Source organism: Coregonus lavaretus (genome assembly GCF_964263955.1).
Source record: "Coregonus lavaretus genome assembly, chromosome: 35".
In the NCBI taxonomy this organism is placed as follows: domain Eukaryota; kingdom Metazoa; phylum Chordata; class Actinopteri; order Salmoniformes; family Salmonidae; genus Coregonus; species Coregonus lavaretus.
Genome location: NC_140022.1, coordinates 9,035,537 through 9,107,625, shown reverse-complemented (window position 1 = coordinate 9,107,625; position 72,089 = coordinate 9,035,537). Strand labels below are relative to the sequence as shown.

General features: G+C 40.4%; 2 protein-coding genes and 1 long non-coding RNA gene across 3 annotated transcripts; 2 read left to right on the top strand and 1 right to left on the bottom strand.

Annotated features, from left to right (window-relative positions):
- The first annotated feature begins 608 nt into the window (after positions 1-608).
- Positions 609-6,229, top strand: LOC311109703 (uncharacterized protein). The gene is made up of 2 exons (XM_084152667.1): positions 609-882; positions 4,984-6,229. Exons 1-2 carry the CDS (start codon positions 690-692, stop codon positions 5,814-5,816), a joined length of 1,026 nt encoding a protein of 341 aa, XP_084008793.1. The 5' UTR covers positions 609-689; the 3' UTR covers positions 5,817-6,229.
- A 20,234-nt stretch (positions 6,230-26,463) lies between these two features.
- LOC311109792 lies at positions 26,464-27,121 on the top strand. The gene is made up of 3 exons (XR_014610633.1): positions 26,464-26,485; positions 26,573-26,681; positions 26,921-27,121. It is a non-coding gene; the product is annotated as an uncharacterized lncRNA (long non-coding RNA).
- Positions 27,122-28,145: 1,024 nt separating this feature from the next.
- Positions 28,146-29,904, bottom strand: LOC311109727 (uncharacterized protein). The gene is made up of 2 exons (XM_084152698.1): positions 29,708-29,904; positions 28,146-29,465 (listed from the first exon to the last, which is right to left on the bottom strand). Exons 1-2 carry the CDS (start codon positions 29,886-29,888, stop codon positions 28,438-28,440), a joined length of 1,209 nt encoding a protein of 402 aa, XP_084008824.1. The 5' UTR covers positions 29,889-29,904; the 3' UTR covers positions 28,146-28,437.
- Between the last annotated feature and the right edge of the window lie 42,185 nt (positions 29,905-72,089).

Below are 72,089 nucleotides of genomic sequence, written 5' to 3'. Positions count from 1 at the left end.
TAATAAATAGCTGTAGCTTATGCTTTCAGTACTAGATTCATTCTCTGATCCTTTGATTGGGTGGACAACATGTCAGTTTATGCTGCAAGAGCTCTGATAGGTTAGAGGACATCCCACGGGAAGGTGTCATAATTACTGTGTAAGTCTATGGAAGGGGGTGAGAACCATGAGCCTCTTAGGTTTTGTATTGAAGTCAATGTACCTAGAGGAGGACTGGAGTTAGCTGTCCTCCGGCTACACAATGGCGATACCCTACACAGTGCTGTTGAGGCTACCTTCAATGCAAAACAGTGTATTTTAATAAATTATTTGGTGACTTGAATCTATTTAGTATCGTTTTATCTAAAAATGATAACTTTTTAAATGTTTAAAAATATATATTTTATAAAATTCACTGAGGAGGATGGTCCTCCCCTTCCTCTTCAGAGGAGCCTCCACTGGTCCATTCTTGTCCAAAGGTTGCTACCGGCTGCTAAGCTAGGTGTCCCATCCTTCCAGGTTTTCATGCAAGTATAAAGGATTTATACTCCAGTCTAGTTGGTGGCGGTAATGCAACATTTATTGGATGCCAACCGCCGTTAAACCTCATCGAAGAAGAAGAAGAAAAACGCTAGGCAGAATCAGAGAGAGGTTTCAACCAACATTTATTTGATAAAGCGAACAGCTAGACTTTCATAACCATTGCTAATATGTCAAAACTACAGTTGTTGAATGTGTTTGTTACCGAGCGTTTGTCGGCGGCTGCTGTGGAGATATTCGGGGCCGTAGAGAAGACCATAGCAGAGTATCAGGAAGAAATCAGCCGTTCAGCAGAGGAGAACGAGCGTCTACGCAGGCTGTTGGATTTGGTTAGCAAACCAGAGATAAAGCTACACAGAGCAGGTTTGTACCAAATACAGTTGTTGTAACGAGATTTGACTAATAGACTAGATTCATGTTTTTTTGTATTTTTGTTTTTTTATTTAACTGTTATTTTATCAGGGAGTCGGTTCATGTGCAGGGTTGCCAGGTCTTGCAAAAATGTATAGGACAATGACTACTCAACATGCCCACAAGGCCTGAAAACTAGCCCCAATTTTTTGGGGGCTCAGTAAGAGAGGAGTTGCCATGTTTATCCAATAAACCCTTTTTCCATAACGTTATCGAGCGAATTAAGAAGGAATATCGGCGTAACTACGTAAGAATGAAAATTAGGTTTTCCATCAAAATAATAATTATTGCGAGCTAACGTGATGTATTCGAGAAATTTGAACATGTCGCAAGAGAAAAGATAAATTGCCATTATTAAACTCGCCAGATCATTTTCCATCAATGGATGCCGATTTAACTCGTTTGACTGCTATGATTGTAAATAAATCGCATTTGCGCATGTGTATAGCTATAGATAAATCCTACAGGAGAGTTTGAGTGATGAAAGTTGGACAGAGGATCGAAATCTGCGCAAGAAACACTTGGACGAACTTCAAAAAACGAATGTTAGGCTATTTTCTGGCAATTGTGTCCTTATGTACCATACTACAAACCGTTATAAAAGGCCTAGTTGCGAGATTGGCTTGTCATTGTATAGGCATAGGCTACTGACTAACATCTGGGTTTATGATTGTAATTAAACATTGCCATGGTTTGGTTAGCTAGATGCAGGTAGCCTATAGCCCCTGATAGGCCTAAATCTAATTTCAGGTAGCCAAGGCAAGATGTATGGTGAACTATTTAGCAGCTTGCTTAGTTCAAATGGACAGAATAATTTATTCAACAAATAGTGAGGCGATTTCGAGGTAAGAAGTGCTTGTGTTGCCCAATAGCCTGCTGGAATAGGCTACTAAGGATGGGGTCGTAATTTCAATCACTGAATCAAATATGAATAATATGGATATGAACTAATATGCTTGTCAACAACAGCCACTGTTTTTATTTTTTTCCTGTAGCCTATTCTGACTGACTTAAATCAATCTAATGCATTCTAACAACAGCTGATCCGCAATTGCGATAGAGCTGTGAGATCACAATTTAGAACTTCCAATTTAATTAACTAAACATGGGCATTAATAATTGCATAATAACAAGGCTACATCATCAATAAACTGAAGTTATAGGCTATTTATTAAATCTGTTTGCCAGCTCCAGATAGGTTACACAAGTGGCACAAATTGATTTGCAGTGACTCCAGGTAGGCTACACAAGAGGCACAAATTGATTTGAAATGACTCCAGTGATATCTTAATTTCAACATATTTTTTGTATCAAATGGTAGGAGGCTATAGTAGCCTACAATGGCATAGAAATTAGTAGTCTACTTGGTGGCCAACAGATGCCAATGTGTTATTCTCCACATTTAATGTCAGTTTTTTTATTGTGGACTTTTCCCTGCGAGGGAGTTCCCTAACTGCCATTTCAAATGTCCACTCGCGCAGCGCTTGAGACTCAAGAACTGCTGCTCACCCCCTTCCGGCCCTCCCCCTCCCCCTCCCCCTCCCCCTCCCCACCACTCACAAAGCAACAGCCTCCCTCACTGCCTGATAGTCAGCAGCAGCAGGGCACAGTAAAATATATATATTTTTTTTTTTAAAGAGAGAAATGCGATGGCGGCCGCAGTGCAATTTAAAAGTAGGCCAAAAACCTGCAGGCCAAAAACCTGCAGCCCGCGACCAATTTACCCGCAACATCGTTTTCAAAGTAGCACAATTTTCCGGGAAAACCACGGGCATGGCAACCCTGTTCATGTGACACGTTGTGATATGTTAAAGGCAGAGGCAATACGGACACGCCTGGTTCCTAAATTGATGACGTATGTCGCGCAGTTGAGAGTCGAGTGGAGAGGAATGGATTCGGTTGAGTTAGTTCAGTCAGTCGTCCTGGTGAGACTAGTTTATTCTGTCTAGCTGTCAACAACAGCATCATTCGGCTAGTTAAAACGTGTAAAAGTGAGATTGATTTCGATTGGCGAGGGAGAAATAACTTATAGTATTGGTCACCAATTGGATATCACCATGATATGCCAATTAGCTAACGACGAACTCGATCCGTTGGAATACTGCGTTACTTGCGCTTATTTCAAAGAGCACACCGTAAGCCACGCCCCCTGTGGACATCGCTAGGCATGTTGCAGTGGGACACGTTTTAATACAAAGAAAAGCCTCTCAATTTAAAATGGGTCCACCGTGGTTCTGTGTAGCCTAAGTTATGCTAATATATTTTAGACCAGTGTATTGCAGGTAATTTCATCTGACTTCAGTCAAATATATTTGAGTAGTAACCAGGGTAACAACAATGAGTCCCAGACAGTTTCTGAGGCTTTTTTTTGTATTAAAATGTGTCCCCGTGTAGCATGCCTATCTTTGCCCACTGGAGCATGGTTTACGGAGCGCTCTTTGAAATAAGCGCTCCTAAGCCATATTCCAACGGATCAAGTTCTCACCATACCTTCGTGGATGAACAGTGCAGCCGTATTGTAATTCCCACTGGGCAGCAGTTGCTTCACCGGGCATCTGTATCACATGTCCCTGGCGGTAGCTACTTGGTCAATTTGTTCCATCCCAGTTGATTATATTTCAAGTAGGTTGGCAGCCTACACAATAAATAATGTGTAATATTGGTAGTAACCATCTGGATGTCACCGTGATGCAGTCTACTGCTCAAATGGGGAGAGTTTGCGCTGCAACACAACAACACAGGGCACAGTGTGTCCTTCAGTCCTGCTTGCTGAGCACTGCTGTCCTGCAGTAGGGAGAAGGAAGTAGCTAGACAGTGTAGCCAATTGCCAATATCAGGCCAAGGTGACAGCTAAAGCACATTTATTGTAGTGATTTTCACCGAAAATGTACAACGGCAGCAACGTCAAAAAAAAATAATAATAATATGAACAATGGACAATTACTCAGATTAAAAATGGAATGAATCTGAACAATTTTCCAAGTCCCAACTTCAGCAAACAAGTTTCAAATTCTCAACAGGTCACGTGGGTACAGTAAGGGTGTGGCATGACTGTATACATCTTTGATATTAAGCATCTCAATCACATCGCGTGAGTTCGCATAGGTTGTTTGGTGACCCGTTACTAAACCAAATCCATTCATCCCCACTCAACTCTCGCTGCACGACATACGTCATCAATTTTGGGTACCAGGCGTGTCCGGATAGCCTCCTCCCATGCTAAAGAGATTTGTCTCTTCCTCGATTGTCACTAGATACCCCAGCCACAAAGTCATAAATATCTCCTATTTCTAAAATGTCTCTTCTTAAAACGTGATTTTAAACTTAACCCTAACCACACTGCTAACCTTATGCCTAATCTTACATTTTGACTTTGTGGCTGTGGAAACCCTTCCTCTCTGGCTATACGCACCCTTGGATGAAACTCTGGTTTGCCAACATTGCTTTGTTAAATCATGTGCTGGGGGAGCGGCTCTAAGGACACTCCTGACCTGTAAATGACTAACCAAAATCTAAAACTGACCCTTACCTTAACCCTAACCCTGAACTTAAACTAATTTTAACTAATTCTGAAATAAAATATAGTTTTGCAGATCAGGAGTGTCCGTATAGCCTTTTCCGTGCTGTATAGTGTAGACTAGTCAAGAAAATATATTTATTTTTGAGCACAGAGAGGCCTTCCAAACAACATTTCAGATATTTTATTAAAGCTGGAATATGTAACTTTTTGGGCGACCTGACCAAATTCACATAGAAATGTGAGTTATAGACCTGTCATTCTCATTGAAAGCAAGTCTAAGAGGCGGTAGAGCTGTTCTATGCGCACTTTCTATGCTTTCCGTTTTTGCGTCTTTTACTTTCGGTTTTGTACACCAGCTTCAAACAGCTGAAAATAACATAATTTTGGTGATGGAAAATATATTTCACAGCGGTTTAGATGGTACAATGATTCACTACTACTTGCTTGTTTTGTCACAAAGAATGTTAGCAACCAGGAAATTACGGAGCGATTTCTGCATAGTGCACCATTTAAGATATTTTTTCCCCCTCCAGACTTCCAGCTACTCACTCCTGCAGTTCCCCCTGAGCAGCAGAACTGTAAGCAGGAGTGGAGCCCCAGTCTGGGGCAGGAGGACCCAGAACCCACACAGATTAAAGAGGAACAACAGGAGCTCAGACTCAGCCAGGAGGACCCACCTCAGCCCTCACATCTTTACCAAATCCAAATTGTGGATGACGGAGAGAGGGGTATTCTACCTATCATCATAACTGAAGAGATCAAAACAGAACCTGATGGAGAGGGCTACAAAGTACCAGAACCAACCAGTGATCAGCCCCTCTCAGTTCATCCAGACTGCTCTGCTGCAGTGGAGAAACCATATAGGTGTCAACAATGTGACAAAAGCTTTACACGTAAGGGACACTTGACCATCCATTCAAAGATACACACAGGAGATAAATCTTATCTGTGCAAACAATGTGGCAAAAGCTTCATCCAGAAGGGCGACTTGGACAGACATACAAGGGTACACACAGGAGATAATCCATATCAGTGCAAACAATGTGGCAAAATGTTTAACCAGAAAGGAAGCTTGACCATCCATTCAAGGATACACACAGGGGCAAAACCTTATCAGTGCAAAGACTGTGACAAATCCTTCAACCAGAAGATGGAATTGATATTGCATATGAGAGTTCACACAGGGGAGAGACCATATAATTGTCCTGTATGCAAGAAAGGTTACATGGCATTAAGCTATTTAAGACTTCATCAGCGTGTTCACACCGGGGAGAAACCTTACCAGTGCAAAGAATGTGGCAAATGCTTTGGTTATAAAGGAAGCTTGAAGTCTCATATGAGCACTCACACAAAAGCTTCAGCCTGAAGTGAGAACAACAAATGATTACTCACGTGAATTTCTTGTTACATCCAACTTGTAAATAATTTGATGTTCTATTTTCTGGCACTTGACAACAAAACAAATGTAGTTATGTATGTGGAGTGAAAAACATCAGTATCAGATTTGTAAGCTCATTTTAGCGCTCACTTTTTTCGGATACCTACCGGCTAGGACAATGAGGGAATTTGACTGCTGGCCCGGGTGAAAAGTGATTGCATCCGTTTTGAAACCAGGCTGCCTCACAGGCGTGAGCCACTCCTCCCTCACTGTGTTTGCCCGGTCACATGACAGGCCATAGCCCGGTGCACCACGGTTCAACCTAATCGAACTCCCTCACTGCTGGCTTCAGGAAGCCCTCATTGTTGTGTCTACCACAGAGCACACATTTGGTTATCTAAACAACAGGAGTCCTTGTCCAATCTTTTGACTGGTACTCTATGTATATATATATACAGTACCAGTCAAAAGTTTGGACACCTACTCATTCCAGGGTTTTTCTTTATGTTGTAGAATAATAGTGAAGACATCAAAACTATGAAATAACACATATGGAATCATGTAGTAACCAAACAAGTGTTAAACAAATCAAAATATATTTTATATTTGAGATTCTTCAAAGTAGCCACCCTTTGCCTTGATGACAGATTTGCACACTTTTGACATTCTCTCAACCAGCTTCATGAGGTAGTCACCTGGAATGCATTTCAATTAACAGGTGTGCTTTTTTGAAAGTTAATTTGTAGAATTTCCTTCCTTAATGCATTTGAAACAATCAGTTGTTTTGTGACAAGGTAGGGGTGGTATACAGAGACACCATCACATCAGTGGGACTATCATTTGTTTTCAACAGGACAATGACCCAACACATCTCCAGGCTGTGTAAGGGCTATTTTACCAAGAAGGAGAGTGATGGGGTGACCTGACCTCCAGAATCCCCCGACCTCAACCCAATTGAGATGGTTTGGGATGAGTCGGACCCCAGAGTGAAGGAAAAGCAGCCAACAAGTGCTCAGCATACACTACCGTTCAAAAGTTTGGGGTCACTTAGAAATGTCCTTGTTTTCCATGAAAACATACATGAAATGAGTTTGAATAGGAAATATAGCAAAATGAATAGGAAATGTAGTCATTGACAAGGTTTAAAATAATAATTGTGTCCTTCAAACTTAAACAAATAATTCTCAATTTGCAGCAATTTCAGCCTTGCAGACCTTTGGCATTTTAGTTGTCAATTTGTTGAGGTAATCTGAAGAGATGTCACCCCATGCTTTCTGAAGCACCTCCCACAAGTTGGATTGGCACTTCTTACGTACCATACGGTCAAGCTGCTCCCACGACAGCTCAATAGGGTTGAGATCCGGTGACTGTGCTGGCCACTCCATTATAGACATAATACCAGCTGACTGCTTCTTCCTTAAATAGTTATTGCATAGTTTGGAGCTGTGCTTTGGGTCATTGTCCTGTTGTAGGAGGAAATTGGCTCCGATCAAGCGCCATCCACAGGGTATGACATGGCGTTGCAAAATGGAGTGATAGCCTTCCTTCTTCAAGATCCCTTTTACCCTGTACAAATCTCCCACTTTACCACCACCAAAGCACCCCCAGACCATCACATTGCCTCCACCATGCTTGACAGATGGCATCAAGCACTCCTCCAGCATCTTTTCATTTGGTCTGTGTCTCACAAATGTTCTTCTTTGTGATCCGAACACCTCAAACTTCGATTCGTCTGTCCATAACACTTTTTTCCAATCTTCCTCTGTCCAGTGTCTATGTTCTTTTGCCCATCTTAATATTTTTATTGGCCAGTCTGAGATATGGCTTTTTCTTTGCAACTCTGCCTAGAAGGTCAGCATCCCGGAGTCGCCACTTCACTGTTGACGTTAAGACTGGTGTTTTGAGGGTACTATTTAATGAAGCTGCCAGTTGAGGACCTGTGAGGCGTCTGTTTCTCAAACTAGACACTCTAATGTATTTGTCCTCTTGCTCAGTTGTGCATCGGGGCCTCCCACTCCTCTTTCTATTCTGGTTAGAGCCAGTTTGCGCTGTTCTGTGAAGGGAGTAGTACACAGCGTTGTACGAGATCTACAGTTTCTTGGCAATTTCTCGCATGGAATAGCCTTCATTTCTCAGAACAAGAATAGACTGACGAGTTTCAGAAGAAAGTTATTTGTTTCTGGCCATTTTGAGCCTGTAATCGAACCCACAATTGCTGATGTTCCAGATACTCAACTAGTCTCAAGAAGGCCCGTTTTATTGCTTCTTTAATCAGCACAACAGTTTTCAGCTGTGCTAACATAATTGCAAAAGGGTTTTCTAATGATCAATTAGCCTTTTAAAATGATAAACTAGGATTAGCAAACACAACGTGTCATTGGAACACAGGACTGATGGTTGCTGATAATGGGCCTCTGTACACCCATGTAGATATTCCGTTAAAAATCAGCCGTTTCCAGCTACAATAGCCATTAACAATGTCTACACTGTATTTCTAATCAATTTGATGTTATTTTAATGGACAAAACATTTGCATTTCTTTCAAAAACAAGGACATTTCTAAGTGACCCCAAACTTTTGAACGGGAGTGTATGTGGGAACTCCTTCAAGACAATTGGGAAAGCATTCCAGGTGAAGCTGGTTGAGAGAATGCCAAGAGTGTGCAAAGCTGTCATCAAGGCAATGGGTGGCTGTTTAAAGAATCTCAAATATAAAATATATTTTGATTTGTTGAACATTTTTTTTGGTGTTTTTCATGTGTTATTTCATAGTTTTGATGTCTTCACTATTATTCTACAATGTAGAAAATAGTAAAAAATTAAGAAAAATCCTGGAATGAGTAGGTGTGTCCAAACTTTTGACTGGTGCTGTGTGAATGTATATATATACAGTGGGGAGAACAAGTATTTGATACACTGCCGATTTTGCAGGTTTTCCTACTTACAAAGCATGTATAGGTCTGTAATTTTTATCATAGGTACACTTCAACTGTGAGAGACGGAATCTAAAACAAAAATCCAGAAAATCACATTGTATGATTTTTAAGTAATTCATTTGCATTTATTGCATGACATAAGTATTTGATACATCAGAAAAGCAGAACTTAATATTTGGTACAGAAACCTTTGTTTGCAATTACAGAGATCATAAGTTTCCTGTAGGTCTTGACCAGGTTTACACACACTGCAGCAGGGATTTTGGCCCACTCCTCCATACAGACCTTCTCCAGATCCTTCAGGTTTCGGGGCTGTCGCTGGGCAATACGGACTTTCAGCTCCCTCCAAAGATTTTCTATTGGGTTCAGGTCTGGAGACTGGCTAGGCCACTCCAGGACCTTGAGATGCTTCTTACGGAGCCACTCCATAGTTGCCCTGGCTGTGTGTTTCGGGTTGTTGTCATGCTGGAAGACCCAGCCACGACCCATCTTCAATGCTCTTACTGAGGGAAGGAGGTTGTTGGTCAAGATCTTGTGATACATGGCCCCATCCATCCTCCCCTCAATACGGTGCAGTCGTCCTGTCCCCTTTGCACAAAAGCATCCCCAAAGAATGATGTTTCCACCTCCATGCTTCACGGTAGGGATGGTGTTCTTGGGGTTGTACTCATCCTTCTTCTTCCTCCAAACACGGCGAGGGGATTTTAGACCAAAAAGCTCTATTTTTGTCTCATCAGACCACATGACCTTCTCCCATTCCTCCTCTGGATCATCCAGATGGTCATTGGCAAACTTCAGACGGGCCTGGACATGTGCTGGCTTGAGCAGGGGGACATTGCGTGCGCTGCAGGATTTTAGTCCATGACGGCGTAGTGTGTTACTAATGGTTTTCTTTGAGACTGTGGTCCCAGCTCTCTTCAGGTCATTGACCAGGTCCTGCCGTGTAGTTCTGGGCTGATCCCTCACCTTCCTCATGATCATTGATGCCCCACGAGGTGAGATCTTGCATGGAGCCCCAGACCGAGGGTGATTGACCGTCATCTTGAACTTCTTCCATTTTCTAATAATTGCGCCAACAGTTGTTGCCTTCTCACCAAGCTGCTTGCCTATTGTCCTGTAGCCCATCCCAGCCTTGTGCAGGTCTACAATTTTATCCCTGATGTCCTTACACAGCTCTCTGGTCTTGGCCATTGTGGAGAGGTTGGAGTCTGTTTGATTGAGTGTGTGGACAGGTGTCTTTTATACAGGTAACGAGTTCAAACAGGTGCAGTTAATACAGGTAATGAGTGGAGAACAGGAGGGCTTCTTAAAGAAAAACTAACAGGTCTGTGAGAGCCGGAATTCTTACTGGTTGGTAGGTGATCAAATACTTATGTCATGCAATAAAATGCAAATTAATTACTTAAAAATCATACAATGTGATTTTCTGGATTTTTGTTTTAGATTCTGTCTCTCACAGTTGAAGTGTACCTATGATAAAAATTACAGACCTCTACATGCTTTGTAAGTAGGAAAACCTGCAAAATCGGCAGTGTATCAAATACTTGTTCTCCCCACTGTGTGTATATATATATATATATATATATATATATATATATATATATATATATATATATATATATATATACACACACACAATTATTATATATATATATATATATATATATATATATATATATATATATATATATATATATATATATATATATATATATATATATCTTTTTTTAAATATATTTTCCCCAAACCCTACCACCCCTCCCCTAATTGGAGTAAACTAATGGACAACAACACTTATGATCCTACTTCCAGCTTATACATACTATATACATTTTACGGACACAGTATATTTTACAATAGTTATCTTTAGTTTGTTTTTAGTCCCATCCTTCAGCTATCCTCAACCCCTCCCATCTATCTCTGAAGACCATCCAGTTTTGATTTCTATTTGCCATATATTTTCCAACTGTGCTGTTTCACAAAAGTTCTGAACCAATATACTTTTTACGGACACAGTATATTTTACATTAGTTAGCTTGATATTTTAAGTCCCACCCTTCAGCTCCACTCAACCCCTCTCCTCTCATCTATCTCTGAACACCATCCAGTTTTGATTTCTATTTGCCATATTTTTTAACTGTGCTGTGATGTTTCAGAAAAGTTCTGAAACTTTCTATTCTCATAGTTTCTAAAGATTTTAAATAAAAGTAAAATTTTTGCTAAGAGTATTATTATTTTATTGATCATTTTAAACATTTTAGACATTTAGCAGACAGACGATTGATCGATTGACTATGACTTTTAAAATCACCCGGCAGTGCTATTTCCAGAGTTAACTCCAGGTAAATGTTGCAACTCTTCAGCCATTCCTGAACCTGTGACCTTAAAAACAAGCTACATATGGACAGTACCAAAACAAATGATCTAATGATTCTGTCTCTTCACAGCAAGATCTACAGAGCTGGGATGGTTGTATCCCCCATATATATAACATTCTATTGGTTGCAAGAATTTTGTATAATAATTTAAATTGAAAAACACAAAGTTTTGAATCCAGTGTCGTTTTGTGTATCAGTTCATAAACCATGTGCCATGGAATCGGTACATCGAATATCTCTTGCCAATTATTTTGCAATCTATATGGCACAGCTGTCAATTTTTTGGTCCTGAAATTAAACTGGTATACATTTTTATTTATCACAATTTTCTTTAACCAATTTTGGTCTTTAATGTAGGGCCGACAGACAAGTTCCTTATTGTTGTAATGTTTGTTCTGTCTTTTCTGTCTAAACTGAAATTGCAACCAACTTTCTATGGCTTGTTTTAAAAATAGCGATATTTTGGAGATTATTTCATTTTCAAATAACCGAAAGTGAGAGGTTGTAATCTGAATAAAGGGAAAAAGGCCATTCTTGAATATGAGGTGAGACATTCTTAGTATTCTGCAAGAGAACCAGTTCGGATTTAAGTATAACTTTTGTATGACTGAAGCCTTTAGTGAGAGGTCTAATGCTTTAATATTTAATCATTTCTGCCCTCAGAGTTCATATTCATTATATAAATAGGCCTGTTTAATTTTGTCTGGTTTACCGTTCCAAATAAAATGGAATATTTTTTGCTCATATAACAAGTCGCTAGTTGTAGGCCATAAGCAAACTGGGATATGATTTAAGAGTTAATCTGTGATTTTTCCACAAATAGACAGGTATTTTCCTTTCCATGGTTGCAAGATCTTTTCTAACTTTCTATTCAAATGTATTGTAGTGAGATCATTTATTTATTTCGGGATATGAATACTGAGTATGTCCACTTCACCGTCAGACCATTGTTTTGGGTAAACTACACAGTAATGTAAAAGTTGTATTTACTGGTGATCCAATACATAATATAGTACATTTATCATAATTTGGTTGTAATCCAGAGAGGTTAGACAAATTATCTAGATCCTCTATGAGGCTGTGGAGGGATCCAAATTGTAGATTTAAAAGAAAACATTAATCATCAGCGTACAATGACACCTTTTGTCTTTAAGCCCTGGATTTCTAGCCCCTTGATATTATTGTTAGATCTGATTTTAATAGCTAACATTTCGATGGCCATAATAAATCAAATCAAATGTTATTTGTCACATGCGCTGAATACAACAGATGTAGACCTTACAGTGAAATGCTTACTTACAAGCCCTTAACCTACAATGCAGTTTTAAGAAAGAATGCCAAAAGAAATCACACAAAAATACAATATAAAATAATACGCATAAGAGACGGGTAACAGCAACATGTACAAAATAAGTTACAAACAAGGTGAAAAAACACACAAAATAGCACGGATGGTTAAGAGTCCACAAAACGGCAGCCATCCCCTCCGGCTCCATCATAACAGCAATAGATATGCCGATAGTGGACAACCTTGTTTTACTCCTCTTGACAGTTTAATACTTTCTGAGAAGCAGCCATTATTTACTATTTTACACATACAGTGAGGGAAAAAAGTATTTGATCCCCTGCTGATTTTGTACGTTTGACCACTGACAAAGACATGATCAGTCTATAATTTTAATGGTACGTTTATTTGAACAGTGAGAGACAGAATAACAACAACAAAATCTAGAAAAACGCATGTCAAAAATGTTATAAGTTGATTTGCATTTTAATGAGGGAAATAAGTATTTGACCCCTCTGTAAAACATGACTTGGTGGCAAAACCCTTGTTGGCAATCACAGAGGTCAGACGTTTCTTGTAGTTGGCCACCAGGTTTGCACACATCTCAGGAGGGATTTTGTCCCACTCCTCTTTGCAGATCTTCTCCAAGTCATTAAGGTTTCGAGGCTGACGTTTGGCAACTCGAACCTTCAGCTCCCTCCACAGATTTTCAATGGGATTAAGGTCTGGAGACTGGCTAGGCCACTCCAGGACCTTAATGTGCTTCTTCTTTGTTGCCTTGGCCGTGTGTTTTGGGTCATTGTCATGCTGGAATACCCATCCACGACCCATTTTCAATGCCCTGGCTGAGGGAAGGAGGTTCTCACCCAAGATTTGACGGTACATGGCCCCGTCCATCGTCCCTTTGATGCGGTGAAGTTGTCCTGTCCCCTTAGCAGAAAAACACCCCCAAAGCATAATGTTTCCACCTCCATGTTTGACGGTGGGGATGGTGTTCTTGGGGTCATAGGCAACATTCCTCCTCCTCCAAACACGGCGAGTTGAGTTGATGCCAAAGAGCTCGATTTTGGTCTCATCTGACCACAACACTTTCACCCAGTTCTCCTCTGAATCATTCAGATGTTCATTGGCAAACTTCAGACGGGCCTGTATATGTGCTTTCTTGAGCAGGGGGACCTTGCGGGCGCTGCAGGATTTCAGTCCTTCACGGCATAGTGTGTTACCAATTGTTTTCTTGGTGACTATGGTCCCAGCTGCCTTGAGATCATTGACAAGATCCTCCCGTGTAGTTCTGGACTGATTCCTCACCGTTCTCATGATCATTGCAACTCCACGAGGTGAGATCTTGCATGGATCCCCAGGCAGTGGGAGATTGACAGTTATTTTGTGTTTCTTCCATTTGCGAATAATCTCACCAACTGTTGTCACCTTCTCACCAAGCTGCTTGGCGATGGTCTTGTAGCCCATTCCAGCCTTGTGTAGGTCTACAATCTTGTCCCTGACATCTTTGGAGAGCTCTTTGGTCTTGGCTATGGTGGAGAGTTTGGAATCTGATTGATTGATTGCTTCTGTGGACAGGTGTCTTTTATACAGGTAACAAGCTGAGATTAGGAGCACTCCCTTTAAGAGTGTGCTCCTATTCTCAGCTCATTACCTATGTAAAAAACACCTGGGAGCCAGAAATCTTTCTGATTGAGAGGGGGTCAAATACTTATTTCCCTCATTAAAATGCAAATCAATTGATAACATTTTTGACATGCGTTTTTCTGGATTTTTGTTTTGTTATTCTGTCTCTCACTGTTCAAATAAACCTACCATTAAAATTATAGACTGATCATGTCTTTGTCAGTGGGCAAACGTACAAAATCAGCAGGGGATCAAATACTTTTTTTCCCTCACTGTAGGGTTACTATACATAACTTTAACCAATTGTATAAGAGATTCTCCAAAATTGAAATATTCCAGGCATTTATATATACATTCCAATCGAACATAGAGTTCTATTGTTTCCAGTACTTGTCTTATATTATATTAAAAGAAACGTCCTCTCACTGTCAACTGCATTTATTTTCAGCAAACTTAACATGTGTAAATATTTGTATGAACATAACAAGATTCAACAACTGAGACCATACGCTGAACAATTTCCACAGACATGTGACTAACATAAATTGAATAATGTGTCCCTGAACAAAGGGGGGCGGTCAAAATCAAAAGTAACAGTCAGTATCTGGTGTGGCCACCAGCTGCATTAAGTACTGCAGTGCATCTCCTCATGGACTGCACCAGATTTGCCAGTTCTTGCTGTGAGATGTTACCCCACTCTTCCACCAAGGCACCTGCAAGTTCCCGAACATTTCTGGAGGAATGGCCCTAGCCCTCACCCTCCGATCCAACAGGTCCCAGAAGTGCTCAATGGGATTGAGATCCGGGCTCTTCGCTGGCCGTGGCAGAACACTGACATTCCTGTCTTGCAGGAAATCACGCACAGAACGAGCAGTATGGCTGGTGGCATTGTCATGCTGGAGGGTCATGTCAGGATGAGCCTGCAGGAAGGGTACCACATGAGAGAGGAGGATGTCTTCCCTGTAACGCACAGCGTTGAGATTGCCTGCAATGATACCAAGCTCAGTCCGATGATGCTGTGACACACCGCCCCAAACCATGACGGACCCTTTACCTCCAAATCGATCCCGCTCCAGAGTACAGGCCTCGGTGTAACGCTCATTCCTTCGATGATAAACGCGAATCCGACCATCACCCCTGGTGAGACAAAACTGCGACTCGTCAGTGAAGAGCACTTTTTGCCAGTCCTGTCTGGTCCAGCGACGGTGGGTTTGTGCCCATAGGTGACGTTGTTGCCAGTGATGTCTGGTGAGGACCTGCCTTACAACAGGCCTACAAGCCCTCAGTCCAGCCTCTCTCAGCCTATTGCGGACAGTCTGAGCACTGATGGAGGGATTGTGCGTTCCTGATGTAACTCGGGCAGTTGTTGTTGCCATCCTGTACCTGTCCCGCAGGTGTGATGTTCGGATGTACCCATCCTGTGCAGGTGTTGTTACATGTGGTCTGCCACTCCAAGGACGATCAGCTGTCCGTCCTGTCTCCCTGTAGCGCTGTCTTAGGTGTCTCACAGTACAGACATTGCAATTTATTGCCCTGGCCACATCTGCAGTCCTCATGCCTCCTTGCAGCATGCCTAAGGCACATTCACGCAGATGAGCAGGGACCCTGGGCATCTTTCTTTTGGTGTTTTTCAGAGTCAGTAGAAAGGCCTCTTAAGTGTCCTAAGTTTTCATAACTGTGACCTTAATTGCCTACCATCTGTAAGCTGTTAGTGTCTTAACGCCCGTTCCACAGGTGCATGTTCATTAATTGTTTATGGTTAATTGAACAAGCATAGGAAACAGTTTATTTTTCTGCTGAGTTTATTATATCCAATGTATCGTCCATGTAAAAAACATATCTGATTAGGATGAATAATATCCAACAATACCTTTTTAATTCTATGCACTACGCATTTTGCGTAGTGTAAGGGGCCTCCAATTTCTTTAATGGGCTGGATCTTTACATTTACCACTTGGGTCCTGTTTCAGTAATAATTAAATCAGACTGTCTTGTTGAGTATCTGATAATCTACCATTTTTATAGGACCAGTTAAAACATGCTAATAACGGTACTCTGAGTACATCAAAAAAGGTTTGGTATTATGTATGTTTTAATAAAGTTGTTTTTTCAATGGATGTCATAGTGGTGTGGGCAGTCATAAAAAATATTCACGCGAGTAGACCACTGATTGGCCAGCTCATCCTCCTCTAGAACGCTGATTGGCCAGCTCATCCTCAGGAGTATGACATCATACTCAATGGCAATCATTTTTAAACGGTCCGTTTGAGATAAAAGTTTGAGGTGGGTTTTTTAAAGTGTTTTCTCTCCAATTTATGCTTTGGCCACATACGAGTATATGACGAGTCAACAACATTATTTGGGTATGAGTTAACAGAATATGAACTTTCAAAAGTTCGGTTTTTCACTGGACAGTTACTGTAATACATCCTCTCAATCAGCTCTATTCCCTGCCTTTTACCCCCAACCCTATCCTGAACTGTAAGGGGAATGCAAGAATATCTGGGCCCGTATTCATAAAGCGTCTCACATGAGTGCGGATCTAGGATCAGATCGCCCCTGTCCAGTCATTATAATCTAAAAGGCAAAACTGATCCTGTATCAGCGCTCCTACTCTGAGACGCTTTGTGACTATTGGCCCTTACCTAGCTACAGATTGGTTATGTCACATTATCTGGCGTACAAAGATTTTTGGTGTCCATTACTGGCCGTTACAGGAAAGCCCCACACAAACTGCCTCCATTGATTTTTTTAACTAACCTGTTCTTGTCAATACTTTCTTCGTTCTCGATTCGGTGAACATTTCTTAGAAATGTCAATTTCCAGTTTCAGGTGATTCTACAAAAACAAGTGAAAACTCAGAAAGATATTAAATCCATGTTTTCTATCGTGCAAGGAGGTTCCTCGCCATCTTAGCTGCCGCACATCTAGCAACTAGTAGTTTCTATGCGAAGCATCAACGGCCACGTGTAGAAGTAGATGCCAGCGTGTTACACAGTGCGACCAAAACAAAGATCTACACACATGCAAGAGGCATATCTCACTCTCTACAAAACATGGATGTAGTATCTTTCTGAATTTTCGCTGCTGAGAACAGGTTAGTTGAAAAATCTATGGCGGTGGCTTCTTTCGGGCATTCCTGGAACGCCCAGTAATGGACATAAAAAATAACCAGCATTCATAACCATCATCAATATGTGCAAACTACAGTTGTTGAATATGTTCGTCACCGAGCGTTTGTCGGCGGCTGCTGTGGAGATATTCGGGGCTGTGGCGAAGACCATAGCAGTGTATCAGGAAGAGATCTGCCGTTCAGCAGAGGAGAACCAAGGTTATGTATGTAACCACGGTTATGTGAGCTATTGGATCCCTCCAATATGGTATCCTGCAATAAGGTATCCTTCCGTGCAGCAGGATACATTCCGAGTAAGGATTTCAAATTAGTCCTGTGTACCGGGTAGTGCTGAGGCTGCGGCTGAACCCCTTAAATAGCTGCCGCCACACTACTTCCACCTCGTGTCCTTTTTCGAGGTGCCGTAGATCACAAAGAGGATTGGAGTGATCTAATAGCTCACATAACCATGGTTACATACGTAACCTTCGTTTTGTAGCACTATATTGGATCACTCCAATATGGTATCATAATACCAGATGAATCTGTGAACTAAGGGCCAGAAAGAGAGCAAAGTGCTCAGGGCAGTCATAGTTGCTGTGTCCCTCCGTCCCCCCTCAGGGAAGCGGAAGCAACACCCAGCGCAGCCGTCCCGACCTCATTGGCGGGGGTAACATTGACTCGATAGTACCTAGAAAAGGTGCTATACGATGCCCAACTGGCCGAGGTGAAAATGTCATTGAGGGAAACTCCTCAGAGCAGGGCCCACAATGTAGCTACTCCTCTAGTAGAATGTGCCACTACAGTAGACGGCAGACGCCAGCTGGCCAGCTGATATACTGTAGTAATATTGTCCACAATCCAATGTGAGAGTCTTTGTATCGATAGGCTCTGGCCCAGAACTCTCTCACTATAGTAAACGAATAGCCAATCAGACTGTCGTATTGCCTGTTTCTGTGTAAAGTAAGTGTCCAAGGTCCTGGCCGAGCACAGCACACACTTGGGGAAAAACACCCATCTCACCTGCAGCCGTGGGAGGGGCATACAGTGCATTTGGAAAGTATTCAGACCCCTTCCCTTTTTCCACATTTTGTTATGTTACAGCCTTACTCTAAAATTGATTAAATACATGTTTTCTTCATCAATCTACACACAATACCCCATAATGACAAAGCGAAAACAGGTTTTTAGAAATGTTGGCAAATTTATATAAATACATTTTAAATATAGCATATTAACATAAGTATTCAGACCCTTTGCTATGAGACTCGAAATTGAGCTCAGGTGCATCCTGTTTCCATTGATCATCCTTAACGATGTTTCTACAACTTCATTGGAGTCCACCTGTGGTGAATTCAATTGATTGGACATGATTTGGAAAGGCACACACCTGTCTAAATAAGGTCCCACAGTTGACAGTGCATGTCAGAGTGAAAACCAAGCCATGAGGTCGAAGGAATTGTGTGTAGATTGATGAGGGGAAAAACAATTTAATCCATTTTAGAATATGGCCGTAATGTAACAAAATGTGGAAAAAGTCAAGGGATCTGAATACTTTCCGAATGCACTGTACAAGTTTTGCTCAAAGCAGCCAACCAAAGTAATGTAGTTAACATAAGTTCAATCACAAAGGCTGGTCTGAGTGAATCTCCTCAGTTTCATTCAGTAGTACAACACAATTCACATTGCATTTTATCATGGGCATAGTGGTGGATGAGCTACCTTTTCTGGTAAATACAGGGCCATTTCTCTCCCCCCCTGAAAATGGCAGCTACAGACCCGAGTGTTGTCACTGGGTTTCCGGTCCGCCAATCTGAAAGACAAAAAAAATTGTTTATTTTACTAGCTAGTGTCGTATATGATGAGTGGTGGCAATTATTGCTGTCAACAAAAAGTTCGCTATGCTGCATCGTGTTAGAGGCTTTTATTAAAATCACGAATTTACAGCATAGGTACAGACTCGCGATGTCCGGAGAACGGCTCCCCAGATTGCTATGGCCGTTCTGGGGTTTATTGTCTAAAACCCTTCTTATATAGACAATACCAAAATAAGGGTTACCCCCTCTTCTGGCCAATCACCAGTCTCCCCTCGGGCGTCACCCTCCAAGCGGCACATTTCAAATAACATCATAAAACATCCCCCCTCTGGCCTGAACAACCAGCATTCCATTTCGTCATGAAAAACATTTAACAAAGGCATAATCTTCAGATACTATATTCCCCCCTTTCGAGACAACCTAAACGTCTCGAAACCAACCAGAATAGGATTATGACTATTAACCATTTATCTTATTGAGTATCTTTAACATTAAACCAAACACATTCTCCTCTAGAGTGTAAATACCTTTCTATGAAATACCTGTTTATGAAGTGTGAATACATTACTATGACCTATGAAGAAATCTCTATGGAGTGTAAGAGCGAAAAACTGTCTGACAGCCATCCATCCATATCAATCAAGACAGTAAAATTCTCTCACGGTCCCTCTGCCCCAGGCAACCACCGTCGGTACTCCAGATAACCTCATAACTCATGTAAATGCATTTGAAAGTATGATGCAACTAACTACACATGTAAGCCCCTGCAAACAAAATCCTATCCATAAACATCCATTGTACGGCTGGTCAACCCATTGGACCGTACAAGTGGAACTCTCCCTGCCTAGACCTTCTGTCCCTAAGCATTCACCGAAATAAACAAAAACATCTAAGATCCTTACATGTATTCAATAACATCAAACATCATTCTACAAAATTAATCCCTGAGGCTATTACACAATTATGTATTACACATGTCTATATTTCATTGCCGATACTGGAATGTAGTCCACTACACTTCATCTCCCCGTAGTCTCCTCTTCCAATGGACTTGTTGATGATGGAATCAGCCACACCCTCCTTGTTTCATCTCCTCCAGTCATATTGTCCCTTCATATTGTCTTTGTCTGAATATTCCAATCTCCCCATGTTCTCCCAAATGCCTCTGGAATGAAAAGAAAAGAAACGACCAAACAGTATCTTTTGCAAAACAGCCACTTTCAAATTAAACCTCAATTTCACCTAAGAATTTAAAAAATGATATATAAATGATGTATGAATCACATAAACCTATCCCCCCCTTTGATTCATAAATCATATCAAAATCACCCCAATATTGAAAAAAATTTTTTGTTGAAAAATAATCAACTCATTAAAAAATGATATTTATCCATCAGTAGTCCATCCATCTTCCTCCAGATCCGGAACAGTCAACACCGGCATCGGAGTGTTGTCTCCAGGAATCACTCTCCAACCTATCTCAATATCATAACTTTCTCAAAGATCAGTAACAAATTACAAACATCACAGTGTTATCAAAGCTGAAACTAAAATCTGACCCATCACTGCCCCTACTGGCCTAATTGATCTTGCAACCAAATCTTCTCAGATCTCCCAAACACATCCCTTATAATGCATCTATAACCCCAGTGATCTTATCTGAACTATCTGGACTCAAAGTATAACTAATATTTATCAATATGATCTTCCCAAATGTTACACCATACCATGAATAAAGTCCCCCCTTCTCCCTGACCTATTCTTCAATAATAGGCTTGAAGACTATGACATGTCCCTTTTCATCCTATTTTGAACTCTAATTTCAGATCGATCTGTGTTCGGTGCTACTCCTCTTTTAATAGTAAAAGCCTCATATGGAAGCTTCAACGTTGACATGTAACCAAATCCTGTCCATCCCTAATATAAGTATATATATATATGCTTTATCACCCCCAAACCCCTAAATATCTCTAAAATTCCCCATAGTCACATTGTCAGTCAAAAGCTAATCGTTTAACCATCAAAGTCCTGCTTTTCTACTACCTGGTACATAAAAGTAACATATTTCTCATTACTACCCTTAAGGTCATGCTTATCCAAAGTTATCATATAACATCACACTCTGATCTTCCCATAAACATACCCCTTACCTCATATGTTTTATTAGAACAAAAACAACTTTTATCCCTCAATATTTCACCTGAATACTTCAGGATTCCGTTGTTACCTGATATTCTTTTCCCATTTAACAATTCCCATAGGGTAATTCATTTAACCCAATTCCACCTACCCCTAGGCTTAAACCACTGTTCTGACAACGACATTATTTTATCTGTCAATGACTGTTGCCAATACCACAGTCATGACAAATCATAAGACTGACCCATACCTGATAGAGGCTGTGCAACCGTCTAACATGTTTGTGATGGAATTCTCAACAGACATGGACCCTCAAGATTCCTCACTGATCTTACAGAATGAGTTAATCTATCTCTAATTTCCACAACAGAAGAACGAGCGGTACTGATCAGATACCTCTCCCTGTTCCGTCATTAAAATCAAAGACCTCATCCTGTATCTCCATGATGAATCTATATTCTCTCTACTACTCTCTGTTCTCCTATTTTAACCCTATTCGTACTATCATTGACAGCACTCTCCATCCGTAACCTAAACCCCTGAGTCCTTCTTGCTAACCCCCTTTAATTTCAGAACAGTTGTTGTCGGTATCATACTCCTATATTTGCTATTGCCATAGTATCATTAATCCCTTCCAAAGTTACCATTAAAGTAGTTGATTTAGCTGCTGTATCAACCCTAATTACTTCTAGTGCAAAGTTTCCCATTATCCTCGGTGTATTATCTACTGTTGGAGTGACTACTGTCCATTCAGTTCTACTCCTCCTGAACTCCCTCAATGACTGTGGAGGCTACAACAGACCTCAACTCTTCCATTATAAGCGTTACTTTATGAATTACATAGCCCTTTAACCAATAATTCCTAACCGGAACAAATTCTAATGCTTGCCCTAAATAAGTACACATATATTCTCCCTGACCTTTCTCTGTAACATTACGCAACATAAGTGAACAGTCACTCCTAACCCTCTTCTAAACTATACCTCCTTTTACTCCTGGTCCTGATAACAATACTTATTCTCCATAATTATCTCTCCATATGGGAGGAACGTCCCCATCCTAAACCCTAATAAGTATTTTCCCCCTAAAATTGGTGCTGTATTGGTTCCCTTATAATCAAATGCGATATATTTATGGCTTTAATAACTATCCATATTGAAAGAGTTAAATTGCTTCTCCCTGTTGTTCTAATAGACTGAAGTGTTAATGTCCTTATTTACTCCTAGTTTTCCCCCAGTTTTCCCCTATATCTCAGTCCTTTCTCTAAATCCCTGACTTTCAAACTTTTGATTACACAAAATACACCTATAATGACCTTGATCTCCCTGCTGGAAACTGTAAATATAGATACTCAATCACCCTCAATCTTCTCTTATCATTCAGCAACACATACTTTCTCAATGCATCTGCTCCTAACCGATCTAAACTCCTCCCCTATCTTCCCACTAAACTTTAAAATGTCCTTCCTCACTGTTCCCTCTCTGTCTTACTACTAACTTTGAAACTTAGCTTACTGTCTCAGAGTTCTTCCAACCCTAATCTACTCCTAACTTATTTTAATCTAATCTTTTCTCTCATAACATTTAAAACCTTTTCCCCTGATTTTCACAAAATCCCTTACCACCAAATTTGTAGAATATGTGATTGGGAAAGTTCCCCACCTGCTTCTGACTCATTACACACAGACTTGGCAAAACGACTAACCACCTTTTAGCCTAGCCTGAAATCCCTTAGTGTAAGAATGTAACCCAGAATAATAATCACCCCTTTTAACTTTTCAGACAGATTGTCTTAATAGACAGTCTAGTGTACATCTTATTGTACAATTCAATTCTCTTCCCAACACTGCAATAACAGTATCTTCTAATATTAGTACCTTAAGAGTAATTAACCGTTTTACTACCTCAAATCCCTATCCTAATTAGTTATCAATTATTGAGATGTTTAACCTCTTTAGGCTGAACACAGATAAGTTTTTACACTATTCACCATTACTTCTCATAGTCCTCTGGTCGGTTGTTTTTACTTCAATAGTTAGCTATTTTCTCTTCTTCTCTAAATCGGTGCTCTCAGCTGACACCCCCCTTCATCTCTTCTAGAACAGGTGATCTTCACTTGCTCCTTCATCTTCCTCTGTTGTTTTCTCCTGGCGCATTTCCATCCCAGGTAAAGTCTGAGAGTTGCTGGAAGTGTAGCCGAAATCTTCCTCCTCCTAAGTCTTCTCATCCTCTTCCTCTCATTCTGTGTCTGTCCAGAAACTGATTGTGGATATGGAACATCTGGTACCCCCCTTGGCTGGTACAATTGCATTGGATATTGTTCAGTTAAAGCTGTAACAGTGATTGTTGATTTGATTCACTCTGATTCTTCATAACCAACACTTATTTTCTTCTTCTCCACCACCAGTTATAAGTTGTATTTGATTGAGTTTTCTTCGTCCTGTTGTTCTCGTCGTTGACATATCAGTATTCTTCAAAAGGTTCTCTTCTAAGTTCTGTCCTCGAAATATCATCTTCCATCATCTTCTTACTAGTGGGCTCTTCTTGACCTCAATGTGTTCTTCTCCTTCCATTCTTGAATTCTTCATCCAATCGTGTTACTTCTTATTCGATTTATCCAGGCATGATAAGCAATCTGCCTATATCTCCATTTCTTCTTTGCTCTTGTACCCTTCTTTCTTCAACCTTCATCAGAGATCAAGTCTCCAGTATCCTTCTTTCCTCTCTTGCCACTTCCTTCCGATCACAGAGTCACCTCCACCCATGGCCTCTCATCAATCACTCTCATCTTCATCCTCCTCATCTCCTTCACGTTCCATCCTGCTTAGCCTCCCTCTTTTTTCCAGACATTCCTATTGTTGGGATCCTTTTCTTCATCAGTTTTTCTTCTCTTCATCTTTATCTTCATCTTTCTGAACCTCATTCTTCTCTTCGTTTCCAGACATCTCGGTTTTTCTTACTTCTGAAGTTTTGGATTCATCTTCATCTCTGAGGCAATAATCACTCTCCTGAATGATGACTGGAACTGAGGATAAACATCCCTAAGCTGTACTTTTTCTTCTCGTAAGGTGGGTGTCTTTTTGCTGAATCCATATGTGAGAAAGGTGTACTAACTTCTGCCATTAGTCTCTCCTAACACTACCTTAGTTAAATAATTACTATTTTAGTCAATTTTCCCCTATATCAACCCTTTTAAATTCCTTTATTGTGAACTATGTTATTTTAGACTGTATAGCCTCTGGCTTCCCCCCTTAAATTATTAATATAACCCCAACAACCCCAAAAAATAAAAATAAAAAAAAAAGTTTTTTTTTTTTCTTCCCAAAAATCAAATCAAATAAAATATGAATATAAAAAAATTCAATTAAATGCCTTATTCAAAAACCATTTAATTAAAAATAAAAAACCACTTAAAAACTCAATTAAAAATTATGAATAATTTAAAACCAATTCTTTATTCCTATATCACCAATTTATCAATTAGTGTTGGCTATCTTACCACAACCTCTCAACTGCAAGTAAATGCAAGTTAGTCATCTTCAGACTAAAATACCCATAAACAAAGCCTTTAACCCCTTGCTCTAACCCCTAATTATCATAAATTTACAGAAGAATCCTCAATCCATCCTTGATTCTCAACACATCTGTAATCAAACCCCAGTGACACAGAGCTTCCAAAATGCAATTTTTAATGAAATAGTATTTGCCAAGCCTATGTAAAATTGTCATAACATCACATATCTTTAAATTGGAAAATGTTGCAACCTAGCCTGATATCTGATCCTCTGCTGCGTCATGTGATGTCACGTCATGTGACGTCACGCCACGCACCCGTCAGCCCCTCCTCTCTCTCTCGTCTCGCCTCGCCGTTCCATGTTCCTCTCATATTTCAAAAAACATAGAAACACACAAGATTTCAGCAGTTTATGCAATTAACCAAGTTATCCACATTCAATATTCGTCCGTTTTACATTCGCTCTAAGACTTTAACTCAGGACGAATTATAGATCGCTCAAAAACATTTAAATTTTATTTTCATCCGTCATTTAATTTAATTTAATTCAATCTATTATAATCCGTTATTCAATTCAATGCATTATACTTCGTCAACATATATTTAATTTATAAATGTACTACATCTCAACAAATAGTTTAACGTTCAAATAACAGTTACTTTAACGATTTTTAAAAGATTCGCGTCCACCTGTCCTTCTCGGTAGCTATAGGCCCTTTTCACGTGACGTCAGACAACTTCCGTTCTGCCGCGATGCAGGTTATGTTTACATCCGGTGTCGCTTAGGAACGCTTAGCTAATAGCACATCATTATGGAGTTCACCCAGTCCCTTTCACATCTGCCACCAATACGACTTAACGACGTAGAACGACTTGCTGACAAGTGGTCCCTTACTTCAAGATCGAAGCTTGATAAAGGCTACAAGTTCTTCGTTGAAGGTTACCTGTTTGATTATGAAGGTACGTGTTTATCTTTATTTAGCTTAAATTAGCCCTATGCTAGCGAAGGTTATGAGCTGACGAGTTTCTGTTTTGCAGCCTCTTTTTAATATTACTGCTGTTTGTATCGACCGTAAGATAAGAGTCAGTAATGTATTAATGGCTAATGCTGCGCCCTTTCTCCCAATCACTGTATTGAAACAGTCTCAAGTGTAGTTAACGGTGAGGTGACAGTGAGAGGGCGATGTTACAGGTCCATGAAGAAAAATGAGGAGGCTCATCGGCTTCAGGTTTCTCAGATAAACAGTTCTCTAACATTATGATAAGATAGGTTAAGATAGATAAGTTTTCTTTTTGTTGTGTTTTGCTGCGGTTGCAGATTTAATAAGAATGATTCCACAAAGTTCCACTGTGGATCAGTTTGTTTCTCAGTCTGAGCTCTGATTTTGTATCATTAAACTTAATACACAACGAAATTCTTACAAACCGATGTGGGTTGTTGACGGCAATAAAGACTGGGAAAGATTCTGTGATAACTCAAAATGTTCAAATTTTCGATAAGTGTTGGCACTACTTGTCAAAGGTTTCAGAACAGCCAATTTTTCTTAATTAAAAAAAGAAATTGGGTTTTGAAAATTGTGTACAGTAGTTTATAATGAAACGCAGAAAAAATGTTTTGTAAGTACAGCACTAATTGTTATGTCTCTATGAACAGGTTACACTAGACTCTGCAGAGGTTCCTGTGGTACTCAATCACATGTCATGTTCCTGCTCTGCTGGGAAAGCACTATGTAATCACATAGTAGCACTTCTTTTTCAAAGTGCTCACTATGTTACCATGGGCTTTAAGACAGTGCCATTGCCTCTGTCATGCACCAGCGCACTGCAGACCTGGCACCGGCCTAGGACACAGGTCAGATATTATTTGTTACACTGATGCAGAACTTTGCAGTTTGTATTGACTTTTGACAATGTATTGTTCATCATTATTATATCACAGGGAATTGTACCAGAGGCCACCAATGATATGGCGGTGTGTAAACCAGCGGCTAAGAAAAAAACAAGTGTCAGAGCTGGTGTGAAGTGCACACTGTACCGAGCCTATGATGGTGAGTCTGAATGAGCCCCCGCCTGTACTAGAGCACAAAGACTTTAGTGCATTTCTAAAATAATACAAACATAAAAGTGATTATTATTTGTTACTTTTTATATAGACTTTCAGTGGATATTTTTTTATTTGTATTAGAAGCATGTACGAGACTGGATGAGTGTGGTTGTCTTTTTTAGTGAAAAAGATAAGGTGGCATTTAATGAAATCTAAACTTGACATATCTCACTTTCATGCCAGGGCCTATTCCGGATCCTCACGTCATGGCCAGTGCTGAGAAACTGAAAGACATCCGTCCACAACCAGGGATTTGCAAATTGCTGCACGGGCTTGAGGGCCTTAATTTGGTGGACTCTAAATTTGGCCCTGTGCCATTTGGGTCTGTGCTTTCTTACCAGTGCCCTCTAGAATTAAGTAGAGATATTATTAAACACCCTGGTGCCAGTGGTTTCCTCAGTTGCCTATTGAAGGTTACAACTTTAAATTTCCCATTGATTTTGAGCCCAACTACATACAACAATGTCATTTGGACAGCCTGATTGTGTCAGAGGAGATGTCTGCTGCTATTGAAGCAGAAACAAGAATGCAGTCAGAATGCCAGCTGTGGAGCCAGGTACGCAAACCCCGACTGACAGCCAGCAGATTCCGTGAAATATGCCATGTTCGTGGGGAGTTGTCTGCCAAGGCTTTGGCAACCCGCATTCTGAGAGGAACTCCTCAGACAGCTGCTATGAGAAGAGGGTTGGATCTGGAACCTGAGATACTGAGGCAATATTCTGATTTTTGCGATGTCTCTCTGAAACAATGCGGGGTCATCATCAACCTGATTCACCTCACCTTGCAGCCAGCCCGGATGCTAAAGTCTTCTGCCCAACAGAAGCACCACCATTTGGTCTTGCTGAGGTTAAGAGTTGCGATGTTGAAAATGTTACCCAAGTTAAACACCTGATCACAGTTAAAGGCCAGGCCTGCCTTAAGAAGAGCCACAAATACTACTATCAGGTTCAAGGCCAACTCGCCTTAAGCGGACTTCAGTGGTGTGACTTCATTACAGATACCCGCACTGACTTCACAGTTGAGAGAATCTTTAGGGATGAGGAGATTATCCACTCAATGCGACAGAAGCTTGATCATTTCTATTATAACATCTACATGGATGTCTTCTTAAGTTATAAAACATAAGGCAGAATTTTATGTGTAAATAGTGTTAAGGTAAATGTAGAAGGTGAACCTTTGACATTTTTTTCTTTAACTGCAAATTAACTTGTCATATACTGTATATCTCCTATGTACTGAAACACACATTTTGAAAAGGATTGTGATGTAAATGTCGACATGTTTTTCTTTAACTGCAAATGAACTTAATTGTGTTATATACTGTATATCTATGTATTGAAATACAAATTTTGAAAAGGATTGCGATGTTGTAAATGCTCTTACCAAAATCAAAAAGGATTGGAAGCAGTTGCTTGCAAACATATATTTAATAGTTCCATCAGTGCCATGACACATAAGCACATAACATGGTTAATAGTTGGATATTTTTACAATATATCACATTAGGTTCATTAATAGCTATGAAAAAGTTATTACCCTTAACAAAAACATACAGTATAACATTAGATCAATTAAATTACCAACAAAGTTAATTCATATTTACATTTTTTTGTACATACAATACAGTAATATAAAAGTACTTCTATTTACAGCCCATCTAGCTTACTCAGGAAATATACAACTTCCAGTTGACAAAAACATCAGACTGGTTTGTCTCCTTTAATGTCAAGAGGTCCCTGATAGTTCGACATGAGGCAGCAGATGGCCCACAGCTGATTCACTGAACCCACTGTGGAAAGAGGAACAAGCCCATCCCAGATATGGTACTCCTTCACCCTCCGTATGGCCCTCTCGACTAAAATCCTCAGCCGGGCGATGGCCTGGGTCTTAAGAGTGTCCTCCCTGCTGAGCTGAGGAGATTTTTTCAGTGGAGGGATGACGAGTGTTGCCCCCACTTCTGACAACATCCTCTCGATCAGGAAACCCTTGTCCGCCATTAATTCATCTCCGGGCTGAAGTAAATGCAAGATCTGACATTTCCGTGTTATTTCCATGTCGGAGATGGAGCCTGTGTAGAGCTTTGATACAAATGTGATAACACCACATGGAGCTACACCAATCAGCCCTTTAAAGGTGGTGTGATTTTTGTAGCTCGAAAAGGTTTCTGACTGTAGTGAGAGGGAGGATGGTGTTTCACAGCGGATCTCGGTGCAGTCTACTATAACTCTCACCTGAGGGCAGTAGAGCTTGAACTTATCAGGCATTGTGGCCTGCACCTGCTCTCTTGTCATCCACACCGGCAGTGAGCCAAGAACCTGGTAAAGGTAGCTAGTCCATGTTAAAATGATGCGGCTAACTGTGGACAGGCTGACCTCAAAGATGGTAGACAAGGTTTTCTCCTGAAGCCCAGCTGCAACACGACACAGAAACATAAATAGTTCATCAATAAGTGGAAGTTTTCGGTGAGGGCTAGGTGTCACATGTGCCGTTTGCTGTGCCTTAGACCAGTATACAAGCCGTGAAGCAGAGGGATAAACAGAATCCCAAAACACAGTGAAGACCTCCTTTGAGCTGAATCGTGTGTAGTAGCGATAGTCCTCATCTGTGACACAAAAATTAAAAAGGAGTGGATGCTGCTTCTTAACTGTCAGGTGCTGGATCTCAATTTCTAGGGACAACACTTGCAGCTCCAACTCTCGAATTCTTTGAGTAGCACTGTCCAGTTTACCTTAAGGGGAAGAAAAAGCATACATGTTGGTAGGTTAGTTATTACTCATCTATCCCATCCCATTTTCAATAAATAAAACTGAAGAAGCTTCTAAGATGGATGAGGTTTAAAACGCCAAGTCTTTTCACAGAGAGACCAGTTACTCCAAATCGTAGTATAAAATAGTATTTTTACTTAACTGCCATATACTTTTACTTTTTTTGCCAAACAGATACATGGTTACTCTTATTTGTAATACTAACCAGGAGAAGGACGGCAGGCATAGTCGTGATCGTTTGTCACTGCAGGCAAAGCACCCTCTGTGCTGTCAGGCATCTCATGATCAGAATCATCCAGGACAGCAACACCAAGACGCTTTCTTGCTCGCTGGTAAACTGACTCCCGAGCTTGTGAGCCGCCTCCTATATGTGTGAAATTAACCATATGCTTGTCATGATACATTTTGGTAATCACTTTTCAGTCCCTAAAATGACAAAATGTAGCAGCTATATTGCATCAGGATTAAATTATTAAACATTTTGTACAAGTAATATATTATTGGATTACAGTAGTATTACGTTTAACGCTGTCTACCTATCCTTACCCCAATCATTCCAGTGGAATCTAGACGGCACTGATCCCTGTTTAATACGGATCCGTCCACTGGCCGATGTGTATCTATCCTCAGGGGGAAAGTGCTGACTGCAAACAAAGGTGCTCCCACGAAGAATCTTAAAACTTGGTCCCTCATCTCTCCTGATCGCCCTCACCCAACGGGCACGTATTTCTCCATCAACAGGGAAATCGTGAAAACTCAGATACGGGAATTTCTGTTTGTTGTTTGAACAAAATGGTACACTGCAATAGCATCTTCTCGAAGATTGTGCCATGCTTCGGTGTTGGATGGGATACTGTTGCGATACAGACACCGGGAGAAAAGAAACAGCTAAATTAACATTCAGCTTTGACCAGGAATCAATATTTATCTAGCTATCATGCACAACAGTATTTGAATAGGTGAGTTACTATACATTCATGAATAAACTAACTGCCTAACAAAGGGTTAGATAGCTAGCTAAGTAAACTTGTTACATTACAGCCAGGCAGCAATGTAACGCTACCTTTTAACGTTATCGGTATCTGGTACTAAGTTGTTGTTAGCTAACGTTAGCCCACTTTTAAGTAACTAAGGCAGTGAACAATTATGAATTAACAATAACGTTAGCAAGTTACAAACCATTGCATATACGTAAACATTATTACTCTTAACTTTACTAATTTAACTTAAACGTACCTTTTGGAATTTCTTCAAGTAGCTAGCTTGCTAGTTAGTGGTCAACAGTTGTATTTTCGTTGAGAAGTCTCAGGTTACGGGCGAACGGAAGTGAAGTTAACCTGCTACGCGGAAAGGCGGAAGTTAGATGACGTCATCGTGAAAAGGGCCTATAGTCGTAAGAAGTTTCAACATTACAACAACATGTCATAGGCTATTAAACAAGGACCTAACTGATGAAATGCGGCTGCTGTGTTAAAAAACGAATAGCTTTTTCTCTAATCTATTGATGATCAGATACTTCAGTTGTAACAAAACATAATTTTTTTGCATTGTTGGTTAAGGGCTTGTAAGTAAGCATTTCACTGTAAGGGCTACACCTGTTGTATTCGAAGCATGGGCTACCGAGTGACGCAGCGGTCTAAGGCACTGCATCTCAGTGCTTGAGGTGTCATTACAGACCCCCTGGTTCGATTCCAGGCTGTATCACAACCGGCCGTGATTGGGAGTCCCATAGGGCAGTGCACAATTGGCCAAGCGTTGTCCGGGTTTGGCCGGTGTAGGCTGTCATTGTAAATAAGAATTTGTTCATAACTGACTTGCCTGGTAAAATAAAAATGTGCCAAATTTGATTTGATTTTAATTAGCTCAGTTGCGCTCACATTTTTTAGTTGATAAACAACTTTAGCAATGTTACAAACTTAGACTCCTCTTTTTTAACAATAGCCTATATAGAAATCAAAATGTCTCTGGGTAGGGTAGACGTAACATAGTAAACGTAAATCCAGGACACTCCAATTTGTATGATATGTTAAGGTACTTATGGTATGTACAGTATTCATTTATGGATGTCCATCATCCATTTCGAATTATATGTTATGAATTACAATATTCGTACAATATGTTATGAATTACAATTCGTACAATATGTTATGAATTACAATTCGTACAATATGTTATGAATTACAATATGTTGTGGCTAACGTTAGCTAGGTGGCTAATTTTAGCTAGGCTAGGAGTTAGGGGTTAAGGTTAGTGATAATGAAACCAGAAACATGTCTGTGAACATCCCAGATGCTAGATGGCACTGTCAGGGGAAACCTCAAGACGGGCTATATTTATAACGTGTTAGAAGTGCTGCTGCTTAGAGTCTGAGGGGTATGATGATGTGAGACTGCTGTGCTGAATTTTTACATGGCTATTGAAAGTGACTGTACCTGAATCCCAAATGACACCCTATTACCTAGATAGTGCACTACTTTTGACCAGAGCCCTAGGGTTCCATTCGTGAGGCAAGTTGTATCTGCAGCATTGGAATCCTCTGGTGCCCACACTGTAATGGAAAACTGTAATTTATACGGTAATTTGGATATTAACAGTAAAATACTCTGACATTTTTTATTGCAGCATACTGTAAGTTATGGTGCATTGTGGGAAAATATTGTGGGCAGGGAAAATTGTTGTGTTTCGTGGCATTTTTCAAATGTGAAAAAGGGGGCCCTGGGGAAGAAAGGTTGGGAACCACTACTATACAAGTGCAAGTGATATATAACACCAAATATTCATTGATATGCTGTAATGTGTAAACACATTATCTAACAGCCACCCTGCTTGCACCAATCTCTTGTAATTACAGTAAAATACTGTGAAATACAAACCCCCTCCCCTCAATGAATTTCATTCATTCAGATTATGGCGGCATTTACTTTTGTACAGTATAATACAATAAATGTACTTGCTTTGATACCATAACTAGATTATATTACAGTAGATTACAGTAGTATGAAATACAGAGATTTACTTTCAGTGCCTTGCAAATGTATTCATCCCCCTTGGCGTTTTTCCTATTTTACAACCTGTAATTTAAATGAATTTTTATTTGGATTTCATGTAATGGACATACACAAAATAGTCAAAATTGGTGAAGTGAAATGAAAAAAAAGATGTTGATTCAAAGAATTCTAAAAAATTAATAACGGAAAAGTGGTGCGTGCATATATATTCACCCCCTTTGCTATGAAGCCCCTAAATAACATCAGGTGAAACCAATTACCTTCAGAAGTCACATAATAAGTTAAATAAAGTCCACCTGTGTGCAATCTAAGTGTCACATGATCTCAGTATGTATATACACCTGTTCTGAAAGGCCCCAGTGTCTGCAACTCCACCAAGCAAGGGGCACCACCAAGCAAGCCGCACCATTAAAACCAAGTGGCTCTCCAAACAGGTCAGGGACAAAGTTGTGGAGATGTACAGATCAGGGTTGGGTTATAAAAAAATATCAGAAACTTTGAACATCCCACGGAGCACCATTAAATCCATTATTAAAAAATGGAAAGAATATGGCACCACAACAAACCTGCCAAGAGAGGGCCGCCCACCAAAACTCACGGACCAAGCAAGGAGGGCATTAATCATAGAGGCAACAAAGAGACCAACGATAACCCTGAAGGAGCTGCAAAGCTCCACAGCGGAGATTGGAGTACATGTCCATAGGACCACTATAAGCCGTACACTCCAAAGAGCTGGGCTTTACGGAAGAGTGGCCAGAAAAAAGCAGTTGCTTCAAGAAAGAAATAAGCAAACACATTTTGTGGTTGCCAAAAGGCATGTGGGAGACTCCCCAAACATATGGAAGAAGGTACTCTGATCAGATGAGACTAAAATCGAGGTTTTGGCCATCAAGGAAAACACTATGTCTGGCGCAAACCCAACACTTCTCATCACCCCGAGAACACCCACAGTGAAGCATGGTGGTGGCAGATTCATGCTGTGGGGATGGTTTTCATCGGCAGGGACTGGGAATCTGGTCAGAATTGAAGGAATGATGGATGGCGCTAAAGACAGGGAAATTCTTGAGGGAAACCTGTTTAAGCCTTCCAGAGATTTGAGACTGGGATGGAGGTTCACATTCCAGCAGGACAATGACCCTAAGCATACTGCTAAAGTAACACTCGAGTGGTTTAAGGGGAAACATTAAAATGTCTTGGAATGGCCTAGTCAAATCCCAGACCTCAATCTAATTGAGAATCTGGTGTATTTATTTTTTATTTTTCATTCACCTTTATTTAACCAGGTAAACCAGTTGAGAACAAGTTCTCATTTACAACTGTGTCACGTACGTTGATGAATGGGTCAGACCAAGGCGCAGTGTGATATGCAAACATGTTTATTTGACTTATAAACACAACGACAAAACAAGAAACGAAACGTGAAGTCCAAGGTACACAAACAACATACCTCACACAAAACAAGATCCCACAACCCACTAGTGCCAATAGGCTGCCTAAGTATGGTCCCCAATCAGAGACAGCTGCCTCTGATTGGGAACATTTTACATTTACATTTTAGTCATTTAGCAGACGCTCTTATCCAGAGCGACTTACAGTTAGTGATTACATATTTTTTTTATACTGGCCCCCCGTGGGAATCGAACCCACAACCCTGGCGTTGCAAACATGCTCTATCAACTGAGCTACATCCCTGCCGGCCATTCCCTCCCCTACCCTAGACGACGCTGGGCCAATTGTGCACCGCCCATGTGTCTCCCGGTCGCGGCCGGCTGCGACAGAGCCTGGATTCGAACCAGGATCTCTAGTGGCACAGTTAGCACTGCGATGCAGTGCCTTAGACCACTGCGCCACTCAGGAGCTCAACACCGGCCAACATAGAAATATACATACTAGATTCTACAACAAGAACTAACACAACAAAGAATACACACAGCCTGAATCAACATATAAGCGTCCCCTGAGACCGATTCTCCGCCTCCCTGTTGCGCCCCTGGCTTGGTGCGAGGAGCAGGAACAGGCCGGGCCGGGCTGGCGACGCGCACCACTGGCTTGGTGCGAGGGGCAGGAACAGGCCGGGCCGGGCTGGCGACGCGCACCACTGGCTTGGTGCGAAGAACAGGAACAGGCCGGACCAGGCTGGCGACGCGCACCACTGGCTTGGTGCGAAGAACAGGAACAGGCCGGACCGGGCTGGTGACGCGCACCACTGGCTTGGTGCGAGGGACAGGAACAGGCCGGACCGGGCTGGCGACGCGCACCACTGGCTTGGTGCGAGGGGCAGGAACAGGCCGGGCCGGTGACGCGCACCACTAGCTCGGTGCGAGGGGCAGGAACAGGCCGGGCCGGGCTGATGACGCGCACCACTATCTTGGTGCGAGGGGCAGGAACAGGCCGGACCGGGCTGGCGTCGCACACCACTGGCTTGGTGCGAGGGGAAGGAACAGGCCGGGCCGGGCTGGCGACGCGCACCACTAGCTTGGTGCGAGGGGCAGGAACAGGTTGGGCCGGGCTGGCGACGCGCACCACTGGCTTGGTGCGAGGGTCAGGAACAGACGGGCCTGGCTGGCGACGCGCACCACTAGCTTGGTGCGAGGGGCAGGAACAGGCCGGACCGGGCTGGCGACGCGCACCACTGGCTTGGTGCGAGGGACAGGAACAGGCCGGACCGGGCTGGCGACGCGCACCACTTGCTTGGTGAGGGGAGCAGGAATGGGCCGGACCGGACTAGCAACATGCACCACTTTCTTGGTGCGAGGAGCGGGACTGGGTTCCTTTATTAACCCCCGCTCCTTCTGCTGCCTAACCAGCTCCTCTCGCCGTGCCTCTACACTTTTCTTCTCCCTTTTAGCCTCCTGTAGCCTTGTCATCCACCCCGTGTGCCCCCCCCCAAAAAAAATTATTGGGGTTGCCTCTCGGGTCTCCGTCGTTGGCACGGTTGGCGCCGTTTCACCTCTCCTGCCTGGGCATCTACAGTGGGGAAAAACAGTATTTAGTCAGCCACCAATTGTGCAAGTTCTCCCACTTAAAAACATGAGAGAGGCCTGTAATTTTCATCATAGGTACAGGTGTATACAGTTGAAGTCGGAAGTTTACATACACCTTAGCCAAATACATTTAAACTCAGTTTTTCACAATTCCTGACATTTAATCCTAGTAAAAAATCCCTGTCTTAGGTCAGTTAGGATCACCACTTTATTTTAAGAATGTGAAATGTCAGAATAATAGTAGAAATAATGATTTATTTCAGATTTTATTTATTTCATCACAATTCCAGTGGGTCAGAAGTTTACATACACTCATTTAGTATTTGGTAGCGTTGCCTTTCAGTTGTTTAACTTGGCTCAAACGTTTCTGGTAGCCTTCCACAAGCTTCCCACAATAAGTTGGGTGAATTTTGGCCGATTCCTCCTGACAGAGCTGGTGTAACTGAGTCAGGTTTGTAGACCTCCTTGGTCGCACACGCTTTTTCAGTTCTGCCCACACATTTTCTATAGGATTGAGGTCAGGGCTTTGTGATGGCCACTCCAATACCTTGACTTTGTTCTCCTTAAGCCATTTTGCCACAACTTTGGAAGTATGGTTGGGGTCATTGTCCATTTGGAAGACCCATTTGCGACCAAGCTTTAACTTCCTGACTGATGTCTTGAGATGTTGCTTCAATATATCCACATAATTTTCCTTCCTCATGATGCCATCTATTTTGTGAAGTGCACCAGTCCCTCCTGCAGCAAAGCACCCACACAGCATGATGCTGCCACCCCCGTGCTTCACGGTTGGGATGGTGTTCTTCGGCTTGCAATTTACCCCCTTTTTCCTCCAAACATAACGATGGTCATTATGGTCAAACAGTTCTATTTTTGTTTCATCAAACCAGAGGACATTTCTCCAAAAAGTACGATCTTTGTCCCCATGTGCAGTTGCAAACCATAGTCTGGCTTTTTTATGGTTGTTTTGGAGCAGTGGCTTCTTCCTTGCTGAGCGGCCTTTCAGGTTATGTCGATATAGGACTAGTTTTACTGTTGATATAGATACTTTTGTACATGTTTTCTCCAGCATCTTCACAGGGTCCTTTGTTCTGGGATTGATTTGCACTTTTTGAACCAAAGTACGTTCATCTCTGGGAGACAGAACGCATCTCCTTCCTGAGCTGTATGACAGCTGTGTGGTCCCATGGTGTTTATACTTGTGTACAATTGTTTGTACAGATGAACGTGGTACCTTCAGGCATTTGGAAATTGCTCCCAAGGATGAACCAGACTTGTGGAGGTCTACCATTTTGTTTCTGAGGTCATGGCTGATTTCTTTTGATTTTCCCATGATGTCAAACAAAGAGGCACTGAGTTTGAAGGTATGCCTTGAAATACATTACAGTTACACCTCCAATTGACTCAAATGATGTCAATTAGCCTATCAGAAGCTTCTAAAGCCATGATAACATAATAATATGCCATTTAGCAGACCCTTTTATCCAAAGCGACTTACAGTCATGCGTGCATACATTTTTGTGTATGGGTGGTCCCGGGGATCGAACCCACTACCTTGGCGTTACAAGCGCCGTGCTCTACCAGCTGAGCTACAGAATTTTCCAAGCTGTTTAAAGGCACAGTCAACTTAGTGTATGGAAACTTCTGACCCACTGGAATTGTGATACAGTGAATTATAAGTGAAATAATCTGTCTGTAAACAATTGTTGGACATAGAAGCACATAGAAGATGTCCTAACCGACTTACCAAAACTATAGTTTGTTAACAAGAAATTTGTGGAGTGGTTGAAAAACAAGTTTTAATGACTCCAACCTAAGTGTATGTAATCTTCCGACTTCAACTGTATATACTGAGATCATGTGACACTTAGATTGCACACAGGTGGACTTTATTTAACAAATTATGTGACTTCTGAAGGTAATTGGTTGCATCAGATCTTATTTAGGGGCTTCATAGCAAAGGGGGTGTATACATATGCACGCACAACTTTTCCGTTATTTATTTTGTTGAATTTTTTGAAACAAGTAATTTTTTTAATTTCCCTTCACCAATTTTGACTATTTTGTGTATGTCCATTACATGAAATCCTAATTAGAATCCATTTAAATTTGAAGTTGAATACAACAAAATAGGAAAAACGCCAAGGTGAATTAATACTTTTGCAAGGCACTGTAACTCCTCACAGGCCATACGACTGCGCTATCGATCTCCTGACGGGCGCCATGCCCACACGAGTGCAATTGTTTTCCTTGTCCCTGCCGGAGACACTGGCAATGAGGAAGTATATCGACGAGGCACTCGTCAAGGGTCTCATCTGCCCCCTCTACCTCACCGCGGGCGCGGGCTTCTTCTTCGTGGGCAAAAAGGACGGTGGGCAGCGGCCGTGCATTGATTACCAGGCGCTCAATGACATCACGGTTAAGAACCGCTACCCACTCCCCCTGACGGTATTCGAGTCATTGCAGGGAGCCCGGGTCTTCACCAAGCTGGACTTACGAAATGTTGCCAATGCGCCTGCGGTGTACATTTACTAGTTAGCTAGCACTGTAGTGGCATCTAATATAGGATACTTGTATCAGCTGTTATAGATTAATTTCATGACGATGAGCTCCTACATGTGCTCCAGTATTAAAGTTGCCCTCCAGTGGCCGCCACATCTGGAACTCCAAGACGGACAGATAGACACACACACACATACACACACAGTGTGAGAGCTGGGTAAAATAGAATAACGCAAAACAAATGTTGCTATTCATAGGTTGCACCTCCGTCACTGGGTTACATCATGCCATTGTTATGAACGTTCTCAAGCCGCCCACTGGCGCCTTAGTGGTGTGATAAATGGAAGCTAATGGCTGTTTAGTCTAAATAACACTATAGTGGCCTGGAAATATGATGGCATTGCTAAAGTAGGCAAATGTTTAGTAGGAAACAACTTTGCCATCATTATCATGTCGTCAAATGGATGGCAACGTTGTCATTAGCTAACAAAGTTAATCAAAAATAGCTATCAATGCTAATGTTAGCTAGCTAGCTAAAATCGGTGGTCTCCCCTAAATCTTAGCTATCTAGCTAGCTAACGTTATACTTCACCTAAAGTCAATCTGATGACATCAAAATGATGAAAATATGTTTTCCTACTAATTATTTGCCTCATTTTGCAATGTCATTGTATTTCCAAGCCACTCTAATGCACTTTTTATGAAATCATGTGTTCATTGACAATGCATTGAATAGAATACTCGATCAGTCGAACATGCTTCTCAGATAGGGGCTTGCTTGTTCCTGAGAATAGCCATTGCTAACTACCATAGTGACCCCTCAGTCGCTAATTTCAGCGCATTATTCATATATTTTGCTTGCTAGTTGTTGGCTGTGCTAGAAATGAAATAATAATTTTGTTTCAGTGCACCTTCCAAATGTGAAATTACAAGACAAAAAGGACACTTAGCTAGCTAAGCTGTTCCTCTATGTCGTCTTTCTTGTTTGTGAAGGTAAGGTAGCTAGCTGGCTAATGTCATTCCCAGAGACTTCCACACAAATGCGCACTCCATTGGGGACTTGAATATGAAGTAAACACCTGACTGTGTTATGAGTCACCACATATCCCACTTGGATGCGTTTAAGATTAATTTGTATCCATAAAGCTTCCCATGTCAGCCTAGATCAAGAAGGAGTAATGCTATGTCAAGGAGGTCCAATTGTTTTTTCCGTCTGTAGAGCCTTAGAGAACTCAGAATTCTCTGCAATGTATGTAAAGTATTGACAACACCATCTATATTGCTCAATGACACTAATATTTCCCAATGCCTCAAAAATAAAAGTTGATCAACTCAAGCAAACCAACCATAATGTCAACCTGTGCATGAGAGGAAGCCAAGATTGCCGAGTAGCCTATGCTAATGTTTCGGCATAATAAAGCTATTTCTCATAATAACTTGCAACCAGATTATTTCATAATAACAACATATTTCTCATTATAACGTTAAATAGCTCAGCATCCTTAAGCTATTGGGTGTCAGTCAGAGTTATTTAACAGTATATTTAGTGAATGGGCAAGCTAAGGATGTTGATGTAAGTCATAATATTAGGAAAAGTGTATTTGATGGTTTTCATTTCTGCAGCTAGCTTGGCTGGCTAGCTGTTTCGGTAGCTACTGGCTGGCTAGCTAGCTGAGACCGAAGAGATGAGAGAAAAATTTTCTGACTGAAGCACATATCTTCTGACAGTTACACAGTGCCCCCCCTAACTAGATATTTAACCCTGTTTAAAATGGACAATGTTGAGGTGGTAGAACTGACAATGAAATGAATCATAGTGGTCATATAACCTATTCCATTCTACATGTAAACATGCTTGGCTCATGGCAGGTAGCCTAGAGGTTGGAGCGCTGGGCCAGTAACTGAAAGGTCGCTGGTTTGAATACCGAAGCTGAAAAATGTGTCAATGTGTCCATGACCAAGGCAGATAACAACACATTTCACTGCATTTATCCGTTATATGTTCTTTAATCTTTTTGGTATTTCCATATACAGTACCAGTCAAATGTTTGGACACACCTGCTCATTCCAGGGTTTTTCTTTATTTTTACTATTTTTTACATTGTAAAATAATAGTGAAGATGCCAAACTATGAAATAACACATATGGAATCATGTGGTAACCAAAAAAGTGTTAAACAAATCAAAATATATTATAGATTTGAGATTCTTCAAATAGCCACCCTTTGCCTTGATGACAACTTTGCACACTCTTGGCATTCTCTCAACCAGCTTCATGAGGTAGTCACCTGGAATGCATTTCAATTAACAGTTGCGCCTTCTTAAAAGCTAATTTGTGGGATTTCTTTCCTTCTTAAAGTGTTTGAGCCAATCAGTTGATAGCCCTATTTGGTAAAATACCAAGTCCATATTATGGCAAGAACAGCTCAAATAAGCAAAGACAGTCCATCATTACTTTAAGGTCAGTCAATACGGAATATGTCAAGAACATTTTTACATTTTAGTCATTTAGCAGACGCTCTTATCCAGAGCGACTTACAGGAGCAATTAGGGTTAAGTACCTTGCTCAAGGGCACATCGACAGATTTTTCACCTAATCGGCTCGGGGATTAGAACCAGCGACCTTTCGGTTACTGGCACAACACTCTTAACCACTAAGCTACCTGCCGCCCCAAGAACTTTTAACGTTTCTTCAAGTGCAGTCACAAAAACCTTCATGCGCTATGATGAAACTGGCTGTCATGAGGACCGCCATAGGAAAGGAAGACCCAGAGTTACCTCTGCTGCAGAGGAAAAGTTCATTAGAGTTACCAGCCTCAGAAATTGCATCCCAAATAAATGCTTCACAGTTCAAGTCACAGACGTCTCAACATCAACTTTTCAGAGGGGACTGTGTGAATTAGGTCTTCATGGTCAAATTGCTGCAAAGAAACCACTACTAAAGGACACCAATAAGAAGAAGAGACCTGCTTGGGCAAAGTAACACGACCAATGGACATTGGAGATTTTTGGTTCCAACCACCGTGTCTTTGTGAGACGCAGAGTAGGTGAATGGATGATCTCCGCTGTGTGGTTCCCACCGTAAAGCATGGAGGAGGAGGTGTTATGGTGTGGGGGTGATTTGCTGGTGACACTGTCTGTGATTTATTTAGAATTCAAGGCACACTTAACCAGCATGGCTACCACAGCATTCTACAGCGATACACCATCCCATCAGGTTTGGGCTTGGTGGGATTATCATTTGTCTTTCAACAGGACAATGACCCAACACACCTCCAGGCTGTGTAAGGGCTATTTTACCAAGAAGGAGAGTGATGGAGTAATACATTAGATGACCTGGCCTCCACAATCACAATATTTGAGTCTTGTTGGGGGGGGGGGGGGAGAGAGGGCATATCCTATGTTGATTTATGACAAGTTCATTGACTAGGGCCCTATAAAATAGGCGTTGCGGACCGAATCACGGAATCCAGACATTAAACCGAAATTCAACAATATTCAAACATTTATTGAACTTGGTAAGAAATCAACTAAATCTATTCAGCTTGTTAGAAAACGCATTCATTTGCCCAAGTCAATCATAAGACATGAACAAAATGCATCAGTGATTCGTATTTCCATGAACTTTCTGAAACGGCACAGGAATGCCCCTGTCTGTGTGCATGTGTGCGGTGCGCGCGTATATCTACACTTTCTGTAGCCGTTAGCGATGATGCTAATGATAACCTTCTTCTGGCAGGGAAGGAATGGCTTTCCCCAAAACCTTCGCAAGTAAATGTTAACTACAAAGTAGCCTATGCCTGCCTGGCAGAATTATACCGTGATCATTTGCATCACTCCAGTGGCCATTTGTTCTACAGCAACACCGCTTAACCAAACAAAGGTCTCTTCCTGGTGCACGCTTGCATTTAAGGGTAACTACACCCCAAAATCTAAATGTCTTACATTTTTCCCAGACCTCACAAATGGTCACCTGATAGGGTTTAAACATTGTTGTGGACATAGAACATCCAATTGTGCTGTTTTGCTATTAAAAAGGTGTACTTTTGAGAGCGAAAACCTGCCAAAACAGGGACAAACGGTCAACAGGGAAATCTAAACGGAGAAAAGGGAACTTGGGAATTAACGGAATCAGGCAAAACATTGAAGGGATTTTATAGTGCCCTAATGGACTACAGACATTGACTGTCTCCTAGACTAAAAACAAAGGCTGCATATACTGCCTATATTTTGAGGGAAACGCACTGTCCATTATTTGATTTGATCAGGGCAGGGCAGGGCAGGGCAGGGCAGCACACAAACTGCATTTAGTCCAATAACAATCCATGATATTATTAGGGTGATAAATAAAAGGCAGTTGCTCCATGACACAAGACTACGCTCTACTGGGACAAAAAGCTTACAGCACCTGGTATTCCCAGGCGGTCTCCCATCCAAGTACTAACCAGGCCCGACCCTGCTTAGCTTCCGAGATCGGACGAGATCAGGCGTATTCAGGCTGGTATGGCCGTAAGCGATGGAGCAACTCTTGGTACACTATATAAAGTCAATGTGTCACTCACTCTGAAAGGGACACAGAAACGTATCCACTTTGTGACACAAACTGAAGAAGCTCAACCCTTGCTTACATTTCCTATATATATATATATATATATATATATATATATATATTTTAGTCTTGTTGGAGGGGGGGGAGAGGGCATATCCTATGTTGATTTATGACAAGTTCATTGACTAGGGCCCTATAAAATAGGCGTTGCGGACCGAATCACGGAATCCAGACATTAAACCGAAATTCAACAATATTCAAACATTTATTGAACTTAGTAAGAAATCAACTAAATCTATTCAACTTGTTAGAAAACACATTCATTTGCCCAAGTCAATCATAAGACATGAACAAAATGCATCAGTGATTCGTATTTCCATGAACTTTCTGAAACGGCACAGGAATGCCCCTGTCTGTGTGCATGTGTGCGGTGCGCGCGTATGTCTACACTTTGTGTAGCCGTTAGCGATGATGCTAATGATAAACTTCTTCTGGTAGGGAAGGAATGGCTTTCCCCAAAACCTTCGCAAGTAAATGTTAACTACAAAGTAGCCTATGCCTGCCTGGCAGAATTATACCGTGATCATTTGCATCACTCCAGTGGCCATTTGTTCTACAGCAACACCGCTTAACCAAACAAAGGTCTCTTCCTGGTGCACGCTTGCATTTAAGGGTAACTACACCCCAAAATCTAAACGTCTTACATTTTTCCCAGACCTCACAAATGGTCACCTGATAGGGTTTAAACATTGTTGTGGACATAGAACATCCAATTGTGCTGTTTTGCTATTAAAAAGGTGTACTTTTGAGAGCGAAAACCTGCCAAAACAGGGACAAACGGTCAACAGGGAAATCTAAACGGAGAAAAGGGAACTTGGGAATTAACGGAATCAGGCAAAACATTGAAGGGATTTTATAGTGCCCTAATGGACTACAGACATTGACTGTCTCCTAGACTAAAAACAAAGGCTGCATGTACTGCCTATATTTTGAGGGAAACGCACTGTCCATTATTTGATTTGATCAGGGCAGGGCAGGGCAGCACACAAACTGCATTTAGTCCAATAACAATCCATGATATTATTAGGGTGATAAATAAAAGGCAGTTGCTCCATGACACAAGAGCACGCTCTACTGGGACAAAAAGCTTACAGCACCTGGTATTGCCAGGCAGTCTCCCATCCAAGTACTAAACAGGCCCGACCCTGCTTAGCTTCCGAGATCGGACGAGATCGGGAGTTTTCAGGCTGGTATGGCCGTAAGCGAGGGAACTACTCTTGGTACACTATATAAAGTCAATGTGTCACTCACTCTGAAAGGGACACAGAAACGTATCCACTTTGTGACACAAACTGAAGAAGCTCAACCCTTGCTTACATTTCCAATATATATAGAGTCTTTTTGGGGGGGGGTGGGGGGGGGGAGAGGGCATATCCTATGTTGATTTATGACAAGTTCATTGACTAGGGCCCTATAAAATAGGCGTTGCGGACCGAATCACGGAATCCAGACATTAAACCGAAATGCAACAATATTCAAACATTTATTGAACTTAGTAAGAAATCAACTAAATCTATTCAACTTGTTAGAAAACGCATTCATTTGCCCAAGTCAATCATAAGACATGAACAAAATGCATCAGTGATTCGTATTTCCATGAACTTTCTGGCACGGCACAGGAATGCCCCTGTCTGTGTGCATGTGTGCGGTGCGCGCGTATATCTACACTTTCTGTAGCCGTTAGCGATGATGCTAATGATAACCTTCTTCTGGTAGGGAAGGAATGGCTTTCCCCAAAACCTTCGCAAGTAAATGTTAACTACAAAGTAGCCTATGCCTGCCTGGCAGAATTATACCGTGATCATTTGCATCACTCCAGTGGCCATTTGTTCTACAGCAACACCGCTTAACCAAACAAAGGTCTCTTCCTGGTGCACGCTTGCATTTAAGGGTAACTACACCCCAAAATCTAAATGTCTTACATTTTTCCCAGACCTCACAAATGGTCACCTGATAGGGTTTAAACATTGTTGTGGACATAGAACATCCAATTGTGCTGTTTTGCTATTCAAAAGGTGTACTTTTGAGAGCGAAAACCTGCCAAAACAGGGACAAACGGTCAACGGGGAAATCTAAACGGAGAAAGGGAACTTGGGAATTAACGGAATCAGGCAAAACATTGAAGGGATTTTATAGTGCCCTAATGGACTACAGACATTGACTGTCTCCTAGACTAAAAACAAAGGCTGCATGTACTGCCTATATTTTGAGGGAAACGCACTGTCCATTATTTGATTTGATCAGGGCAGGGCAGCACACACAAACTGCATTTAGTCCAATAACAATCCATGATATTATTAGGGTGATAAATAAAAGGCAGTTGCTCCATGACACAAGAGCACGCTCTACTGGGACAAAAAGCTTACAGCACCTGGTATTCCCAGGCGGTCTCCCATCCAAGTACTAACCAGGCCTGACCCTGCTTAGCTTCCGAGATCAGACGAGATCGGGCGTATTCAGGCTGTTATGGCCGTAAGCAAGGGACCAACTCTTGGTACACTATATAAAGTCAATGTGTCACTCACTCTGAAAGGGACACAGAAACGTATCCACTTTGTGACACAAACTGAAGAAGCTCAACCCTTGATTACATTTCCAATATATATATATATATATATATATATATATATATATATTTGAGTCTTGTTGGGGGGGGGGGGGGGGGAAGAGGGCATATCCTATGTTGATTTATGACAAGTTCATTGACTAGGGCCCTATAAAATAGGTGTTGCGGACCGAATCACGGAATCCAGACATTAATCCGAAATTCAACAATATTCAAACATTTATTGAACTTAGTAAGAAATCAACTAAATCTATTCAACTTGTTAGAAAACGCATTCATTCGCCCAAGTCAATCATAAGACATGAACAAAATGCATCAGTGATTCGTATTTCCATGAACTTTCTGAAACGGCACAGGAATGCCCCTGTCTGTGTGCATGTGTGCGGTGCGCGCGAATATCTACAATTTGTGTAGCTGTTAGCGATGATGCTAATGATAACCTTCTTCTGGTAGGGAAGGAATGGCTTTCCCCAAAACCTTCGCAAGTAAATGTTAACTACAAAGTAGCCTATGCCTGCCTGGCAGAATTATACCGTGATCATTTGCATCACTCCAGTGGCCATTTGGTCACCTGATACGGTTTAAACATTGTTGTGGACATAGAACATCCAATTGTGCTGTTTTGCTATTAAAAAGGTGTACTTTTGAGAGCGAAAACCTGCCAAAACAGGGACAAACGGTCAACGGGGAAATCTAAACGGAGAAAAGGGAACTTGGGAATTAACAGAATCAGGCAAAACATTGAAGGGATTTTATAGTGCCCTAATGGACTACAGACATTGACTGTCTCCTAGACTAAAAACAAAGGCTGCATGTACTGCCTATATTTTGAGGGAAACGCACTGTCCATTATTTGATTTGATCAGGGCAGGGCAGCACACACAAACTGCATTTAGTCCAATAACAATCCATGATATTATTAGGGTGATAAATAAAAGGCAGTTGCTCCATGACACAAGAGCACGCTCTACTGGGACAAAAAGCTTACAGCACCTGGTATTCCCAGGCGGTCTCCCATCCAAGTACTAACCAGGCCCGACGCTGCTTAGCTTCCGAGATCGGACAAGATCAGGCGTATTCAGGATGGTACGGTCGTAAGCGAGGGAACAACTCTTGGTACACTATATAAAGTCAATGTGTCACTCACTCTGAAAGGGACAGAAACGTATCCACTTTGTGACACAAACTGAAGAAGCTCAACCCTTGCTTACATTTCCTATATATATATATATATATATTGAGTCTTGTTGAGTCTTGTTGGGGGTGGGGGAAGAGGGCATATCCTATGTTGATTTATGACAAGTTCATTGACTAGGGCCCTATAAAATAGGCGTTGCGGACCGAATCACGGAATCCAGACATTAAACCGAAATGCAACAATATTCAAACATTTATTGAACTTAGTAAGAAATCAACTAAATCTATTCAACTTGTTAGAAAACGCATTCATTTGCCCAAGTCAATAATAAGACATGAATAAAATGCATCAGTGATTCGTATTTCCATGAACTTTCTGGCACGGCACAGGAATGCCCCTGTCTGTGTGCATGTGTGCGGTGCGTGCGTATGTCTACACTTTGTGTAGCCGTTAGCGATGATGCTAATGATAACCTTCTTCTGGTAGGGAAGGAATGGCTTTCCCCAAAACCTTCGCAAGTAAATGTTAACTACAAAGTAGCCTATGCCTGCCTGGCAGAATTATACCGTGATCATTTGCATCACTCCAGTGGCCATTTGTTCTACAGCAACACCGCTTAACCAAACAAAGGTCTCTTCCTGGTGCACGCTTGCATTTAAGGGTAACTACACCCCAAAATCTAAATGTCTTACATTTTTCCCAAACCTCACAAATGGTCACCTGATAGGGTTTAAACATTGTTGTGGACATAGAACATCCAATTGTGCTGTTTTGCTATTAAAAAGGTGTACTTTTGAGAGCGAAAACCTGCCAAAACAGGGACAAACGGTCAACGGGGAAATCTAAACGGAGAAAAGGGAACTTGGGAATTAACGGAATCAGGCAAAACATTGAAGGGATTTTATAGTGCCCTAATGGACTACAGACATTGACTGTCTCCTAGACTAAAAACAAAGGCTGCATGTACTGCCTATATTTTGAGGGAAACGCACTGTCCATTATTTGATTTGATCAGGGCAGGGCAGCACACACAAACTGCATTTAGTCCAATAACAATCCATGATATTATTAGGGTGATAAATAAAAGGCAGTTGCTCCATGACACAAGAGCACGCTCTACTGGGACAAAAAGCTTACAGCACCTGGTATTCCCAGGCAGTCTACCATCCAAGTACTAACCAGGCCCGACCTTGCTTAGCTTCCGAGATCGGACGAGATCGGGCGTATTTTTTTTTAATTTTTTTTTTTAATTTTTTATTATCAAAAAATTCAATTTTTTACAATATTTACAGTACAATATTACAAAGAACAATACAGAAGACACTAGCCTAACATAGGCAGGTGAACAATTCACCCCCTATCAAATCAAAGAACCCAAAGAAATAAAAATACAAAAACAACTATTATACAAAAAAAACAGACATGACTAAGACATAACAAATTCCACCCACAAAATAGGCAGATAAAAGCCACCCCCTATCAAATAAAAATAAACAAAGAAAATATTCAAAATAATTCTTTCAAAAATTATAAGTGATTCCTCCACCATCCACCTTTGCAATCAACCCACACCCCTCAACAAAATGTTCATCAAAATCTTCCATCCCATAATTAAACAACATATCCATGTGTTTACTAAACAGTGATATAAAAATACCCCACACCTTCACCCTCTTCCTGTCAAAAAAACCATAATTCCTCCTAAAAAAAATAGCATACCTCACAAAACTCAAAACAATATTCAACAAGCACACATTAACGCCATCACATTTACCAGACACTCCAAATAACACAAGTTCCTCCCACACATACTTTTTCAAGAAATCACCCCCCCAATTTTTACTTAACATTTCCTTAACTTTACAAAACATATCTTTTAATTCCTCACATTCTATAAACAAATGCATAAGCGTTTCTGGGAAACATCCACATATATCGCATTCCCTTTTAACTCCACAATTAATTTGATGTAACACCACCTTTGTAAATATTCTATTGTGTCTTAACTTAAAATCATTATTTTCACACTCCTTACTATTATATTTTACATTTAAATTTTCCCATATCTTTTTTTCATCCAATTCTGGAAAAACTGTTTTCCAAAATTTTTCAGCAGCCGGCCTTCTATAACATTTTCCTACCATTATTCTATACAATATTTTCACTGGTATAGTAGATAAATGTACTTTCTTCTCACTGCTACCAATGAACAAATTAGGAAATACAAACAGATTTTCTCTTTCAACCTCACTATTTATTAAATCCACCCATGCGCTTGGTATGCTATTCTTTATCTTGTCATACATATTATTCACTGTTCCCCTTCCCACCTCTTCATCCCATTCCTTGATAATATCAAAAATAGCTTCTTCAGGTAAAAACCCTGGAATTACCTCATAGGTATAATCTTTTATTTGTCGTAGACCTGCACTCCTAAATACTTTATTATACAAAACTTGTTCTTTGTTCTTGATTTTCTCATTCAGAAATATAGGTTGATTCATAATCAGGTCAATATGACCACATTCATAATATACATTAGGCAACAACTCTGCCCATGCATTTAGCACCTCTTTATAAAAATCTGGTACCTTTTCAAACATTTTCCTTTTAAGCCCCATCAATAAACCATTATCTCCACATCCACCACTCTCCTCTAAGTAGACCTTAAAGAAGTGTTTCCAGCCATAATCTTCACTGTCATACAAATATTTCTTTACTGTTTTTATCCTAATAGCTTTTCTTTTGACATCTAAATCTACAAGTTTTAAACCTCCATCCACATAGTCAGCTATCAATGTTTTCTGAGATATTCTAACACCTTTACCATCCCATATAAAATTAGACACCACCTTATTTAATTAATTTAGCACCCACTCAGGCATGTCCAGGACTCCCAAAACATACACAAATGTAGATAATACCAAAGCATTTGCAACAATTACTTTACCTTTTAACTTTAATTTTCTATTTTTCCAGAAATTTAACGTTAGCTTGACTTTATTAAGGATCCCAGTCCAAGTTATATCTTTTGCCTCTTTCTCCTTTACACCAATGTTTACTCCCAGCACTTTAATAAAATCCCTTGCTATCTTGAATGGAATCTCACACTTATTTGCATCGATATCCCCAACAAACATTATTTCAGTCTTCTCTATATTAACTTTAGCGCCCGATGCCTTACCATATATATCTATGATTCTCATAATGCTTCCAATGCTTCCTATATCTTTCACAGTGCAAGTAGTGTCATCAGCGTACTGATGTACAACACTGATACCACCACCTGGGATTCCGACACCCCTTACCTCTTTATTACTATTTATTAATGTAGCTAACGGTTCTGTAGAAACACTGTACAACAGAGCTGACAAAGGACAGCCCTGCCTTACTGACCTCTCTACAGGAAAAGTATCTGTTAACACTCCGTTACATTTGACACAACTTTTAGCCCCGCTGTACAACAGGTTGATCCAAGCTACAAACTTTGGCCCAAAACCAAACCTCTCCATAGTCTGTAATAGGAAGCTATGCTCCACTCTATCAAAAGCTTTGTTAAAATCCAAACTTAATGCTATACCGCCTTCATTTTTCATTTGATTAACAACATCTCTAATTGTACAAATTACATCTGCAACATCTCTTCCAGGTATACCGTAGGCTTGTGTTGATGCAATAATACTCCCAATCACCTTTTTCATCCTATTCGCTAACACTTTAGTCAATATCTTATAATCGGAATTTAGAAGACTAATAGGCCTATAATTTTCTAACTTTAATCTACTGCCCCTATTCTTGAATAAAATTGTTAACATACCAGTTGACATAGACTCAGGGATTTCCTTATTCTCTTCCATATAATGAAACACCTTCCCTAAAATGGGTGCCAAAATATCTACAAAGACTTTATAGAACTCATTTGTTAAACCATCCAAACCCGGACTTTTATTGCCTTGAGTGTTAACAATTGCTTCCTTGATTTCCATAATCGAAATCTCTTCATCACACATCATTCTATCTACCTGAGATACTTTGGCACTAATTGTATCCAACACTTTTTCAACACACACTTTATCTACATCATTCTTTTTGTAAAGATTTCTGTAAAAGGATTCAACTGTATCTAAGATCTCAACAAAATCGTTTACCTTTACACCTTTTTCATCTTCCAACTCTACAATGTAACTCTTAGTTTGTTTTCTTTTTTCAAGCCCCCAAAAAAAGGATGTACATTTCTCTCCCTCCAAAGCGTACTGTGCCCTATTCCTAACAATAGCACCCAAACATTTCTTTTTTTCATAACGACCCAGCTCTGCATGGATTTTCAAATAGTTCACAACATCATAGTCTGGATCAGTATCAGCCTTTTCAAGTTCATGCAACATCCTATTTTAAGCATTGTTTCTTTCTGCTTATCTAACCGGTTGTGATTTCTAGCATACCTAATACTCCTGTTTTTTACTTTTCCTTTCACTTCCTCCCACCATAAACACACATTCTCTTTTAACAGTACATTAGACATTTCATCATTAATACATTCAACAATTTCCTTTCTATATCCTTCCTCCTTTAACAGACTGGCATTTAAACACCAGACACCTCCCCCTCTCCTCTCCACACCAAAACCCATTTGAAATGACATTACTGCGTGATCACTATATGCTGTAAAGTTATATGACATCTTCTTAACATGCTGCACCAATTCTTGTTTTGCTAGACATAAATCAATTCTGCTTTGTTTTAATTCCTTTAGCACCACCTGCCTTCTAGAAAACACTCTTCTGTTTGGATTTTCAGCCCTCCATATTTCTACTAGATTCTCCTCATTCATAAGTTTCCATAATGCATTTCTAGAAGAGTCATATCTGAATCTAGCACAACTAGAGGCATCCATTCTACTACACCTCACATTAAAGTCTCCTATCAATATACAGTTTTCTGAGCACAGTGTTTTTAAGTTGTGAAACATTTCTCTCCTTTCAGATTCAATGTTTGAAGCATAAACATTGATTAAACGAAAAACTACATTTTGCACTTCAAATTCAATTGCAATAAGTCTGCCATCATTGTCAGCATATATTTGTTTTACATTTTGAACCACATCGTTTTTTTATCAAAATAGCCACACCACATGTTTTATCACTTCCATGACTACAAAATATTAAATCAGACCATTTACTCTTAATCTCCTGTATTTTGGAATCTGTCCAATTGGTCTCTTGAAAACACAACATGTCTGCCTTAACAGACACTAAAACCTGCTCAAATTTGCTCATGTTTCTCAAACTGTTACCATTTAGGGATGCGACTGTAATCATTATTAATGTGTGCAGAGGTATAATCAGAGCAAAACAAGTCCTTTCAAAACCTACTTTTTCTTTTTTCCAAATCCCATCATCTCCCTAGTTTTCGACAATGACCTCTTATTTTTTGCAAACAACTGATGATCCTCACTCTCTATTTCATCCTCCGTCTCCTGATTTGGAGCGGCAGGGAAGCCTTTTGAAAAGTGCGTTTTAACAGTGCCAGTGACTTCAGTGGACCTGGCTCAGGCACCTGAGAAGCACCTTGCACCATCTCTACCTGTGTATGTATTTCACCCATCATGTGCTGCTGTTCCACCTTGTCAGCAGCAGAGACCAAAACTGCGTCTCGTGTTTTGCCAGAAGACATTACAGGCTCTTCAGGCATATCTGCCAATGTCTCTGAAGTCACACTCCCCATGTCACTCTCTTTTTCTCCCTCCATAAACACACTCCCCTCCTCTTCCTCAGAAGTGAGGTCCATTGTTTGAAAAAGTAAGTGATCTTTTCCCTTCTTACAGCTACATCTAACTTTCGGTCTGTCACACATTTCACACATATTACCTATGTTCAAACATTCTCTGGCATAATGCCCTTGTTCACTACATTTATGGCAAGTGAATTCTGGACATTCCTTAAGTATGTGCCCCGGCTGAATACATAGTCTACATACCTTCACTTGATTGTCATGGATTACACGAAAATATTCAAATCCCTCGACAGTGTTAAATTTGGTAGAATATGGCAAGGATTGCACATTGTCTGTGAACTTCACCTTGCAAAATCTCGTCCCGTCTACAATGTCTGTTCCTGGCCACATCCTCCTCTTGATTGGCGTGGTCGCCTTCACTTTCCAGCCTCTTAGTTTCTCATATATCTCCCCATCTGTAATGTATGCAGGCAAGTTCAAAAAGGACACCACAAGCTCATCGTTCCCTAGCTCTTTAGCCATGATTTGACAGTTCTTTATCTTTAGCCCGTCCATTAGTCTTTCTTTTCCCTTTACATGAGACATTGTTATTTCATACTTATTTCCGTCTCTCATTCTACATCCAAGTATTGTTCCACAAACTTCCCTTATTCCTCTCAGCAATTCCATCGTTGTTATTTTCCCTTCTCCAATTATTTCCACGTTCACCGTCAGTTCCTTCTCATATTTTCTTTTCTTCAGTTCTTCATTTGAAATTCTGATTTCACTGTTGTCCTTTCTCGTCGTCGTTTGTATTCTTGATGTTGACGCCATGTTGTCCATCCGGTTATTTTAATCACTATCCCCCAAACAGCTCACGCCGATGGGGGATAATAACAAAAAAGTTTCAAAGAAAATCAACTACAATCACACACAAACTTTCAAACGTATAAATCAAATAAACCTCCAAAAAACGATATCCTCTCTCAAGCACTCAGACACCTGCCGCTCATCCACTTCCTGAAATTCCAAAAAGGGGCGTATTCAGGCTGGTATGGCCGTAAGCGAGGGAACAAGTCTTGGTACACTATATAAAGTCAATGTGTCACTCACTCTGAAAGGGACACAGAAACGTATCCACTTTGTGACACAAACTGAAGAAGCTCAACCCTTGCTTACATTTCCAATATATATATATATATATATATATTTGAGTCTTGTTGGGGGGGGGGGAAGAGGGCATATCCTATGTTGATTTATGACAAGTTCATTGACTAGGGCCCTATAAAATAGGCGTTGCGGACCGAATCACGGAATCCAGACATTAAACCGAAATTCAACAATATTCAAACATTTATTGAACTTAGTAAGAAATCAACTAAATCTATTCAACTTGTTAGAAAACGCATTCATTTGCCCAAGTCAATCATAAGACATGAACAAAATGCATCAGTGATTCGTATTTCCATGAACTTTCTGGCACAGGAATGCCCCTGTCTGTGTGCATGTGTGCGGTGCCCGCGTATGTCTACACTTTGTGTAGCCGTTAGCGATGATGCTAATGATAACCTTCTTCTGGTAGGGAAGGAATGGCTTTCCCCAAAACCTTCGCAAGTAAATGTTAACTACAAAGTAGCCAATGCCTGCCTGGCAGAATTATACCGTGATCATTTGCATCACTCCAGTGGCCATTTGTTCTACAGCAACACCGCTTAACCAAACAAAGGTCTCTTCCTGGTGCACGCTTGCATTTAAGGGTAACTACACCCCAAAATCTAAACGTCTTACATTTTTCCCAGGCCTCACAAATGGTCACCTGATAGGGTTTAAACATTGTTGTGGACATAGAACATCCAATTGTGCTGTTTTGCTATTAAAAAGGTGTACTTTTGAGAGCGAAAACCTGCCAAAACAGGGACAAATGGTCAACAGGGAAATCTAAATGGAGAAAAGGGAACTTGGGAATTAACGGAATCAGGCAAAACATTGAAGGGATTTTATAGTGCCCTAATGGACTACAGACATTGACTGTCTCCTAGACTAAAAACAAAGGCTGCATGTACTGCCTATATTTTGAGGGAAACGCACTGTCCATTATTTGATTTGATTTGATCAGGGCAGGGCAGCACACAAACTGCATTTAGTCCAATAACAATCCATGATATTATTAGGGTGATAAATAAAAAGCAGTTGCTCCATGACACAAGAGCACGCTCTACTGGGACAAAAAGCTTACAGCACCTGGTATTCCCAGGCGGTCTACCATCCAAGTACTAACCAGGCCCGACCCTGCTTAGCTTCCGAGATCGGACGAGATCGGGCGTATTCAGGCTGGTATGGCCGTAAGCGAGGGAACAACTCTTGGTACACTATATAAAGTCAATGTGTCACTCACTCTGAAAGGGACACAGAAACGTATCCACTTTGTGACACAAACTGAAGAAGCTCAACCCCTGCTTACATTTCCAAAATATATATATATATATTTGAGTCTTGTTGGGGGGGGGGAAGAGGGCATATCCTATGTTGATTTATGACAAGTTCATTGACTAGGGCCCTATAAAATAGGCGTTGCGGACCGAATCACGGAATCCAGACATTAAACCGAAATTCAACAATATTCAAACATTTATTGAACTTAGTAAGAAATCAACTAAATCTATTCAACTTGTTAGAAAACGCATTCATTTGCCCAAGTCAATCATAAGACATGAACAAAATGCATCAGTGATTCGTATTTCCATGAACTTTCTGAAACGGCACAGGAATGCCCCTGTCTGTGTGCATGTGTGCGGTGCGCGCGTATGTCTACACTTTGTGTAGCCGTTAGCGATGATGCTAATGATAACCTTCTTCTGGTAGGGAAGGAATGGCTTTCCCCAAAACCTTCGCAAGTAAATGTTAACTACAAAGTAGCCTATGCCTGCCTTGCAGAATTATACCGTGATCATTTGCATCACTCCAGTTGCCATTTGTTCTAGAGCAACACCGCTTAACCAAACAAAGGTCTCTTCCTGGTGCATGCTTGCATTTAAGGGTAACTACACCCCAACATCTAAATGTCTTACATTTTTCCCAGACCTCACAAATGGTCACCTGATAGGGTTTAAACATTGTTGTGGACATAGAACATCCAATTGTGCTGTTTTGCTATTAAAAAGGTGTACTTTTGAGAGCGAAAACCTGCCAAAACAGGGACAAACGGTCAACGGGGAAATCTAAACGGAGAAAAGGGAACTTGGGAATTAACGGAATCAGGCAAAACATTGAAGGGATTGTATAGTGCCCTAATGGACTACAGACATTGACTGTCTCCTAGACTAAAAACAAAGGCTGCATGTACTGCCTATATTTGGAGGGAAACGCACTGTCCATTATTTGATTTGATTTGATCAGGGCAGGGCAGCACACAAACTGCATTTAGTCCAATAACAATCCATGATATTATTAGGGTGATAAATAAAAAGCAGTTGCTCCATGACACAAGAGCACGCTCTACTGGGACAAAAAGCTTACAGCACCTGATATTCCCAGGCGGTCTCCCATTCAAGTACTAACCAGGCCCGACTCTGCTTAGCTTCCGAGATCGGACGAGATCGGGCGTATTTTTTTTTATTTTATTTTTTTTATTTTTTTATTATCAAAAAATTCAATTTTTTACAATATTTACAGTACAATATTACAAAGAACAATACAGAAGACACTAGCCTAACATAGGCAGGTGAACAATTCACCCCCTATCAAATCAAAGAACAGAAAGAAATAAAAATACAAAAAAAACTAGTATACAAAAAAACCCAGACATGACTAAGACATAACAAATTTCACCCACAAAATAGGCAGATTAAAAGCAACCCCCTATCAAATAAAAATAAACAAAGAAAATATTCAAAATAATTCTTTCAAAAATTATAAGTGATTCCTCCACCATCCACCTTTGCAATCAACCCACACCCCTCAACAAAATGTTCATCAAAATCTTCCATCCCATAATTAAACAACATATCCATGTGTTTACTAAACAGTGATATAAAAATACCCCACACCTTCACCCTCTTCCTGTCAAAAAAACCATAATTCCTCCTACAAAAAATAGCATACCTCACAAAACTCAAAACAATATTCAACAAGCACACATTAACGCCATCACATTTACCAGATACTCCAAATAGCACAAGTTCCTCCCACACATACTTTTTCAAGAAATCACCCCCCCCAATTTTTACTTAACATTTCCTTAACTTTACAAAAAATATCTTTTAATTCCTCACATTCTATAAACAAATGCATAAGCGTTTCTGGGAAACATCCACATATATCGCATTCCCTTTTTACTTCACAATTAATTTGATGTAACACCACCTTTGTAAATATTCTATTGTGTCTTAATTTAAAATCATTATTTTCACACTCCTTACAATTATATTTTACATTTAAATTTTCCCATATCTTTTTTTCATTCAATTCTGGAAAAACTGTTTTCCAAAAATTTTCAGCAGCCGGCCTTCTATAACATTTTCCTACCATTATTCTATACAATATTTTCACTGGTATAGTAGATAAATGTACTTTCTTCTTACTGCTACCAATGAACAAATTAGGAAATACAAACAGATTTTCTCTTTCCACTTCACTATTTATTAAATCCACCCATGCGCTTGGTATACTATTTTTTATCTTGTCATACATATTATTCACTGTTCCCCTTCCCACCTCTTCATCCCATTCCTTGATAATATCAAAAATAGCTTCTTCAGGTAAAAACCCTGGAATTACCTCATATGTATAATATTTTATTTGTCGTAGACCTGCACTCCTAAATACTTTATTATACAAAACTTGTTCTTTGTTCTTGATTTTCTCATTCAGAAATATAGGTTGATTCATAATCAGGTCAATATGACCACATTCATAATATACATTAGGCAACAACTCTGCCCATGCATTTAGCACCTCTTTATAAAAATCTGGTACTTTTTCAAACATTTTCCTTTTAAGCCCCATCAATAAACCATTATCTCCACATCCACCACTCTCCTCTAAGTAGACCTTAAAGAAGTGTTTCCAGCCATAATCTTCACTGTCATACAAATATTTCTTTACTGTTTTTATCCTAATAGCTTTTCTAAATCTACAAGTTTTAAACCTCCATCCACATAGTCAGCTATCAATGTTTTCTGAGATATTCTAACACCTTTACCATCCCATATAAAATTAGACACCACCTTATTTAATTCATTTAGCACCCACTCAGGCATGTCCAGGACTCCCAAAACATACACAAATTTAGATAATACCAAAGCATTTGCAACAATTACTTTACCTTTTAACTTTAATTTTCTATTTTTCCAGAAATTCAACGTTAGCTTGACTTTATTAAGGTTCCCAGTCCAAGTTATATCTTTTGCCTCTTTCTCCTTTACACCAATGTTTACTCCCAGCACTTTAATAAAATCCCTTGCTATCTTGAATGGAATCTCACACTTATTTGCATCGATATCCCCAACAAACATTATTTCAGTCTTCTCTATATTAACTTTAGCGCCCGATGCCTTACCATATATATCTATGATTCTCATAATGCTTCCAATGCTTCCTATATCCTTCACAGTGCAAGTAGTGTCATCAGCGTACTGATGTACAACACTGATACCACCACCTGGGATTCTGACACCCCTTACCTCTTTATTACTATTTATTAATGTAGCTAACGGTTCTGTAGAAACACTGTACAACAGAGCTGACAAAGGACAGCCCTGCCTTACTGACCTCTCTACAGGAAAAGTATCTGTTAATACTCCGTTACATTTGACACAACTTTTAGCCCCGCTGTACAACAGGTTGATCCAAGATACAAACTTTGGCCCAAAACCAAACCTCTCCATAGTCTGTAATAGGAAGCTATGCTCCACTCTATCAAAAGCTTTGTTAAAATCCAAACTTAATACTATACCGCCTTCATTTTTCATTTGATTAACAACATCTCTAATTGTACAAATTACATCTGCAACATCTCTTCCAGGTATACCGTAGGCTTGTGTTGATGCAATAATACTCCCAATCACCTTTTTCATCCTATTCGCTAACACTTTAGTCAATATCTTATAAACCGAATTTAGAAGACTAATAGGCCTATAATTTTCTAACTTTAATCTACTGCCCCTATTCTTGAATAAAATCGTTAACATACCAGTTGACATAGACTCAGGGATTTCCTTATTCTCTTCCATATAATGAAACACCTTCCCTAAAATGGGTGCCAAAATATCTACAAAGACTTTATAGAACTCATTTGTTAAACCATCCAAACCCGGACTTTTATTGCCTTGAGTGTTAACAATTGCTTCCTTGATTTCCATAATCGAAATCTCTTCATCACACATCATTCTATCTACCTGAGATACTTTGGCACTAATTGTATCCAACACTTTTTCAACACACACTTTATCTACATCATTCTTTTTGTAAAGATTTCTGTAAAAGGATTCAACTGTATCTAAGATCTCAACAAAATCGTTTACCTTTACACCTTTTTCATTTTCCAACTCTACAATGTAACTCTTAGTTTGTTTTCTTTTTTCAAGCCCCCAAAAAAAGGATGTACATTTCTCTCCCTCCAAAGCGTACTGTGCCCTACTCCTAACAATAGCACCCAAACATTTCTTTTTTTCATAACGACCCAGCTCTGCATGGATTTTCAAATAGTTCACAACATCATAGTCTGGATCAGTATCAGCCTTTTCAAGTTCATGCAACATCCTATTTCTAAGCATTGTTTCTTTCTGCTTATCTAACCGGTTGTGATTTCTAGCATACCTAATACTCCTGTTTTTTACTTTTCCTTTCACTTCCTCCCACCATAAACACACATTCTCTTTTAACAGTACATTAGACATTTCATCATTAATACATTCAACAATTTCATTTCTATATCCTTCCTCCTTTATCAGACTGGCATTTAAACACCAGACAGCTCCCCCTCTCCTCTCCACACCAAAACCCATTTGAAATGACATTACTGCGTGATCACTATATGCTGTAAAGTTATATGACATCTTCTTAACATGCTGCACCAATTCTTGTTTTGCTAGACATAAATCAATTCTGCTTTGTTTTAATTCCTTTAGCACCACCTGCCTTCTAGAAAACACTCTTCTGTTTGGATTTTCAGCCCTCCATATATCTACTAGATTCTCCTCATTCATAAGTTTCCATAATGCATTTCTAGAAGTATCATATCTGAATCTAGCACAACTAGAGGCATCCATTCTACTACACCTCACATTAAAGTCTCCTATCAATATACAGTTTTCTGAGCACAGTGTTTTTAAGTTGTGAAACATTTCTCTCCTTTCAGATTCAATGTTTGAAGCATAAACATTGATTAAACGAAAAACTACATTTTGCACTTCAAATTCAATTGCAATAAGTCTGCCATCATTGTCAGCATATATTTGTTTTACATTTTGAACCACATCGTTTTTTATCAAAATAGCCACACCACATGTTTTATCACTTCCATGACTACAAAAAATTAAATCAGACCATTTACTCTTAATCTCCTGTATTTTGGAATCTGTCCAATTGGTCTCTTGAAAACACAACATGTCTGCCTTAACAGACACTAAAACCTGCTCAAATTTGCTCATGTTTCTCAAACTGTTACCATTTAGGGATGCGACTGTAATCATTATTAATGTGTGCAGAGGTATAATCAGAGCAAAACAAGTCCTTTCAAAACCTACTTTTTATTTTTTCCAAATCCCATCATCTCCCTAGTTTTCGACAATGACCTCTTATTTTTTACAAACAACTGATGATCCTCACTCTCTATTTCATCCTCCGTCTCCTGATTTGGAGCGGCAGGGAAGCCTTTTGAAAAGTGCGCTTTAACAGTGCCAGTGACTTCAGTGGACCCAGCTCGCTCTTTGGTGTAATTTTTACACACGCTTGAAACTGGCTCAGGCACCTGAGAAGCACCTTGCACCATCTCTACCTGTGTATGTATTTCACCCATCATGTGCTGCTGTTCCACCTTGTCAGCAGCAGAGACCAAAACTGCGTCTCGTGTTTTGCCAGAAGACATTACAGGCTCTTCAGGCATATCTGCCACTGTCTCTGAAGTCACACTCCCCATGTCATTCTCTTTTTCTCCCTCCATAAACACACTCCCCTCCTCTTCCTCAGAAGTGAGGTCCATTGTTTGCAAAAGTAAGTGATCTTTTCCCTTCTTACAGCTACATCTAACTTTCGGTCTGTCACACATTTCACACACATTACCTATGTTCAAACATTCTCTGGCATAATGCCCTTGTTCACTACATTTATGGCAAGTGAATTCTGGAAATTCCTTAAGTATGTGCCCCGGCTGAATACATAGTCTACATACCTTCACTTGATTGTCATGGATTACACGAAAATATTCAAATCCCTCGACAGTGTTAAATTTGGTAGAATATGGCAAGGATTGCACATTGTCTGTGAACTTCACCTTGCAAAATCTCGTCCCGTCTACAATGTCTGTTCCTGGCCACATCCTCCTCTTGATTGGCGTGGTCGCCTTCACTTTCCAGCCTCTTAGTTTCTCATATATCTCTCCATCTGTAATGTATGCAGGCAAGTTCAAAAAGGACACCACAAGCTCATCGTTCCCTAGCTCTTTAGTCATGATTTGACAGTTCTTTATCTTTAGCCCGTCCATTAGTCTTTCTTTTCCCTTTACATGAGACATTGTTATTTCATACTTATTTCCGTCTCTCATTCTACATCCAAGTATTGTTCCACAAACTTCCCTTATTCCTCTCAGCAATTCCATCGTTGTTATTTTCCCTTCTCCAATTATTTCTACGTTCACCGTCAGTTCCTTCTCATACTTTCTTTTCTTCAGTTCTTCATTTGAAATTCTGATTTCACTGTTGTCCTTTCTCGTCGTCGTTTGTATTCTTGATGTTGACGCCATGTTGTCCATCCGGTTATTTTAATCAATATCCCCCAAACAGCTCACGCCGATGGGGGATACTAACAAAAAAGTTTCAAAGAAAATCAACTACAATCACACACAAACTTTCAAACGTATAAATCAAATAAACCTCCAAAAAACGATATCCTCTCTCAAGCACTCAGACACCTGCCGCTCATCCACTTCCTGAAATTCCAAAAAGGGGCGTATTCAGGCTGGTATGGCCGTAAGCGAGGGAACAACTCTTGGTACACTATATAAAGTCAATGTGTCACTCACTCTGAAAGGGACACAGAAACGTATCCACTTTGTGACACAAACTGAAGAAGCTCAACCCCTGCTTACATTTCCAATATATATATATATATATTTGAGTCTTGTTGGGGGGGGGGGGAAGAGGGCATATCCTATGTTGATTTATGACAAGTTCATTGACTAGGGCCCTATAAAATAGGCGTTGCGGACCGAATCACGGAATCCAGACATTAAACCGAAATTCAACAATATTCAAACATTTATTGAACTTAGTAAGAAATCAACTAAATCTATTCAACTTGTTAGAAAACGCATTAATTTGCCCAAGTCAATCATAAGACATGAACAAAATGCATCAGTGATTCGTATTTCCATGAACTTTCTGAAACGGCACAGGAATGCCCCTGTCTGTGTGCATGTGAGCGTATGTCTACACTTTGTGTAGCCGTTAGCGATGATGCTAATGATAACCTTCTTCTAGTAGGGAAGGAATGGCTTTCCCCAAAACCTTCGCAAGTAAATGTTAACTACAAAGTAGCCTATGCCTGCCTGGCAGAATTATACCGTGATCATTTGCATCACTCCAGTTGCCATTTGTTCTACAGCAACACCGCTTAACCAAACAAAGGTCTCTTCCTGGTGCATGCTTGCATTTAAGGGTAACTACACCCCAACATCTAAATGTCTTAAATTTTTCCCAGACCTCACAAATGGTCACCTGATAGGGTTTAAACATTGTTGTGGACATAGAACATCCAATTGTGCTGTTTTGCTATTAAAAAGGTGTACTTTTGAGAGCGAAAACCTGCCAAAACAGGGACAAACGGTCAACGGGGAAATCTAAACGGAGAAAAGGGAACTTGGGAATTAACGGAATCAGGCAAAACATTGAAGGGATTGTATAGTGCCCTAATGGACTACAGACATTGACTGTCTCCTAGACTAAAAACAAAGGCTGCATGTACTGCCTATATTTTGAGGGAAACGCACTGTCCATTATTTGATTTGATTTGATCAGGGCAGGGCAGCACACAAACTGCATTTAGTCCAATAACAATCCATGATATTATTAGGGTGATAAATAAAAAGCAGTTGCTCCATGACACAGGAGCACGCTCTACTGGGACAAAAAGCTTACAGCACATGGTATTCCCAGGCAGTCTCCCATCCAAGTACTAACCAGGGCAGACCAAGCTTAGCTTCCGAGATTGGACGAGATCGGGCGTATTTTTTATTTTTTTCTCTTTTTATTATCAAAAAATTCAATTTTTTACAATATTTACAGTACAATATTACAATGAACAATACAGCAGACACTATCCTAACATAGGCAGGTGAACAATTCACCCCCTATCAAATCAAAGAACCCAAAGAAATAAAAATACAGAAAAAACTCAGACATGACTAAGACATAACAAATTCCACCCACAAAATAGGCAGATAAAAGCCACCCCCTATCAAAAAAATAAACAAAGAAAATATTCAAAATAATTCTTTCAAAAAAATCTAATATAGACATTAGACATACTCCATTTCAGAAGTTAACCCTAACTCCCCCTCCTCCCTCCTCCATAGACACTAAAGTACTCCCCTTTATAAACATACTTTCAAATTTCTCTAGTTTTGCATTATACATTAATTCCACCTGCTTTCTTAAACCTGCTTTAAAGATTACCCAGACATTCACCTTTTTCCCTTCAAAATGTTTCATATTCCTTCTACAGTAAATTGCATACCTCACAAAACTCAAAACAATATTCAACAGGTACACATTCACACCCAAACATTTCCCCATTACTCCAAATAATATTAACCTATCCCATACAAAACTTTCTAAAAACTCTTTTCTCCAGTGCCTCCACAGCAAAATTTTTACTTCCTTAAAAAAACCTGTCAGACTTGGACATTCAACAAATAAATGCAACAAAGACTCTGGCTTCATCATACACACGTCACATTCCCGCCTTACATCGCGGTTTATCTGATGTAAAATAATGTTTGTGTATATACGATTATGCCGTATCATAAAATCCATGTTCTCACAATTTCGTTTATTCCCAAACAAAACCAAATTCTCCCACATCAAAGAAACATCCAAATCAATAAAAAAAATTTCCCACATCCTCTCAGCCGCAGGCCTCACACACACAGACTTCAACATACACTTGTACAATCTTTTCTGTGTTACTTTTGATAAAACTTGTTTCCCCGATCCTTTACCCACATAGAGGCTTGGCAGCACATACAAGTCCTCATATTCCCCCTCCCCATTTATCACTTTTATCCACTCACCCGGAATGCATAATTTAATTCTTTCGTATATCTGCAATACTAATTTTCTCTCCACTGTATCATCAACCTCCCACACAGTATCCAGAATTGCCTGCCCCCTTAAAAACCCCGGTATAACCTCGTAAAGAAAATCTTTTACCAATATTAACCCAGCCTTCATAAACATTTTGTTGTACAGCACCTTCCCCCCACTCTCTATTTTCGGATTCAAAAACACAGGCTGATTAAATATGTTGTCCTTATTTGTACATGTGTACTCAATCTTAGGAAGAAATTCCCCCCATGCCAAGAACACCTCTTTATAGAACTCAGGCAAACCCTCCAACATATCCTTCTTCCATGACATCAATAATCCACTTTCTTCACAACCCCCACTTCTGTACAAAAAATGTTTAAAAAACCTTTTCCATCCATAATCTACCTCCCCATATAAGTATTTTTGCACAGTTTTTATTCTCATTGCTTTTCTCTTCACATCCAAATCCACCAATTTCAACCCCCCATCCTTTAAATCCGAGATAAGAGTTGCCCTTGCAATCCTAGTCCCCTTCCCCTCCCATAGGAAATCTGTAACCAAACCATTGAATTCTTTTAACACCCATTGTGGCATATCCAACGAACCTAGAACATAGATACATTTGGATGCCACCAAAGAATTAATCACCACCACCTTCCCCCTCAAGAACAGTTTTCTTGCCTTCCAATAAGATAGAGTATGTTTTATTTTATTCAAAACCCCAGTCCATGTCTCATCTCTCGTCCCTTCTTTATCCACCCCCAAAACCACCCCTAAAGTCTTTATATAACCTTCAGCCTTTTTGAAAGGGAATCCACAGTCCACTTTTTCATCTATCCCCACATACATTATTTCAGATTTTTCAACATTAAGTTTTGCCCCTGATGCCTTGCCATATACCTCAAAACACTCCATTACATTCTTCACACTTTCAACATCTATCACAGTACATGTAGTATCATCCGCATATTGCTGTATAACACTCTCCCCCCCATCCGGTATCCGTATACCTCGAATTAATTTGTTTGCTTTAATCATTACTGCAAGCGGCTCCACCGATAAACTATAAAGAGCAGCTGATAACGGACATCCCTGCCTAACAGATCTCTCCAGCGGAAAAGAATCTGTTAAAATCCCATTACATTTTACTCTGCTCCTTGCATTTCCATTCAATAATCTAATCCAACCTATCATTCTTTCACCAAACCCAAATTTCCCAAGTGTACGCAGTAAAAAGGAATGATCAACTCTATCAAAAGCCTTATTTAGATCCAAACTCATCACAAACCCCCCTTCCTCCCCCATATGCTTTATCACATCCCTTATTGTTCCCACTGTGTCAGAAATATCCCTCCCTGGTACACTATATCCTTGTGTCTCTGCTATTACTCCTCCCATAACTTTTTTAACTCTATTAGCTAAGACCTTGGCTAAGATCTTATAATCACAATTTAAAAGTGTCAATGGTCTATAATTATCCAAATTTACACGACTCCCTTTATTTTTATACAGTATGGTTAAAACTCCTGTGGCCAGCGAATCTGGCACCACTTGAGTCTTTTCAATATATTCATACAGTTTTCTTAAAATTGGAGCCAACAAATCTGCAAAAGATTTATAAAATTCCGCAGTTAGGCCATCAGACCCCGGACTCCTATTGCAATTAGCATCTAATATGGCCTCCTTAATGTCAGTTAGACTCATATCTTCATCACACATGTTTTTTTCCCCTTCTGTTAACTTAGTATCCACGTGTTCAAGCACCTTATCCATACAGGAATCATTAACCTCTTCTTTTTTAAATAAGCATTCATAATATCTCTCGACCGTATCCAGAATCCCCACCAAATCATTAACCTTTTCCCCTTTATCATTAATTAACTCCGTAATATAAATCTTCTCTTGTCTTCTTTTTTCTAAATTCAAGAAAAATGAAGTACACCTTTCCCCCTCTATCGCATATTGCACTCTACTCCTTACAATCGCCGCATTACATTTCTTCTTCTCATATTCATCAAGTGCATCCTTAGCCAGTAAATAATCCTCCACCCCATGACCTTCATCCTTTTCTATACACTCAAGTTCATGTTTAACCTTCTTACGTAGTTCCCTCTCCTTCTTTTTCAAAAAATAATTCCTCTTAACAGCATATTTTATAGTCAATTCCTTACATTTGGTTTTCAGCTCCTCCCACCACAACCCCATATTCACCTCCATTAACTGTTGTCTTTTGGCCTTCCCAATACATTCTGATATCATCTCAATATAATTTTCCTCCTCTAGCAAGCTATTATTTAAACACCACAGCCCACCAGATTTAGTATGTGCCCTTACTCCACAAGAAAATACCACCGCCGCATGATCACTAAAAGCTGTAAAAACATACTTAATTTCTTTCATAAAATTCCTTAAACCCTCATTTACTAAAACCAGATCTATTCGCGTCTGTTTCAACTCCCCTAAAACCACCTGCCTTCTAGAAATTCCTCTCTTGTTCGGATTCTCCTCCCTCCATATATCAATCAAACTGTTTTCAAACATAATCTTCCTTAAGACCCCCTAGATACGTCATTTCTAAAAATAGCTCCCCTTTTCATATCTAATCTATTCATTTTAACATTAAAATCCCCTACTAAAATACAGTTACCCTTGCACCATTTCCCTAATTCTAAAAATAAATTCTTTCGCTCTATCTCATTATTCGGCGCATAAATATTTATAATCCTAAAAACCCTATTCATATATTCAAAATCCAAAATTAAAATCCTCCCATTATTATCATTATATATCTTCTTCACATTTTCTACTACATCCTTCCTTAATAAAATTGCGACCCCACTTGAATTTCCCCTGCCATTGTTAACATAAATAAAATCCCTCCATATTTTTTTTACTTCTAAAACACATGCATTATCCCAGTGCGTCTCTTGAATACATAAAATATCTGAATTCTTCATTTGTACTATTCTATTAAATTTTCCCATTGTTCTCAACCCATTTGCATTTATTGACATTATATTTACCATTCTAATAAATAATAGAATAATAAAATATAATTTCATTATCCTCTACCTGTTATCCAGTTTCTTTCCTCTTCCACCCTTTCTCTCCCCCTCTTCCCCCGGCTTTCCTCTTCCTGTATCCTTCCCTCGTTCTTTCAATCTTTTCTCCATCGTCCGTGTCCGATATCTCCTCCAAGTCCATGTTATCCATCCAACTCAACTTCTTGTCACCCTCATCCGTTGTGCTCCCCATGTTCATCTCCGTCTCTGGTATTGTCATCGTTGTGCTCCCCGTGTTCATCTCCGTCTCATTTATAGCCGTCGTTGTCGTTTCTGTTATTGTTCTCAAACTCGAACCTCTCTCCATTTCTTCACCCCCCGAGGTACTTGTTAGTACTGGGCTATCCCCCAAAACCTGTGAGTCCCCCGTGCTTCCCCCCAGTCCACTCCCCCCCTCCTCCTGAAAACTCCCTCTTCTTATTTCTGAGTCCATACTACTCCCAATTTCATTCATCTTCTGGTCCTTCTCCCTTCTTCCTTCCTCCGTCTCTCCACTCTCCACCACGTCCTCTCCTCCATCTTCTTCTCCTTCTTGCGACAATACAACTTCTTCCTCGAATAGTGCTTGACTCCCCTCTTCAGCCTTATCCTCTCCACAGTTGCACTCCGCCAATCTCTTTCTGCATCCACCACAGAAATTCCTTTCCCTCTCTCCAACACATTCTCTCACATAGTGTCCTTGCTTGCCACATTTGAAACACTTAAATTCAGGGCAGTCTTTAACTATGTGCCCGGGTTGAATACACAACCGACACACTCTGACCTGATTGTCATGAAGGACCCTAAAATATTCTGCTCCCTCCAACGTCTCAATTCTTGTAGAGTAAGGCAATGATGTCACTTTTTCTGTGAACTTGACTTTGCAGAATCGTGTCCCATCAGCCACCTCCGTTCCTGGCCAAACTCTCCTCCTTATCTCCGAAACGGCTTCCACTCCCCATCTAATCAGCTTGTCCAGTATCTCACTATCTTCTACATATACTGGGAGATTCATAAAAGACACCACCAATTCCTTCACATTAACATCTCTCGCCACAATCCTGGTGTCCTTTATCCGTATTCCATCCATTAAACGTTCTTTTCCTTTTCCATTTCTCATCGTAATTTCATACTTCTTTTCTCCTTTCATTCGGCATCCCACCACCTCTCCACACGCCTCCTTAATTGCTCGTAGTAGTTCCATTGTCGTCACCTTGTCATCTCCTTCCAACTCAATTGCCACCGTGTATTCTTTGCCATATTTCCTTCCTTCTTTATCTTCATTTTTCTTCCGTTTCGCCCTTTCATTGTCTTTGTCCATTCCGTTTGTCGTTTCCATGTTGTCCGTCATAGTGCTTCAAAAAAACTCTCCCCCAAGCAGAAAAACTGCAAGGGGGAAAAACTAAAACAAAAAATATATTTCGAAATCCAATTAATTAACAAAAATAGCTCTCTCACAAACCCTCTTCAGCAAACACTCACTCACAGCTCAAACCTCGCACCTGTCGTCACTTCTCCAATCAGGATGGGCGTATTCAGGCTGGTATGGCCGTAAGCGAGGGAACAACTCTTGGTACACTATATAAAGTCAATGTGTCACTCACTCTGAAAGGGACACAGAAACGTATCCACTTTGTGACACAAACTGAAGAAGCTCAACCCCTGCTTACATTTCCAATATATATATATATATATTTGAGTCTTGTTGGTGGGGGGGGGAAGAGGGCATATCCTATGTTGATTTATGACAAGTTCATTGACTAGGGCCCTATAAAATAGGCGTTGCGGACCGAATCACGGAATCCAGACATTAAAGCGAAATTCAACAATATTCAAACATTTATTGAACTTAGTAAGAAATCAACTAAATCTATTCAACTTGTTAGAAAACACATTAATTTGCCCAAGTCAATCATAAGACATGAACAAAATGCATCAGTGATTCGTATTTCCATGAACTTTCTGAAACGGCACAGGAATGCCCCTGTCTGTGTGCATGTGTGCGGTGCGCGCGTATGTCTACACTTTGTGTAGCCGTTAGCGATGATGCTAATGATAACCTTCTTATGGTAGGGAAGGAATGGCTTTCCCCAAAACCTTCGCAAGTAAATGTTAACTACAAAGTAGCCTATGCCTGCCTGGCAGAATTATACCGTGATCATTTGCATCACTCCAGTTGCCATTTGTTCTGCAGCAACACCGCTTAACCAAACAAAGGTCTCTTCCTGGTGCATGCTTGCATTTAAGGGTAACTACACCCCAACATCTAAATGTCTTACATTTTTCCCAGACCTCACAAATGGTCACCTGATAGGGTTTAAACATTGTTGTGGACATAGAACATCCAATTGTGCTGTTTTGCTATTAAAAAGGTGTACTTTTGAGAGCGAAAACCTGCCAAAACAGGGACAAACGGTCAACGGGGAAATCTAAACGGAGAAAAGGGAACTTGGGAATTAACGGAATCAGGCAAAACATTGAAGGGATTGTATAGTGCCCTAATGGACTACAGACATTGACTGTCTCCTAGACTAAAAACAAAGGCTGCATGTACTGCCTATATTTTGAGGGAAACGCACTGTCCATTATTTGATTTGATTTGATCAGGGCAGGGCAGCACACACAAACTGCATTTAGTCCAATAACAATCCATGATATTATTAGGGTGATAAATAAAAAGCAGTTGCTCCATGACACAAGAGCACGCTCTACTGGGACAAAAAGCTTACAACACCTGGTATTCCCAGGCGGGCTCCCATCCAAGTACTAACCAGGCCCGACCCTGCTTAGCTTCCGAGATCGGACAAGATTGGGCGTATTCAGGCTGGTATGGCCGTAAGCGAGGGATCAACTCTTGGTACATTATATAAAGTCAATGTGTCACTCACTCTGAAAGGGACACAGAAACGTATCCACTTTGTGACACAAACTGAAGAAGCTCAACCCCTGCTTACATTTCCAATATATATATATATATATTTGTGTCTTGTTGGGGGGGGGGGGGAAGAGGGCATATCCTATGTTGATTTATGACAAGTTCATTGACTAGGGCCCTATAAAATAGGCGTTGCGGACCGAATCACAGAATCCAGACATTAAACCGAAATTCAACAATATTCAAACATTTATTGAACTTAGTAAGAAATCAACTAAATCTATTCAACTTGTTAGAAAACGCATTAATTTGCCCAAGTCAATCATAAGACATGAACAAAATGCATCAGTGATTCGTATTTCCATGAACTTTCTGAAACGGCACAGGAATGCCCCTGTCTGTGTGCATGTGTGCGGTGCGCACGTATGTCTACACTTTGTGTAGCCGTTAGCGATGATGCTAATGATAAACTTCTTCTGGTAGGGAAGGAATGGCTTTCCCCAAAACCTTCGCAAGTAAATGTTAACTACAAAGTAGCCTATGCCTGCCTGGCAGAATTATACCGTGATCATTTGCATCACTCCAGTTGCCATTTGTTCTACAGCAACACCGCTTAACCAAACAAAGGTCTCTTCCTGGTGCATGCTTGCATTTAAGGGTAACTACACCCCAACATCTAAATGTCTTACATTTTTCCCAGACCTCACAAATGGTCACCTGATAGGGTTTAAACATTGTTGTGGACATAGAACATCCAATTGTGCTGTTTTGCTATTAAAAAGGTGTACTTTTGAGAGCGAAAACCTGCCAAAACAGGGACAAACGGTCAACGGGGAAATCTAAACGGAGAAAAGGGAACTTGGGAATTAACGGAATCAGGCAAAACATTGAAGGGATTGTATAGTGCCCTAATGGACTACAGACATTGACTGTCTCCTAGACTAAAAACAAAGGCTGCATGTACTGCCTATATTTTGAGGGAAACGCACTGTCCATTATTTGATTTGATCAGGGCAGGGCAGGGCAGCACACACAAACTGCATTTAGTCCAATAACAATCCATGATATTATTAGGGTGATAAATAAAAAGCAGTTGCTCCATGACACAAGAGCACGCTCTACTGGGACAAAAAGCTTACAACACCTGGTATTCCCAGGCGGGCTCCCATCCAAGTACTAACCAGGCCCGACCCTGCTTAGCTTCCGAGATCAGACAAGATTGGGCGTATTCAGGCTGGTATGGCCGTAAGCGAGGGAACAACTCTTGGTACATTATATAAAGTCAATGTGTCACTCACTCTGAAAGGGACACAGAAACGTATCCACTTTGTGACACAAACTGAAGAAGCTCAACCCCTGCTTACATTTCCAATATATATATATATATATTTGAGTCTTGTTGAGGGGAGGGAAGAGGGCATATCCTATGTTGATTTATGACAAGTTCATTGACTAGGGCCCTATAAAATAGGCGTTGCGGACCGAATCACGGAATCCAGACATTAAACCGAAATTCAACAATATTCAAACATTTATTGAACTTAGTAAGAAATCAACTAAATATATTCAACTTGTTAGAAAACGCATTAATTTGCCCAAGTCAATCATAAGACATGAACAAAATGCATCAGTGATTCGTATTTCCATGAACTTTCTGAAACGGCACAGGAATGCCCCTGTCTGTGTGCATGTGTGCGGTGCGCGCGTATGTCTACACTTTGTGTAGCCGTTAGCGATGATGCTAATGATAACCTTCTTCTGGTAGGGAAGGAATGGCTTTCCCCAAAACCTTCGCAAGTAAATGTTAACTACAAAGTAGCCTATGCCTGCCTGGCAGAATAATACCGTGATCATTTGCATCACTCCAGTTGCCATTTGTTCTACAGCAACACCGCTTAACCAAACAAAGGTCTCTTCCTGGTGCATGCTTGCATTTAAGGGTAACTACACCCCAACATCTAAATGTCTTACATTTTTCCCAGACCTCACAAATGGTCACCTGATAGGGTTTAAACATTGTTGTGGACATAGAACATCCAATTGTGCTGTTTTGCTATTAAAAAGTTGTACTTTTGAGAGCGAAAACCTGCCAAAACAGGGACAAACGGTCAACGGGGAAATCTAAACGGAGAAAAGGGAACTTGGGAATTAACGGAATCAGGCAAAACATTGAAGGGATTGTATAGTGCCCTAATGGACTACAGACATTGACTGTCTCCTAGACTAAAAACAAAGGCTGCATGTACTGCCTATATTTTGAGGGAAACGCACTGTCCATTATTTGATTTGATCAGGGCAGGGCAGGGCAGCACACACAAACTGCATTTAGTCCAATAACAATCCATGATATTATTAGGGTGATAAATAAAAAGCAGTTGCTCCATGACACAAGAGCACGCTCTACTGGGACAAAAAGCTTACAACACCTGGTATTCCCAGGCGGGCTCCCATCCAAGTACTAACCAGGCCCGACCCTGCTTAGCTTCCGAGATCAGACAAGATCGGGCGTATTCAGGCTGGTATGGCCGTAAGCGAGGGAACTACTCTTGGTACATTATATAAAGTCAATGTGTCACTCACTCTGAAAGGGACACAGAAACGTATCCACTTTGTGACACAAACTGAAGAAGC

Bases quoted from the DNA above. Each gene is read 5' to 3' on its own strand.
- LOC311109703 (XM_084152667.1), top strand. From the start codon at position 690: ATGTCAAAACTACAGTTGTTGAATGTGTTTGTTACCGAGCGTTTGTCG. The intron at 883-4,983 runs GTTTGTACCAAA...TTCCCCCTCCAG, and splicing joins GATAAAGCTACACAGAGCAG to ACTTCCAGCTACTCACTCCT.
- LOC311109727 (XM_084152698.1), bottom strand. From the start codon at position 29,888: ATGGTTAATTTCACACATATAGGAGGCGGCTCACAAGCTCGGGAGTCA. The intron at 29,466-29,707 runs GTTAGTATTACA...CTTCCCCTTAAG, and splicing joins TGCCTGCCGTCCTTCTCCTG to GTAAACTGGACAGTGCTACT.